This window comes from Apium graveolens, chromosome 8 (genome assembly GCF_009905375.1).
Source record: "Apium graveolens cultivar Ventura chromosome 8, ASM990537v1, whole genome shotgun sequence".
Lineage (NCBI taxonomy): Eukaryota > Viridiplantae > Streptophyta > Magnoliopsida > Apiales > Apiaceae > Apium > Apium graveolens.
This window is the reverse complement of record NC_133654.1, coordinates 261,359,873-261,431,961: the sequence shown is the minus strand read 5'-3', so window position 1 is coordinate 261,431,961 and position 72,089 is coordinate 261,359,873. Positions and strand designations below refer to the sequence as shown.

The window sequence follows — 72,089 nt, the reverse complement described above, 5'->3', positions numbered from 1 at the left end:
AGCAGTGTGAGTAGCAATGGAGGCGTCAGCATCCTCTAATTGCTGATCTGATGCTAAGTTCTGATCAACAGCCAAATCCTGATGCTCACCTAAAGTCTGATCATCAGTGTCTAGATGCAGAGAAGGTGACTTAGATAATTCCGGAGTTTTAATAGCATCAGTAACAGTTGTTGGCAAAAGATTTGTTACTGTTGGAGCTTCTAAGAAAATTACTCCAGGCACAACTAAGTGTTGATCAGCATTATCAGCACTTGTGCATTGATGACCAAGAGACACAGATGGGAAATTAGCCTTGTCAGATACAGTTTCTTGAGATGGAGTGGATGGAGAAGAAGTAACTGGAGCAAATTCTTTTTCTTGTGAGATCAGAGATTCCTGATCCCCTTCCTTAGCTGCTTCCTCCTCATCATCTGAAACTGGCCTTTTTGCCCTCTGTTTCTTGTATGTCCTTGGTAATTTAGAGTCCTTGGAAGTGTCAGGAATTGTCATTTTTCTAAGCCTCTTGAGAAGCTTAGATCCTCCAAGTTCAGAATCCTTCTGAGAAATCTTTTTCTCAGCTGCAGTTACCACAGGTTCTGAAGAAAGAATCGGTTCCTCAGAATCTGAGTCATCTCTCAAGGTGATCCTCCTCTTCTTCTGAGGTGTGTGAGAAACAGTCTTTGTTCTCTTTGGCTTGGAAGATGTAGGTTTCACATAGGACTTGAGATATGTTCTGAGAGATGGTTGAGAGGTTTGAGGTGGCTGAGTAGAGATGGTAGGTGCTGATGAACCAGGTTCTGATGTTTGAACATCAGGATAAAGTGCAGTGTACTTAACAGGATCATAGGTGATTAAGTTCTTGAAGTTTGATTTGATTGTAATAAACACTGTATTCACCCCCTCTACAGTGAAAGTGTGACCTAACAAGTGGTATCAGAGCCTTCTGTTAACACACATACAGTTAAAGATCCAAACACAATCATGTCTGACACAGAAACTCCAACTAAGCCTACCAAAACTGAGGAATCATCAAAGACATCAACTCAGAGTCGATATGAGACTATCAGAGTTCCCATATTGAGACCATCTGAATATCCCATATGGAAGGTAAGGATGACCATGATTCTGGAAGCAACAGATCCAGAATACCTTGATAGAATCAAGGAAGGGCCTCACAAACCTACCAAGCTCGCTGTTGTAGTTGCAGGTGAAGCAGCAAAGACCGTACCAAAGGAAAAGAGTGATTACACTGCTGAAGATATAGCATTTATTGCTAAGGATGCCAAGGTACGACACTTATTGCATAGTGCCATTGATAATGTAATGTCAAACAGGGTAATCAACTGCAAGACTGCTAAGGAGATATGGGATGCACTAGAGACAAGGTGTCAAGGAACTGAAACAGTTAAGAAGAACAGGAAGACAATACTCACTCAAGAGTATGAACACTTTGACTCTAGGACTAATGAGTCATTGACTGATGTATATGATAGATTTGTCAAACTCTTGAATGACTTGTCATTGGTTAATAAGGAGTATGATCTTGAAGATACAAACCTTAAATTCCTGTTAGCTCTTCCTGAATGTTGGGATTTGAAGGCAACAACAATAAGAGACAACTACAATCTTGATGAAACAACTCTTGATGAAATCTATGGAATGATCAAGACTCATGAACTTGAGATGGAACAAAGAAGCAAGAGGAAAGGAGGAAAGTCAAGGACAGTTGCTCTCAAGGCTGAAGAGGAATCCCCCAAACCACCTTCCTCAAAGAAAGACAAGGGTAAAGCTCTTATCATAAAGTCTGATACTGAGTCATCAAGTTCTGAGAGTGATGATGACTCAGATTCTGAAAGCTTGCCTGAAACTGATGCTGATGAGGAGATGATGAAGCTGTGTGCTCTTATGGTGAAAGGAATCACAAAGATTGCATACAGGAAGTTCAGGAAGGGAAAGAAGTTTTCCAGGAAAGGCATAAGTTCTGATAAGAAGAATTTCAGAAGATCTGAAGGAAGAGGAGGAAAGTCTGACAGAGGAGATTACGCTAATGTTAAATGTTATAATTATGGTGAGAAAGGCCACATATCTCCTGATTGCAAGAAGACCAAGAGTGACAAAGGCAAAGCTCTTGTCACAAAGCAGAAAAGCTGGACAGACACCTCAGACTCTGAAAGTGAGGAGAACTATGCATTGATGGCAAATGCTGATAAATCAAGTTCTGAGAGCAGTTCTGAAGCTGCTGAAACAAAGGTACCTCAGACTACTTATGCTTTTCATACTGATGATATTAATGAGTTGAGAAGATATCTTAAAACCATGTTTGTTAGTTATAGAGATCAAACTTTAACATGTGAAAGATTAACTTCTGAAAATCTTGCTTTTAGGAAAAGAAATGATTTCTTAGAAAAAGAGTTAGTCATGTTCCATCAAACTCAGAAGGATAGAGATGATGCTTTTTATGTTAGGGATGAAGTGCTAAAAATGAATGAATCTCTAAAAACTGAGTTAGAAAAGGAGAGAGAGATTATCAGAACTTGGACTAACTCTGGCAAAACAACTCAAAATCTGCTAAGCAGTGGAAACTGGAAAGAGGGCTTAGGTTATGGAGAAAATAAAAATGAAAAAGGAACTGTAGAAATCAAGCCTGTTGATAAGCAAAAGCCGAAGTTAAAACCTGTTAAGTTTGTAACTGAAAAATCTGAAAATGAGAAATCAGAAGTTAAAAAGGAATCAGCTTCTGACAAACTAAAACAGGAAAAGACAGCTGAAGTTAACATAGGCTTAATGACAAAGAAGCAGCTTAAGCATAAGCTGAAAGATGTTAAGAATGCAAACAAGGTAAAATCACCTAGAAAAAACAGGAATGGAAAGGAAGGTGTGAATAAAAGCAATAACTATAAATCTGTTCCTGATGCTCCTAGGAAAGCGTGTCATAACTGTGGAAGTTCTAACCATCTGGCTTCTTTTTGCAGGAAGAATAAGAATATTAACTCCTTATCTACAAAATCAGGAGTTAAGAGTCAGTCTGTTAGATACAAACCACAAAATCCTTGTTTTCATTGTGGTAGTTTATGGCATTCCATTTATACTTGTAAGGAATATCATAGTTTGTACTATGATTATTATCAAATAAAACCTTCTTTAAAGAAAGTTTCTGTTGTTCCTTCTAGTGTAAGTTCTGATTCAAAGTCTGGTAGTATAAGTTCTGATAAGAAAACTGTTAACATAAAATCTGATGCTAAATCCGCTGCAAATGTTAACAAACCTAAAAAGGCCAAAGGATCCAAGCAAGTCTGGGTCCTTAAAACTAATAATTAGTGGTCTTTTTGATTGCAGGGCAACAGGAAAAATATTTTAGTTCTGGACAGTGGATGTTCAGGACATATGACTGGAAATAAGGCCCTGCTATCAGACTTTGTGGAGAAAGCTGGCCCAAGTGTTTCTTATGGAGATGGCAACATTGGAAAAACTTTGGGATATGGAAATATCAATCTTGGGAATGTCATCATTAAAGATGTAGCTCTGGTCTCAGGACTTAAACACAACTTACTGAGTATAAGTCAAATCTGTGACAGAGGTTATCATGTTGATTTCTTTGCAAAACATTGTGAAATAGTTAGTAAATCTAAAGAAAAAATTGTTCTGAAGGGATTCAGGCGTGGTAACATTTATGAAGCTAAGCTTTCAACAAGTTCTGATGGTTCTGCAATCTGTTTAGTGAGTAGAGCCTCAACTGAAGAAAGCTGGAATTGGCACAAGAAACTCTCTCATTTAAACTTCAACAAGATAAATGAACTGATCAAGAAAGATCTTGTGAGAGGACTGCCAAAATCAGTGTTTGTTCCTGATGGTCTTTGTGACTCATGTCAGAAGGCTAAACAAAGAAAATCTTCATTCAAGAGCAAGACTGAATCATCAATTCTTGAGCCTTATTATCTACTTTATGTTGATCTATTTGGTCCAGTGAATGTCATGTCTATTGCAAAGAAGAAATATGCGTTGGTCATAGTAGATGAGTTCACCAGATACACATGGGTGTATTTCTTGCACACAAAAAGTGAAACTGCATCTATCCTGATTGATCATGTCAAACATCTGGATAAATTGATCAAAGATTCTGTGAAAATTTTGAGGAGTGATAATGGCACTGAATTCAAGAATCTGATAATGGAAGAGTTCTGCAAAAATCATGGAATAAAGCAGGAATTTTCTGCTCCTGGAACTCCACAGCAAAATGGAGTTGTTAAAAGGAAGAATAGAACTCTCATTGAAGCTGCACGAACAATGCTTGAAGAAGCAAAGCTTCCAACCTATTTCTGGGCTGAAGCTGTGCAGACTGCTTGTTTTACTCAAAATGCAACACTCATTAACAAGCATGGAAAAACACCATATGAGATGGTGAAGAACAAGAAGCCAAATCTCAAATACTTTCATGTATTTGGATGTAAGTGTTTTGTTCTCAAGACTCATCCTGAACAGCTATCCAAGTTTGATCTAAAAGCTGATGAGGGAATCTTTGTTGGATATCCACTTTCTACAAAAGCCTTCAGAGTCTATAATTTGAGAACAAAAGTGGTCATGGAATCTATCAATGTCTCTTTTGATGACAAGAAGATCACTGGACTTGAAGATTGCATTGATCATGATTAGCTGAGATTTGAAAATGAAGATTCATATTCTGATACCTCAAGTCCTAACAGTTATGATGGTTATACATCAATAGTTTGTAAATGATTGAAATAAATTATCAATTATTGTCTTCCGGAAAAATCATCGATATTAATAAAAATTTTAATAATTGTGTTGATTAATAATACATATGAGTTTTTTCTTACATAATTCAATCTTAGGTTAATATCTTGTATTATTTCTAACAAGTGATGCCATGATTAATAAATACCAAAAAAAGTATGAGTTTTACTTTTTCGCTACATGAAACACATTCAAACCGATCATCAAAGCGGTCTGTTTGCATTTAAAAAAGCGGTCCATTTATAAAAACATGTTCATAAACTTTGATAGATTTGTTCAAGGTCTATCTCGTGCAAAATTGGTGGGATTTTACCAAGACCGTCATTGACCTTATTTGACGGTCGGAGCCATGTGTACTGACTCGTGTCTAGTTCTACCAATCTGATGTGACACTGTCACTTCTACTGACATATGTTTTAGTTCCATTAACATTTGTACAAACCCAAATATTTTACTCAGTCAGTCTAGGGATGGTCGGTTTCAGTTCCAAAATATTAAACATGCCAACTTGACCTGATTGAATTTTTAAACCGACCAAGACAAGATTAACTGTAAAAATCATAATTTCGCTCGGGTTTACTAGAATGCGGTCGGTTTTATACATGTTAAGCCATGTTTCCCGAATTTGCAAATGGTCAAAAATGGTAAGAAAGAACTTTATTTCTTGAAGTGTCTGATGCAACACTAAATTCACAATATCATAGGATAATAGTAAAAGACTTCCTATTAGTATAAAAATATATATATAGTGATCTATGTACACGATAAGAAAAAGTTAAATATATATCACACATTAGACATCAGTTAGTAATGCCACTGATGTTAAAAGATGTAATAACATCACCCCGCGTTAATCTGATATCTTTGTTATTTGAAGACATCGATTATTTAACAACAGATGTTTAAAATTAGCTAAAAAAATTCAACGCACGCCCACTTCAGTTTATTTCCCCTTAATCAAAATTGTTGAAATTTCCCCTCTTGATACAAATTATTTCCCCACTCTTTTACAGAGAAACTAAATTAACTCTCATCTCTCACAAATCTCTCCCTCTCGTCTCTCATTCCCACCCCCATCTGAAACTCTCCATCTCTCTCTCATCTCTCACTACAATAAATCATCTACACAACCACTCACATCTGCTCTACTTACCACAACCTGCACTCACTTATGTTCCACTCCCCTCTGCCATGTTCAACTCTATTCAATTTGTCGAAACTCGACTCTCACTCACTCACTCGATTCATTCGAGTAGATACTCAATTCAATTTGTTCGAATCAGTATGTGGGTAAGATAAAAACTTCATGTGCAAACTTGGATTATTATTTCAATTAGGTTTTAAATTTGGGATTTTTCAAACTGAAAACCCTAATTTCTTTAATATGTTAGTTCTTACTTTTAGTTGGAGATTTGTTTGACTTGATTAACGATTTGGTTGCCATGGTGGGAACGAAGGAGACGAGACTCACAATTGTTAGTATTTAAACGTTGTTATGGGACATAGTACAGGTATTGTGTCTCTTTATTTTATTGTAGTGGAATCTTTGTTTTACCATATATTTGCACTTGATATTTATTGCTTAATTTGGGAAGTACTGTATATTATATATTCTAGGTATGCTACAATATTGATATGTTCTTTAATATCAAAAGAGGACAATAGACTCCTGAAGAAGACAACAAGCCTTATTCCTATATTGCGCTCGCGATTGGCGCCTCATACCTAAGAATGATGATTCTTCTCAGACGCTGCTTCTTTTTCAATTTTATAATCATTTTATTGAAACATGAATATGGATGTCTTGCGCCTGCTAAAGCTTTCTCGGCCTAATTTTGGAATATAAACATACTTTTAGTATTAATTGTTAAATATCGATTTCTTCAAAAAAAACTATAAAATATCAATGTTTACTCAAGTACTCAACATATATTTATATGGATGAGTTTTTTGTAGTAATATTATTACTTTGTTAGTTTTATGTATTGAGTATCCATGTTCATGTATATCTTTGTTTTGCTGCTACAAATATTTTAAATGCCTGCCCTACTATGCATGATGAATATTTTGTTTCTGAGAAAGATGATAAAAAGATTTGTCATTCTTTTATCTTAACAACTGGTTCTTTATTCTTACTGTTGGATTATTATTTCAGTTATCTTATTTCGGCTTATTATTTCAGCCTTACAGATAGGGACAAATTCATTATTCTTGGTTGTGATGGTTTATGGGGATAATTTCCCTAATTGTTATCCCCATTTACATTATTATTCCATCTTACTCAAACTAGGCATCTGTTGTTTTGTCTTTTAGGTTTTTAGACCAAGTGAAGCTGTTGAATTTGTTCACCAGTTGTTAAAGGTTAGATTTTGCATATTTACAATCATCATTTTTATGTAGTAATCTATATATAGTAGTTTTGATGTGTTAGTTCATACTTAAGTTTGCGAAATTGAAATGAGTGCATTCCTGGTGATTACTCATATGTGAGGTGTTTGACAGGAAATTAATTGGATTGTTGTCACATAATATCCCCATCAGAGGAGAGTAGTGCCCTGTTTTTTTAACTTGTAAGTATCATTAGAGCAATAGATATTCTATTCTTTTTATCATCAACTGCACCCTCTTTTTGCTTCTAAAATTTTAGTTCAGTATTTTAGTAAAAAAAAGTGTTGTTAATTTGATGCAATAGATGGTATAATTCAAAATTTGGGAATAGGAAGTGTTAATTACTTTCTTTAGCTTGTTTAATTAAAAGTACTACTCTCATTAACATACATAAAGTTAAAAATCTCAAAGAAGCATGTTAGTGAAGTAGATAGACGGAAGTGTTAAGATAAAATATTGTCGAATTTGGATACCTTTATGACAGTTTAAACTTCTAGTTGGTTTAGGTATAATTTTTATTCTAAAGATTTTTAAAATTTTGTCTTCTTTTTTTTAATGTAAACCTGAATTTAAGTCCATATTTGAACTACATAATTTATTTCACATGTCTCATTTTGGTTTTAAGCATGTATTTAACTGATACTCTTATCGTACATATGCGAACTTCACCATTTTTTAATAATTTTTTTTCTGATTGTAATACTAATATCACTGGTCATCTTGGTAACTAGTCTAAACAAGTCAGAGACTTACGATTAATGACACAACCATTTTGGTCATGGCCTTTGATTGGTGAAGTGGATGGGATAATTCCATTACGACAAACTAATAATGTCAAGTCAACTAGTAGTAACACAGATAGCAGAATCTTGGAAGTGGTGGCCATGATTTAGGATTATAGAAGACTTGGAGAATTTGGTTAGTTTTAGTCATAGTTTTGCCGATCAATGTATATACAATTTGAGTTTTTGATAGAATAGGCTTATGTAATTCATATTGTTGTACTCACTCATGTGAGAATGGGAGTATTGGATTTTTGTTGTTAATAATAAATTCCTTTTTGGTTTTTTGGCGCAAAAAGTAATTTGGTACACGTAGGAAACTGATATATAAAATCAAATATACATCACTTTTATTATGGAAAAACTAATATAAAAGAATCAAATAAGAATCAAATGTGCATGTCTAAGAGGAACATAGACATCACTTTTTTTGCGTTAAACTCGCCAAATAGACATCAGCTTTTCTGAAAAAATTCGATGTCTAATGGGATAAAAGACATCGGTTTATGGCCGATGTCTAGAATAGGCATCACTGACATCAATATCAGTTATAAAATAACATAGACATCAGCCAAAACCGATATCTATTGGCCAGATTCTTGTAGTGGTTATCGATTATTTAATTGGCGTTGCACCAAAAATCAAATTTAACAATCTCGAGAAACATCCTAACTTATTATATATAACATCACGTGACAATAAGCAAATGGAAAGGATAAAATAAATTCATCGTATATATATATATATTATGCAAGACATGCCTTGATATAATAAGTCTAAGTCATATTGACAATTTTAAGATTTAGTTCACTTGTAATTTTTATGTAATCTGTATTGGTATTCTTTGAGTCTGTAAGAATGTCGAAGAAGACCAGACTGAAGTATTTTTCAGTAAACAACCAACGAGTTAGGAATAAATTTGTAGAAGAAGATCAAGCCTAATCATACCTCAGAATGAAGATATATAATTTGGTTAAAAGTAATGATATTGAGTAAAAAATATTTCAAGTCAAATGTCGAGAAGTCACGGATCACGGAATGTCGAAAAGTATATCGAGAACTGCCCAAGCTTATCAAGAAGTTAATTTGACCTGTAGAGAAGTTATTTCACTTGTAGAGAAGTCATCCACTTATAGAGAAGTCATTTTGCCTATAGAGAAGTCAACTTGACATGTAAAGAAGTGGAGATGTCGACAAGTCAAAACGCATGTAGAGATATGGAGATGTCAACAAGTCATTTACACATGTCGAGATATGGAGATGTCGACAACTTATTTACACATGTAAAAAAGTGGAGATATCGAAAAGTTATTTACACATGTAGAAAAGTGGAGATATCGAAAAGTCATTCTACATCGTGATACTGACATCTTTATACACTTTGAAGATCTCGATAACAGCTTCAATTACAGAATGCATATATCATGAAGATTTCATATTACCAGTCAACAAACCGTTTTATTATTAAAACAGAAAGTCTACAAATACAACTTGAAGAGTGCAAGATCAAGAACCAATATGAAGTGGACAAATGAGTGTAGCAGACCTGGAATATTATATGTAGATATGCAACACTTAAGCATGCCATGAATCCTTTGTTGCAGTAGTAAAAAAATAGACTAGATTTTCTTGTATTCTCTCAAGAAGTAGCTAAGTTCTTCAATATTCAAGAAACATGCTATTAGCTTTTCTAAACTGTCACTTGTCATTTCTATTTATAGAAAAGCAAATCTTCCATTTCTGGCTTAGCATATCTTTGGCATCCCGTATTTACTTTAATCTTCCTCTGTCAGTTAATCTTTTCCATTGATCTTACACACTCTTCAAGATGCTTTTTCTAGACTTGCCAATCCAGCTGTTGGATTGTTTGTTGATTGTTTATCTTGGATATTGAACTGATTTGCAATTCTGTACTTTGAGACTGTACCTCGAGATCTCCAGTTTAGATCTATAGAACACTTGACATCTCGATAAGTACATAAGCTTATCGAGATCTCTGGAACTCCATATTTATTTTGGCTTATAAAGGTCTTTAGCTTGTCGAGATCTCTAGTCTTCACATCTTCACTTTGACTTGTAGATAAGTCTTAGTTCTCTAATGGAACTTGACTTATCGATAACTCTGAGTTCTCTAGTGAAGGAATGACTTGTCGATATCTCCAATCTTCAGTTTTTCAACTTGGCTTGTCGATATCTTCCTGAGTTCTCTAGTAGCTTTCCTGACTACTCCACTCCCGGTGGATATTGCTCATCCATCGAGTAGTGATTGTATCCCGACAGATGTGCCTAACAGCAGTCATCCGTCGGATAGCCAAACTACTATCTCGATGGATGTTTCTCATCCGTCGGTATTCTCTGGAGTTCTCGAATGACTTCTCTATAACATTAAATCTGTGACTTGTAGAGATCTTGACTTAGAATATTTTTCTCCAAACAGATTTATTCAACTCCAAGCTTCTTCAAAATTCTTCTGAGGCATGATCTTCTTGATCTTCTTCCAGATAGAATCCTTAGGCTTGATACTATTTTAGGAAAAAGACTCTAGCCTTCTCCTTTGCATTTTTACAGACTTTAAGTGTTACAAGTACAAAATATAAATTTATATAACAATACAACTTACTTAGGGTTGGCCCCAAGCTTAACTGATTACTGAAAATAACAGTTCATTAACCTCCAGTAATCTTTGACATCATCAATTATATATTACAATCTCCCCCAACTTGTTCATTGTGAAATTATGCACAAGTTTTGATTGATGATGTCAAAACTTTAACTAAATGTAGAAGTCAATCTTCCCATCTGGTCTTCTTTTGTTAAGTTGTATTTAGATCAATTCTTCTCTCCCCCTATGAAGAATAGAATTGTATTGTCTGGCAACATCCATCAGCTGTTTTGGCAGGCATTTAGATATATTTTCCCCCTTTTTGACATTATCTCTAGGTAGAAAGATCCAACTAGATGCACATTGTTCAAGCTGCTGTCATTGTCCATTTGGAACACTGTCAGTAGCTTCAAGCTTCAGTGAGATTTGTGGTGATAAGTTTATCAAATAGAATAGGAGTTTCACTTAGATTTGCAGAAAAAGTCTGTCAGTAAAAAAAATCCTAAGCTCTCTGTTCTTTTGAATAAGTAGTCTCACTACTACTCACTGTACTAGTCTCATGACTTTTGAGAGTCAGAGTTCCCTCACAAGGATTACTAAATCCAGACACTCATCTACCTCTCCTTTTTCCAGGAAGGATCCTGCCTCTCTTATTCTCTGTTTTTCTCTTAATCTTTTCTCTTATTCTCACATAAAAGGCTCAGTTGTTGTTTGACTTACAAGAATAAGAGGTGGCTGAGAAGAGTTATCTGTGATCATATGATTAGGGGTAATCCATATAGGTCTAATCATACTCATTTCATCAGAAAAGAGAATACTAGCTTGAAATTGTGAGGTGAATGAATCATTAAAAACACTTGTGACTAGGGTCACAGTTTGACTCACCGATTCCTCTGTGGTTTTGATAGTGTGTTGTTCCTCACTTATAGTGGGAACCTCCAACTGAATTGGAGAGGATTTGACTGGGTTACTACTATGTATACCAGTCTCAAACCCTTGTGTGTCTTGCAACACACTGGCACATAAATGTGTTATACTTGCCCTTCTCATGACATTGTCATAGGCAATTGTACTTCTAGCTTTGACTGCTAAGGCAGCTTGTGCTAGAGTTATGAGGGAAGTTGTTCCTTCATGAGGAACCTCCAATTAAATTGGAGAGGATTTAGATAGCTCCCCTCAGGAGTACTACCCTCAAACCTTTCAGTCTGTGAAGACTGTTTTTCACATGAAGGTGCATTAAGAATACTCATGGAATATTCAATAAAAACTGATAAAGTGGCCATATTTGTGGTGGTTTCTCTTCTCAAACAGCAAAAAAATCAAAAGAATATGGTGAAATTGCTGTCCTTTTGTCAAACAGGTTTCTTTTGAGAGTCACCTAAGTGGGATTGCATTTGAGTTTGTGTTTGTGTTGCTGTATCTGGGAGAACTGCAGTTTTGGTTCAAAATGTTTTAGCTGCAATTTAACGCAAATACATGTTTATTGAACATTTGAATTTCCTGTTGTTGTCTGAGTGGATTGTGTTGAACCTGTAATGAATTGAACATATTTATCTGTTTGGAGTTTTAATTAGTCATAAGCATTGAGATATACAGTTGCAAGCATTATGACAGGAAAACTAATAACCAATTAATTTGTAAACACAAGGCAATCAGACATAAACAACAAGCAACACAAAAACAAATTGATAGAGAAGAAGAAAATTTTCATTGATAATAAACAGAGTACATTAAGATTTAGATTACATCAAGTAAATCCTAATCCTAACTACTCTAGTTTTGACTTCTTCTTCTCGGCCTCTATCCTCCTTGCCCGATGTTGGTAAGCTCTGGACATGGAGTGTGCAAGAGAGATGATCCTCTCCTGCAACTCCAGAGCAGCAAGGCGTTGCTGCTCAGCCACCCTTGCACGTCTCTCCTGCTCCAGAGAGACTTCTCCCTCAAAGAATAGGAAGCTGATCTGATCGTCCCATGAGAGTTCATCGAAGACCTCAAGTGGAACATCAAAGGGGCTACAAACAACCCCTTGATATGGACACGAAGTCCGATAGGATCAAAGTAAATTTGGTCATCAGCCAGATGATGAACTGGTAGATAGACTCCATTTAAAAGGTTGTAGAAGACCGGGGCATCCATTTGAGAGAGATATGAACAAGAGGTGAGTTTTGAAATTAGGATGTTTGTTGAGAATGAGAATAGTGATGAATGAAGAGGAGTAAAAGATTTGAATTTATAGAGGGAGAAAAAAAAGAAACCAAGAGACTCTTGAAATACTCGGTTAATAAGTGTAATAATCACACAAGCATACTTTACGAGAAACTAGATAGTTAGAAATGACTAGTTACTATTCCCCATGCAAATACTCAAGAATCTTAGTTCACTTTCTAGGATAACTATTTCCCATGAAAATAAGCAAGTACTCCCTAAACAAAAAGTAACTCCTCCTATCAACAAAATAATTCACTAGCTAACTCGTCAAAACAAATACTGATAAGGAATTATTTTGAATAAAATCAAAACACATAATAAGCATATAGTCAAATAAATTTAACCATTATCAGCATTCGTAAAACATCCCATATAATGCACTAGTCTACTTACATTAAACTAACATATTCCACATTTTTAAAAGAAATTACACACAAGCACGTAAATGTGTCAATAAGTCTGAGTAATTATAGACAAAGTGTGTCAAAAGTATTTTTCTGAACATAATTTATGAATTAAATTATTTCAGTTTTTCAGACTTTTTGCTTCTTTTGATCTGTTATTTATTAACTTCATATATTTAGAATATGAATTAATAAATATTCAGTTTGCTTAAAATTTTGAGGAATTCCAAGTTAAAACTGTATTCGAGAAGTCTGGGTATTTATAGTTAAAGTAGATGACTTGTCGAGAACTCAAAAAAAATAGACGTTTGGAGTATGTCTATCGAGAAGTCGTTTTGCGAAGTAAAGTACATATCGAGAAGTCATTTTAAATTACTCTTTTAGAGAACTCAAACTTGACTTATCGAGATGTCAAATAAATACCCAGTTTGTCCAAAAAGTGGACTGAATTAATTCCAACTTTTATTTGAATAAATTCAAAATAAAATTAGAATAAATTTTCCAGAAATATTTTACCAAAATAATTTATTGAATTAAATTATTTCAGTTGTGAGTTATTGGCAAGTAAAAGTTGTATTTGTAGATAACTCTGTGAATAAACAATACTAGAGAACTCTACAAGGACTTATCGATAAGTCACTTTTAAGCCTATCGAGAAGTCATTCGAGAAGTCATTCGAGAAGTCAGTAAATTGACTTATCGAGGACTCACTCGAGAAGTCCTAAAATGACTTGTCGAGAAGTCAATTTATACTTATCGAGAACTCAGTTCTCTATATACTTTTGGTTACTGTAATTATGCCTTGTGTTAATTTTACATATTGAAAATGTAAATTAACAGCTGAGCAGTTTACTTGGAATTTGAAAAATTCCAAGTTAATTTTAAATTTGAAAAATAAATATGCAGAGATTTCTGAAATATTTATAATTCATATTTTAGTTAATTTCCAATTTAATCAAATTAATTTTGATTTACTGGAGATTAATCTGCTGCAAAATAATAGCTGAGTTCTTGCCTTAGGATGAAGAGTTAAGCATTCCAATTTCACCTACAAGTCTAGTGAAAGTTTCTTTATCCAAAGGTTTAGTAAAAATTATCAGCTAATTGTTTTTCTGTTGGTACAAAAATGAGCTCAATGGTACCCTTAGTAGTATGTTCTCAAATAGAATGGTACCTTACATCGATGTGCTTTGTCCTAGAATGATTAACTGGATTAGCTACTATAGATATAACATTAGTATTGTCACACATGAGAGGAATTTTGTGTAACACTAGGCCATAGTCCAGTAGCTGATTTCTAATCCAAAGCACTTGAGCACAACAACTTCCTACAACTATGTATTCAGCTTCAGCTGTAGAAGTTGATACAGATTGTTGTTTCTTGCTATACCAGGATACAAGTCTTTGTCCAAGAAATTGACAGCTTCCACTGGTACTTTTTCTATCAACCCTGCATCCAGCAAAATCTGCATTTATGTAACCAACAGCTTCAAAACCAGTTCCCTTAGGATACCATAATCCCAAGTTTGGAGTTCCCTTCAAGTATCTGAAAATCCTCTTTACAGCCATCAAATGTGATTCTTTTGGGTTGGCTTGAAATCTTGCACATAGACATGTTGCAAACATGATGTCTGGTCTACTTGCTATTAAGTAAAGCAATGATCCAATCATCCCTCTATAGCTTGAGATATCTACACTCTTGCCGTTTTTATCTTCAACCAACTTTGTTGCAGTAGACATAGGTGTAGATGCAGGTGAACAGTCAACCATTCCAAACTTTTTCAATAGATCCTTGACATATTTAGTTTGGCTAATGAAGATACCATCACTTCTTTGGCTGACTTGAAGTTCAAGGAAGTAACTCAGTTTCCCCATCATACTCATTTCATATTCACTTTGCATAAGCTTGGAGAATGTTTGGCAAAGCTTCTCATAAGTAGAACCAAAAATGATATCATCCACATAGATCTGAACTAGGATCATATCTTCACCATATTTCTTATATAAGAGAGTCTTATCTATGGTTCCTCTAGTAAAACCATGCTTCAGTAGGAAATCTAATAGGGTGTCATACCAAGCTCTAGGTGTCTGTTTTAGTCCATAAAGATCCTTGAGTAACTTGTACACAAAATTTGGAAATTTTGGATCCTCTAAGCCAGGAGGCTGTTGTACATAAACTTCTTCTTCTAGCTCACCATTCCAAATGGCACTTTTGACATCAATCTGATACACTTTAAAATTTGAATGTGCAGCAAATGCTAGGAAAATTCTTATAGCTTCAAGTCTTGCAACAGGAGCAAAAGTTTCATTATAATCAATCCCTTCTTCTTGTGAGTAGCCTTTTGCAACCAACCTTGCTTTGTTTCTGGTAATTATACCATTTTCATCCATTTTATTCCTGAACACCTATTTTGTTCCAATAATGCTTCTATTCTTTGGTGCAGGAACTAACTTCCAGACTTTGCTTCTTTCAAATTGATTCAGCTCTTCCTACATGGAAGATATTCAGTCAGGATCCAGTAGAGCTTCATCAATTTTCTTAGTATCTACTTGAGACAGAAAATATGCATGTAGGCACTCATTAAAAGTTGCACTTCTAGTCCTCACACCATCAATAGGATAACCAATAATTGCTTCTCTAGAGTGACTTCTATCCCACTTCCTTGTGTGAGTTTGTTGACTTGTGCCTTCATCATTTTCTTTATTATTGTTATGACTGGTAGATCCTTCTTCTCTTTCTCCCCCCCCCCGAGTTTGTGCTATCAAATTCAGGTGTTTGAGATGAGCTTCCATTTCCATGATTTTCCTGTTCAGTAGTCTCTTCATTCATCAACTGTTGTGCATTAACTTCATCTTCTCCATCAGAATCACTATCAATGTTGAGGTTTTCAAATGCAAGGGCTTCAGCTTCATTATCATCAAGGCATTCCAAGCTTGGAAACTTGTCATCATCAAAGGTCACATCTGTGCTTTCCATGATCTTCTTTTGATCAATCACATAAACTTTGTAGGCTGTTCTTTCCAGTGAATATCCCATAAAAATTGCTTCAAAAACCTTTGAGTCAAATTTTCCCACATATTCAGAGTTGTCTTTCAAAATGTAACACTTGCTTCCAAACACATGAAGATGTTTTACAGTAGGCTTTCTCTTAGACATGATTGAGTAGGGTGACTTGTCATGATCTTTGTTAATGAGATATCTGTTCTGAGTATAGCATGCAGTGTTGACAGCCTCTTCCCTGAAACTTTTTGGCAACTTGGCATCTTGCAGCATTATTCTAGCAGCTTCAACCAATGTTTTGTTCTTTCTCTCAACTACTCCATTTTGTTGAGGTGTTCTGGAAGCTGAGAATTCTTGAACAATGCTTTTGCCTTTGCAGAATTCACTTAATGTAATATTTTTGAATTCTGTTCCTTTATCACTTCTCAGTCTTTTCACACAATTGTAATCTTCAGCCTCTTTTTTATCTTCTTGATGTGCTCAATTATGATGTGTGGAGTTTCATCTTTAGAGTACATGAACTCTACTTAGGTGTATATTGAGAAGTCATCCACCATCACAAGTGCATATATGTTCCTTGAAATTTATAAGACATTCACTGGCCCAAACAAGTCCATGTGAATAAGTTGCAAGGGTGCACTTATGGAATTCACAGTTTTTGACTTATGACTAGATCTTTTCATCTTTCCTTTATGACAAGCTTCACAAACTTCAACTTGAGCAAATTCCAGTTTGGGCATGTCTATCATTAACTCCTTTTTTACTAAGTTGTTAATTGCCTTAAAATTCAAGTGAGACAGCTTCTTATGCCATAGCTTGCTTTGTTCTTCTAATGCCTTGGTGTAGAAGCAGAAAATACCATCCTTATTTGTTGAGTCCAAGTCTGCAACAAACAAGCTTCCTTTCCTTGCTCCTTTCAGAGCAACTTCACCAGTTTTCTTGCTAATAAAGGTGCATTCTTCTTTGTTGAATAAAACTTCAAAGTCTTTATCTGCAAATTGGCTAACACTGAGAAGATTCACCTCAAGACCAGCTACTATTTCTACATCATCAATGACAACATTTTTGGAAACAATCTTGCCATATCCCATTGTGAATCCTTTGTTGTTGTCTCCAAAGATCACCAATGGGCCAGCTTTCTCCTCAAACTGTGATAGTAGGGCCTTATCACCTGTCATATGTCTGGAACATCCACTGTCAATGATCCATATGACTTTCTTCACTTTGCCCTGCACACAATGAGATTCAGGTGTGTTTAGTAACCCAAGCAGTGTTGGGTACTTTCTTCTTGTTGACTGATTTAGCAGAAGTAGAGTGATTTGTTTCAGATAAAATAGAGTTCAATGATTGTTGTACATTTTCCCTTTCTGATATAGACTCAATTTTTTATTCTTTAAGGTCTACTCTAAGTTTGTGGAAACTCTTTACCACTTTCAAGTTACAAGGGATGTAGTCAAACTTATCACATAATGAGTATGAATCATTTAAATCTGCTTCATTGTATTTGCAGGCTCCTTCAGTTGGCTTACTAACACCCTTTTTATAGAGGTGAGTTAGATAATTTGTAGAACCACATTTTCCACACTTCTTGCCAGGAACATCTGCAATATAGGCAAGATTATTGCTTTTGTTTATCCCCGTTCTCCCATTTTTATTTTTCTTCTTCTTTCTTGCATCTTCAATCTTGGTTTCTTTGACAGGAGTCTTAGTACTTTGATTTTCCATAAGATTTTCTTCAGCCTTGGAAGATTGAATTGAACTTGCATTTTTCTTTTCATTGTCCTCATCTGCAATTTCTTGCTTGATGATTAATTCTTCTTCACTAAAGTTTACTTCACAAGTCTTAAACACATGTGACCCAACATTTCTCAGCATTGCTGGAACATTTTCACTCTTTGTTGCCTTTCCTCTATCACCAGTGTTTTTCTTTTTGCTGTTTAAGGCATCATAATCAAGACCAATAACAATATTTGCACATGGTTTGTTTTTCTCATGGTACTGACCAACCAATTCAGATGAATTCTTGAAGGACTTCAACTTTACTTCACTTTTCTCCAGTTTTTCCCTTAACACGGCCTCAATCTCATTTGCACACTTGAGCTTGTTTTTCAGATGACCATTCTCTTGTTTCAAGGCTTCAAGCTCCACTGTCAACAATTCAGTTTCTTATTTTTCACTTTCAAGCTTCCCATTCAACTTTGTTAATCTTCTAACTTCTTCATTAGCAGCAACCATGATTGTATGAATGTGAAACATTTATGTGCTCATCTTTTCAACAGTTTCCTTATATTGATTCATATTAAAATCAGTGGAAGTAAGAGTTGGTACCTGTGATTTAGATGAGGATGATTCTCCTTGCTTCAAGGCCATGAGTGCATAGTTACCAAGTTCTTCATCATCATCATTTTCAGAGTCATCCCAACTTTTATCTTCTGTAATATAAGCTTTGCTTTGCTGTTTCTTCAGAAGAGCTTCATACTTTGCTTCAAGTTCAAGATAAGCCTTATCTTTCTTTGCCTTCTTGGGTTTCCTGCATTCTACAACAAAGTGGCCTAGTTCATCATAACTGAAGCACCTTATATTAGATCTGTCAATAGATCCAGTTTTGTAGTTATTCTTGCTATCAGAATTGTATTTCCCTTTTTCCTTCCAGCTGCTATCTTTGTTAAAAGACTGTCCTTTACTTTTGAAGTATCTTGACTTCCTTACTCTAATGTTAGAGAATTTTCTAGCCAAATAGGCAATTGACTGATCTAGCTCATCCAGTTCTTCAAGAGTATAGAACTCATCTTTTTCCAATTCCAAAATGACTTGTTCCTGTGAATCAATTGTTCTTTGCTCACTTGTTGAGGCAACTGGAATATGAGATCTTGGTTCATTATTAGATGTTTGACCTTCATTTACAATTAAAGCACTTGAGCCATCTATAACATGTCCTTGGCCAGATCTCAATGATTTTCTCTGAATCATTTCAAGTTCATATGTTTTAAGAATTCCATATAGAACTTCCAGTGTTATCCTACTCAAGTCTCTCCCTTCCCTGATTGCTGAGATTTTCTGTTCCAAATGATCAGGGAGAGTGAGCAAGAACTTCAGGTTCACTTCTTCAGCTTCATAGTATTTGTCATGGAGCTGTAAGTCATTTATCAGCCAGTTAAATCTTTCAAATACTTTAGTAATACTTTCCTTTGGCATAGCCATGAAACCCTCATACTCTGAAATCAGTATCCTTCTTTGATTAGATCTAACTTCCTCAGTTCCTTCACAGAGTATTTCAATCTTTTTTCATATTTGCTTGGCAGTATCACAGTTGACAATATTGTTGTACATCACATTGTCAAGTGACTCAATCAATATTAATTGCAAGTTGCTATCCAGGGAAACTTTCTCCTTTTCAGGGTCAGAATACTCAGTAGGATCTTTTGGAGCATAATAAGCTAGTATAACCATGTCTCCATCTGTAGATTCCTCAACACTAACCATAGGAATGAAGGGTCCATTCTTGAGGATCTGAATGTAAAATGGATTGGCCATTCTGATAAACAGCATCATTTTCTTTTTCCGAAGAGTGTAGTTAGCTTTGTCAAAGGTAGGAAGTTTGATGCTACTGGTTTTCTGTGTATTCATTCTTCCAAGATCTTGAATCTGTTTACTTTCAGATTTTGCTCTGATACTACTTATTAGGTAATGAATAACACATAGAGGGGGGTGAATGTGTTTTACTGTTTTTAGGCTTTTCTTGAAAGTTAATGGTTGAACAAAGTAAATTAAATCTTGTAGAGAAAAGTGTTCATGCAGAATTTAAACTTGCAGAAAATAGAGAACGCAGATCTTCAAAACTTACTTAATTTTATATTAAAAATTAAGGTTGTTTTGCTACAAAATTTCTAAGCTCTTTGATGTTAAAGAGCTCATCTTCTTCTTGAGACTGATACAAGAGATTTGATATAAATTGTTACTTCTGACTAAGGACTAGTGTTAACTTTATAACTCAATTAACTGCTGGTTTATACAGTGGATAATACACATGCTATTAGCTTTTCTAAACTGTCACTTGTCATTTCTATTTATAGAAAAGCAAATCTTCCATTTCTGGCTTAGCATATCTTTGGCATCCCGTGTTTACTTTAATCTTCCTCTGTCAGTTAATCTTTTCCATTGATCTTATACACTCTTCAAGATGCTTTTTCTAGACTTGCCAACCAGCTGTTGGATTGTTTGTTGATTGTTTATCTTGGATATTGAACTGATCTGCAATTCTGTACTTTGAGACTGTACCTCGAGATCTCCAGTTTAGATCTATAGAACACTTGATATCTCGATAAGTACATAAGCTTATCGAGATCTCTGGAACTCCATATTTATTTTGGCTTATAAAGGTCTTCAGCTTGTCGAGATCTCTAGTCTTCACATCTTCACATCTTCACTTTGACTTGTAGATAAGTCTTAGTTCTCTAATGGAACTTGACTTATCGATAACTCTGAGTTCTCTAGTGAAGGAATGACTTGTCGATATCTCCAATCTTCAGTTTTTCAAGTTGGCTTGTCGATATCTTCCTGAGTTCTCTAGTAGCTTTCCTGACTTCTCCACTCCCGGTGGATATTGCTCATCCGTCGAGTAGTGATTGTATCCCAACGGATGTGCCTAACAGCAATCATCCGTCGGATAGCCAAACTACTATCCCGATGGATGTTCCTCATCCGTCGGTACTCTCTGAAGTTCTCGAATGACACTTGTCTATAACATTAAATCTGTGACTTTTAGAGATCTTGACTTAGAATATTTTTCTCCAAACAGATTTATTCAACTCCAAGCTTCTTTAAAATTCTTCTGAGGCATGATCTTCTTGATCTTCTTCCAGATAGAATCCTTAGGCTTGATATTATTTTAGAAAAAAGACTTTAGTCTGCTCCTTTGCATTTTTACAGACTTTAAGTGTTACAAGTACAAAATATAAATTTAGATAATAATACAACTTACTTAGGGTTGGCCCCAAGCTTAACTGATTACTGAAAATAATAGTTCATTAACCTCCAGTAATCTTTGACATCATCAATTATCACTAGTACAGTCTGGACTTTTAGCGGTTAAAACAGCACTAAGACGTCGGTCAAGTGGTGAAGTAAGTGTGGGAGACGCTATAGGTATGGACCTACAACTTCGGTTAAATGAGCGACACAGAAACATTAATTGTGTCGGTTAACAACACACGTTATAGGTTAATCAACCGACGCTCTACGTTGACTTATAGCGTCGGTGTTATAAATATAACTGATGCTATTTGTCGCCTTGCAATGCGTCGGTTGGACAAAATGCCGACGCTTTTGGTTTGATTAATTGTGTCGGTTATATCCAATGTCGACGCTATTGGTTCTCACCTGTTGCATCGGTTCACTAAAATGCCAATGCACTTGCCTGTCACTTGTTGCGCTGGTTCACCTATTTGTTAACCGACACTATTGCTTCTCACCAAATGCATCAGTTAGCAGAAATGCCGACATACTTGCTTCTCATCAATAGCGTCGGTTAGATAGAATGCCGACGCTTTTTGTCACTGAAAAATTAATTTTTTCCTATTTTCCATTGATATTTTATATATTTTCTATAAACCTGTTTCATTATACAATTAATACTAAAATCCCAAAAATACAGTACCACAAAAAACTAAATTGTACAACTTAAAAATTATATATTACAATAAATTTAGAAAATTTAAATATACCAATCTTGAAAGAAAAGTATATATTGAATTACAAATACCATCCAACTCTTTATATTATGGTTCCCTTACAGATAAAATAACACATAATGTGTCTCCCCTTCAAGTCCCCATTTTCTTTCTCTAAATCGAGATCGCAAAACTATAAATTGTCTTTTGACACGAACATGAGATGCTTTTAAATTCTTGACTATCCGTTCTCATTTTTCTCTGAAATGTTCAATAAAAAATAAATTCACAATCATGCAAATTATAACCAACACGAAGATTCCATATTTCAGTTAAAATAGTAACTTGTATAGCTAGCAAAGTAAATGTGCTTGCTTATTCAAAATGGGTTTTACAACTCGGAACAGGTACAGATTGGGGGCGGTTGATAAGTATATGGACTTACCAGTGTCTCAAAGACCATTCGAGCAGATACTTTTCTTCTTTTCCCTTCCAAGATTTTATTCAAACTAAGATCTTCAGGTTGTCTTCCAGATATAGGTATGACTGATAATCTACTTTTTAAGAATTTAGCCACAGCTCTGCATATATTAATCCATAAATACAGACGTTAAAGATAGAGATCTTATGTGAAGGTACTAAAGAAGTAAGATAAAATCAAAGAAAAATCTTAATTTCACAGTTTGAGGATTTTATGGCTAAACCAAAAGAAGACATTACCGAAAAGTTTGAGAGATTCAATAAGATGATAAATGACTTGCAGTTACATGACAAGTTTTATGATGTTGAGGAGGTCAACTTAAAGTTCTTACTCACTCTTCCTAACCATTTAGAACATAAAATTTTTGCAATAAAGGAAGGAAGAGATATAGGCAAGATAACTTTGGAGGATTTATATGGAGTTCTAAAAACCTGTGAACTTGAGATATCGCAGAAAAAGTCATTGAAGCTAAATCAAGGACATGTGGTTAACGTGTCAAGTGCCTTGATAGAAAATGACCAAAAGATTATTTTAAATGAAATTGAATCTCAAAGTCACGTTGCACAGCTTATTGAGGAGAAATACAAGGAACCTCAAAAACAAGTCATTCTGGAAGTAGATGACGAATAATTCTACACTCTTGATGAGTTGGATGAAATTGATCAATTCAGGGCTAACTTGGCAAAAACGTTCTCAAACATAAGAGTCACAAAGCTGAGGTACTTTAAGAGAAAAGGTCAATCCTCCAACAACAATGACTGGAAAGGAAAATCTCAGATGAAGAACTCAAACATAACTTGTAAGAGTGGCTACAAATCAGGATCTGTGGGCAGATCTAAAATTTGATATTATAACAGTGATGAACTTGGTCACTTTGCCATAGAATGCAGGATGTCAAAAAAGCTGAAGAAAGAGAAGGCATACTTGGAGCATAAAGCTAAATATGAGGCTCTTCTGAAAAAATAACAAAGAAAAGCTTATATTGCTGAGGGGAAAAGTTGGGATGATATAGATGATGAAGATGAAAATGAAGAATATAGAAATTATGCTCTTATGGCCTTAGAGGAAGGAGAATCATCTGCATCAAAATCTGAGGTACCCATCATAACCACTATTCATCTAAATGCCTCTCAATATAAAGAAACTGTTGAAAAGATGAGCATGGAAATATTTCACATTCACACAAGTATGGTGGCTACAACTGAAGAAATGAATAGACTTTCTAACGTGAATGAGAAACTAAAAATAGAGAAATAAGAACTAGAACTGCAGCGTGTGAGCCTAGATTCTAGTCGGCAATAAAATGAATATTTAAAGAATAAGCTGAATTGTGCAGAGGAAATAGAGGTTGTACTAAGAGGAAATATTGAGAAAAATGAACTTAAACTTAAGTTAGTTAAGAATGCATCTAAATTAGTTGGCCAATATCATGAAAAGAACAAACTTTGTGCTAATGTGGCAATTAGGCTAGACTATGAGGGTAATCCACCATAAAGAAAAATCAAACTGATAAAGCGAAGAAAGTTTGAACAAGGAAGTTCCTAAGGTGCTACAAAAAGTGAATGCACATTTTTTCTAACCTTGTGAGGTAGACTTTAGTGAAGAAGAGCTCATCATTAAGCAAACAATTGTAAATGAGGATGAGAGCATGAAAATTGTTAATTCTACTATCAACACTTAAAGTGAAAAGAAGTCTGAGACTAGCTCTGTCCCTAAAACTCCTGAAACTGAATAAAGGAGTGAAAGCACAAGGAAGAAAAAGAAAAACATGAATGGAACGATTAGAGTTAACAAAAGCATCAATTATGATTATGTTGCAGATGCCCCTAGAAAATAATGTCAAAAATATGGCTCAACAAATCACCTAACTCATCTTTATAAAAAGACTGTTAGTGAGACAAAGTATGTGGCATGCAAGTACAATGAAGCACAAACTGATGATCCTTATTCTCCCCTGATTATTACCTTTTCTCACATAAATTCCTCCGATTTCTGAATATTCAAGGTCATCCATAATCCTTCAATACAGGGTACGAACACCTATCTAATTTGACATCCTTTATTACCAGTTCTTTACCAGCAGCATATCGAGTAGTCTGAAACTCACCCTGGTGGTGGAACCTGAGATGTATTAATATCATCCTACAATAATAAAAGAAAACTACGTTATGTAAAAAATTTAGGTTCCAAAATATATTATTTAGCAACACAATTAACAATATAGATCACCTCAATTATTTTTCATTCAGACAATATTTAAGCATTCAGTTTAAGAACTATTTATGAAAATATCTTTTTTCGTCAATATTACCAAACTCGTTATCTAAGTTTTAAAATTCTAATATACGTTACAATTTATATGTATTTCTAACTTGGATACGGAGGTTTACTATCTACATAATTATTACTATATATTATTTACTTCACGGATCACATGTACACTCATGCAATCTTTTTATTTTTCAAATAAACTTGAAACGGAAATAATAGTCTTTATATATATATATATATAACGCCCCCAAATTCGGGGTAAGAGGATTTGGTCGTCATGATGAAACATCAATCCAAAATAACTTGTTTGATAATAAATAATGACCAACAGTCGAAATATAGTATTTGCGAATCCAAACTAAACCAAGATCTTTTTAGTTTATAGTTCTTGAAACAAGAATTTCCAACTTCCATAAATGATTTTTTCCTTCCTTTTAAAACCACTTCTTCAACAATGTCCAGACTCAAAATTTAATCCACTAGTATAACTCTGAAAAGAAGTATACTAAGCTAAACTATACAATAACACAACTAATATAAATGGAAAATAATTTATACAATATGACTACTTTAGTCCCGAATACCCTGAACCAAAAATCTTCGGAAAAACTTATTTCTCTTCTCTTTCTAAACTATGCGACTAACCTTGCAAGTTATTCCTTACTGAAAGGTTAAATATAAAACAGGAAAGTATGAGTGAAATAATGATCAGTAAGTATATTAAAATATAATTTGAGAACTTAAAACATTTCGAGGTTTTTCAAATAAAACCGATTTCTGCTATCGAGCAGAAAAATTTATAATAATAAGTTTCTTTGAATTAAAGAAATAGTTGATGAATTCAATATTTGTTTCTTTAACAATTCAAAACTATTTGGGAGATTTGTAACACTTTTGTTAAAACATTTTAGTAACTAAGCAACAGAGACTCCGGTAATAATTTAAATCTTGACAGGAATCACAATTCTTAAAACACTAATAACAGTCATATCTGAAGAACAAGAGATAAACAACAATATATGAACAATCATGAAAGCTATTATAAGCTTAAACAGTGAACGATAATTTTAGATTGGAATCCTTAACTCGAAGGACGTACTATCACATCTGATCAGTTCGTGTGATATAACTGGATCGTGATTCGTAGAAACATGTCCAATAACACGAGTACTCAAATAAAAAGGCAACATAACGGCATGTGGCAAAATTTGTATTATATATACTTCATATAATACATAGCCCTCGCGGGGCCGCCGTCACGACCACTTATGCAGTCATCCAATAAAAATATTTTTTTAAAGGAATCGAATCAATCAACATCCTGATTCAAATAACTCCCCATTTTACATGGTCCGAAGTAATCGCAACAACTGATGGCGAGATAACTAGAATGAATATTTATTCGCTAATTACATAATAAAGATTCAATGTATAAAGTATATCTAGATAGTATATTTATTCACTATCTAGCAAAAGGAAATTTAATTTCTAGTAGCACAATTACTAGAATAGCATAATTTCAATAATTCAATGATTATTGATAGAATATATATTTGTGTATATTTTATATGATATTTGTTCTCATATTGATTATATTTTGCATTTAATTGGACCTTTATCAATTAGTTTATAATATTTAATTGTAGGAAGCAAATAATTCTAAATTGGAAAGGATTGGAGCTAAATTAGAAGAAAATTCAGATTTAGTGGGTTACACGCGCAAGATTTATTGTTTGGGTTATATCTTGAGTTCTACCTATCAGATTTGGGCGATTCAACAGCCCACAAGAAGATAACGAGATTTTCTTTAATTAGAGAATAGTCCATATTTTAAAATCCACTCGGATCAGCCCAGTAACAGCATAGAAAAGTCAACTATAATTTTTGACCGTATAATCGCATTCAATTTCGGAAACTCTTGTTTATTTTAAGAAACATTGAAAAAACTTTTGATATTAGGATAATTATTAGATATAGAAGATATATATCGATAGCCGCCAGGAGAAGAAGCCAAGAGGAGAAGGAGGAGGACTTTATGTTTGGAGATTTGATATCAACAACATAGGGATAATTCTTGATTTTCTACGCTTTGTACTGTATTCTAATCTTCTCATGAACATTATCACTTTTACTATGATTATGGTTGGAAAGATTTTTATTATTGGATGGCTGTTTTGAATCCCTAAACGTTATGACAATTATACAGTTTTGATCTTCTGAGATGTGTTTTTTATTGTGCTTGTATATACGTCAATGCTTATAGAGATGCATGAATTAACTATGGTATGTGGTCATCCAGTTATGTTTTGTAATTTATATCTCTGTAAAGTCAATTAATCTTTTTATGTGGTCATGGGATTAGTTGTATAAGTGTGTAATTCGTTTTAACCTTTCTATGTGATCATGGGGTTATACGAGTAGCAGGACTTGTTTCTAGGTGGTCATTGCAGGTTCTCTATAGGTATCTTTCGGAACATATCAGACGAATTTCAGAATTGTGTCATGAGTTTAGGGTGGATCTACATGCTTTCCAACATGTTTCTTTAATTGTTTACAAATAACCCTTCTTCTTGCTTACTAGTTAATTTAGCTATTAGATAAACAAAACAAATTCATTCTCGATACCATTAGCCAAATAGAAGAGAAGTAAGCCCTTGATCCTCGGCGTAAATCGATACCCTATTTACTCTACATTACAAATGACACAAAAAGGGTTTCAGTTGAGTCACACCTATTTTTGGCGCCGCGCCGCCGGGGATTGAAATTTACTTTTCTTTTGTTTTTTTTGTACATATATTTTTCTTTTTCTTTTTCATCTTTTCTCCGCCTATTGCTTGTATTGTTTCAGGTGTAGGTGGAATTTGACTAACTTACATGGCATCAATTCAGACACTTCGTGATGATGTTGGTGTGTTGATTGCTAATTTTGGGCATTCTTGTATGGTATATCCTAGCCCAACTGAAGGGAAGAGTTGTACTTTTGAGCTCAAGCAAAATCTGCTAACACGATTGCCAATTTTCCGTGATTTTCCAACTGATGAGCCAAATCAATATCTCTCTAGGTTTGTGACTATTGTTGAATGTATGGGACCTGATATGGCGGATCCTGAAATTTTAAAGATGAAGGCTTTTCCGTTTTCTCTGGATGGAGCAGCTTTGCGGTGGTTCGAAGATTTGCCTATGGGATTCATTACTTCGTGGGAGAAGCTAGCAAAAATTTTTTTGCAAAAGTTATATCCAGTATCTAGAGTGATGAGTATGAGGAGTCAAATAGCTGAATTATAATAATATGCAATTGAAATGTATGCCGAGTACTATGTTAGATTCCAGAAGTTGCAAAAGAGGTGCCCTCAACATTGTTTTAACAAGGGGAGTTTTTTACATTTCTTCTACCAAGGTCTTCTTGAAGGTGAGAAAAGACTGCTTAATTCTGCTGTCAGAGGTGCTTTTGTAGATCTGACGCATGATGTTGCCGAATAGTTAATTGCCAAGACAGCTGCTAATGAGCTATAATATGGGTCTCATTCAAATTCAGAATCAATTCTGCAGGCTAAATCTGATGAAAGGTTGACAAAAATTGAGCAAAATTTAAAGAGGATGAGTGCATTATTCATAAGTGAAAGAACACCACGGTCTCAAGTATTTGGTATTTGTACAACTCCTGGCCATTCCGATAACTCAAGTCCACACTTGATTTCACCTAGTTATAATCATATCAATGCCATTGGGTATGGGTATCAAGGAGAAAATCCGTTTTTAGATTCTTACAATCCACGATGGGAAGGTCATTCCAACTTGAGGCATGATGATCACAATCTAAACGGGTTTCTGCAGCATGACACTTATTCATATTCAGGTTTCCAGCAAAGTAAATATGTCCATCACGATTTAGCCAGTGGAAGTAATATTAAGAAGCTATTGGCACGGTTAGCTGAAGGACAATTGGAGATGCAGAAGCAGTGTACTAAAGATTCTGAGGATATTAAGGAAATACAAAAGCAACTTGGAGACGTGGTTATGAAGATGAATCAAAAGTGTGAGTTTTGTGCAACTCCCGCAACTATGGAACCACAACAAAAGTTTGAATATGTGAATGTCATTACAACCAACAACCCATTAGGTGAAACAAGACTGAATTCACAAGATAATGACATACTTGATGTGCCCATGGAAGAATATGATATTCTGCATGATGATAATAAGGAAGTGGTTACAATTAAATTTAAAGATAGGTTTGTTCAAATTAAAGTAGATGAGGTGAAGAATAAAGACCACATGGATGCAGAAATATATTTCTTGGAGAGTACAAGAGAGAATGTTGCGCGAGATGTTACGTGCTGATTCTCAATAATCAGGAAAAGCTCAGGATCTGACTGTTCTGGATGTCGTCAGGATTTGATGTGCCATCAGGATTTGATGCTCATCAGTATTTGCAGAAACACCAGTATTTGAAGACAGTCTGTTTTGAAGATTAAGTATGTTCCTTATTTTAAGGGATGGATATATGTTCGTTCTAAGTGATAGGATTTTGTATATTCAGTTAGAGACATGTATCATTTTCTGTTAGTATTTGATAATGCATATCCTAGACTGATTTGTAGCAGCTGTGTATTATATAAACACAGTTTAGGTCATCACATAGTGATTAACTCGAGCATTGTACGACTTAGCAGCTCTCAAGAACATCAGTATTTATTGAGAAGGTATGTAATAGTTTTTATCAGAAATATAAAGAACTGTTATATTTTTATACTTGTTCGAAATGTTTATACAATTGTATCAAACCCCCCTTAAACAATTGTGTCTTTACTGGGCAACACAAGATGATCTTAAGGTTGTGAAAGAGGAGATAGAAGATGTAGGATCTCGTTACCCTGCTATATGCTCATGCCCACCATCTTTTCACAATCTGTTCGTTTGGCATGTTCATGCTCTCAGGCTTCTCCCCTCTCCCGTCTACACCACGTCTGTACTTGTTTCTTCTTTCCTGCAGGGCGTGGACATGCAAGTCAAAGCATGTTCATTTGGCGTGCCTGCGGCTTGTCTTGGGTTTGTCTTCTAGTCTTCAGCGCTCAGTCTTGTGGTATTTTCCCATGCCACCTGTTTTAGGTGCTATTAAAAAAATAATGCAGGCAGCTATTGGGTTTTGAACCCACGTCCCTGTTGTACAAGAGTTTCTATAGTACCTACTCAACCAAATGAGCTAGCCTCAATTTCAGGATAAATAATGGACTTCACTCTATCTGTACTAAAGTCGTACCTTGGAATTCAACAAAGGAGAGACAATATTTGTTCAGAATCTTTCGGGAAACACTTCTTACAAATGCAAGGGGAGTATTTTTAACTTTCTTTTGTATAATTATTTTTTTCTTTGTTTTATTTTTTTATTTTTTTAGGATTTTTTTCCTCTTTAATTTTTTTAATTCTTTTTATATGTATATATTACATATTCTAATTCATTGAGGACAATGACTCGTTCAAGTGTGGGGAGGTGTTCTCAATATTATTAAAAATATATAAAAAAATAGCCTTGTAAAGTAGTTAGAGAATCATGCCATGTTAGACTAAATAGTTGCATATTTGATAAATTAATTCATATAAATTGCATCAAATAATGTAGTTGTAGTATTGCATAATATTGCATAATCTCGAACCTGTAGTAGTCCAAGTTAGTGGCCTATGATGATATTATGTGTAGCTTGTTTTAACTAAGTCTTGCCATGATCACTTGATATTATAATGCGTAGTGTCACTAGTACAGAACTTATTTTCACCACATAATTTTATGATGCTCTTGAATTGAGACTCAGATATTCTTGTTTCTTGAGGGGTATCTCCTTGTTGATAATTAGAATTTTGACTATTCATTTTTTAGCTTAGTACGTAAATGCTAAAGTTTGAGGGAAACTGTGTGATATAAATGTCTTGAAAAAAAGAAAAAAAATAAAAAAAAATCTATGAGTATTAAAAAGTACACATAAAAAAGAGTGGTATAATTGACTAGGTTGGGCTCATTAATACTCGAGTAATTAAGTCTGAGGGGACTTTGTGCCTAGTAACCTAAAGCCTTTTATGGTGTGGGATCGTTGACCCAACGCTCGCTACATGGGTATTAATGCATAAATCTTTAGGGATCTCGACCATTGCACGGTTAAATAAACCACTTAATACATATGTGTGTATAATATAATTGGCGAGGCCTGAGAATGGTCGTTACTCACTTACCCTGAGAAGCCACCCGGCCTTAGCTTGTGAAGTCTTATGGTGGTCGTAACTCACTTACCCTGAGGAGCTTCCTGACCATAGACCGAGCATATAAAAAAATCATATATGTATATATACAGTAGTAGTATAGCAATAAAATAAAGACATATAAATTCCTTGCTAAACTCGAATGATGGTTGGTTCTAAGTAACGAAGAGTTTAAGATCTATTCTAGTGATCAATTTAGGAGATATTAACTCGCGTGACTTGTCATGTTGAAACTTGTATGTCTTTGTTCTTGGTTCAGTAGAGAGCATTTTGTTAATCTCAGCACACAGGCGCACTCTACACTTGTGTGTACTATGTGGTGATATTTTAGTGTGAGCTTGATGTGTTTAGCTTGTTGCATATCCTGAGAGTATTACTGACTTCGCATACACTATTATGTTTGAGATCCTTTGTAATCATCTAGTTGCATTCATGTAGGTAATTGTAGTCCTCCATTGCCTGAGGACGACTATATTGCATGGGTTGGGTAGATTTTGTGGGTATATCTTCTATAAACCCTCACGAGACACAACTCGTCCTACTAGGGTTGCCTAGGGGTTTAACGTCTTGTTGCATATGCTCAATGCAATCGTGCCATCTACGAAAGTGGAGTTAGTTAGATAATTTTATTTCTCTTATTTTCCCGAGGACGTACAAAATGCTAAGTGTGGGGATATTTGATAGAATATGTATTTGTGTATATTTTAGATGATATTTGTTCCCATATTAATTATGTTTTAAATTTAATTGGACCTTTATTAATTAGTTTGTAATATTTTATTGTAGGAAGCAAATAATTCTAAATTGGAAAGGATTGGAGATAAATTATAAAAAAATTTGGATTTAGTGGGCTACACGCGCAAGATTTATTGTTTGGGCTATATCTTGAGTTCTACCTATCAGATTTGGGCGATTGAACAGCCCACACGAAGATAACGAGATTCTCCTTAATTAGAGAATGGTCCAGATTTTAAAATCCACTCGGATCAGCCCAGTAACAGCAGAGAAAAGTCAACTATAAATTTTAACCGTAGAATCTCATTCAATTTCGGAAACTCTTGTTTATTTTAAGAAACATTAAAAAAACTTTTGATATTAGGTTTGTTATTAGAGATAGAAGATATGTATCGATAGCCGCCAAGAGAAGAAGCCAAGAGGAGAAGGAAGAGGACTTTATGCTTGGAGATTTTATATCAACAACATAGGGATAATTCTTGATTCTCTACGCTTTGTACTGTATTCTAATCTTCTCATGAACCTTATCACTTTTACTATGATTATGGTTGGCTAGATTTTTATTGCTAGATGGCTGTTTTAAAGCCCTAAACGTTATGACAATTATACAGTTTTGATCTTTTGAGATGTGTTCTTGATTGTGCCTGTATATACGTCAATGCTTATAGAGATGCATGAATTAACTATGGTATGTGGTCATCCAGTTATATTTTGTGATTGCTATCTCTGTAAAGTCAATTAATCTTTCTATATGGTCATGGGATTAGTTGTATAAGTGTGTAATTCGTTTTAACCTTTCTATGTGGTCATGGGGTTATACGAGTAGCAGAACTTGTTTCTATGTGATCATGGCAGGTTCTCTATAGGTATCTTTCGGAACATATCAAATGAATTTCAGAATTGTGTCATGAGTTTAGGGTAGAACTTTAATTGTTCAAATTTGCACCACAAACGTCCCAGAAGTTTAGACGCAACAAAAACAGTTAAAATTAATCCAACGATCGTTAATTTAGGCCAAAATGACCATCAAAGCAGGCGAAAATTTGAGCTTTTACGGCAAACAATAACTCAACTAAATCCTTAACCGAAATCAACGGTTGATAGCTCAAAATAAAGCTACGAACAACTACAATCTATATATATTATCAATATCAACAATAACAACCTCTATAATCCAAAAAATAAAAATTAAATAACTTAAAAACCAAAAATTTGACTAGCCCTATTTAATACTAAAATGAACCAACTAATAGCATAAATCAATTCTAAATAACATGATGAACATATTTATAACATCAAAAAAACTAAAAGATCATTACAAACAAGAAACCCAATTCGGGCCATATCGGCGAAACACGAAATCACAACCTTATTCAAGGATTTTGGTATCAAAAAATGAGGGGCTCGTTGAGAGTTTCAATTTGGTGTATAGAGTGTCAATAAAAGAGGTTTACAAATCCCGTAATCTCAAGATGAAATTCAAGAACAAATTGAACCCACAAAGCTTATCTACCTTTTCTTGATAATTATCTAAAAATTCTGATTTTTATATAAAATTAAAAACAAGTTTTAGCTATTTATACCCACTAAAACATAACACTGCATAAATAATTAAATGATGTTTTGATCACATAATTTAAAATAAGTAGCCCGAAAATAATAATTCAGGGGAATAAATTTAAAAAATATACTATTTTTAAATAAATACAAAATATATACCAAAAATTTTCTGAAAATTACGAATATTCCAAAAATACAAAAATAGAGAATATTCGAATGATTTCTAATTTTATAAAAATATAACTTTTGTGGGCCTTGACGTCCCGGTCAGGTCCTGATCCGATCATTTTTAAGAAACTGAAATATTTTCTGAATTTTAAATAAATCCTGAAATAAATGTAAAATATGCAAATACACGCAAAATGAGATTTAACACGTAACATGTAATAGATGAAATCTAGCACACGTCCAAATAGCGTATGATTCATATAAATGTATTTAAACACGTAACAAGTATCCGAAAAATACTATGGTCCTTATGGGACCACATACAAATCTACCACATGTTAAATCATGGCCAGCAATATTTTAAATTAAGAATAAATACATATTAATTTATTTAATACGTAACAAAATAGTCGGTATATATTACTTTCTAATATTTTTTACAACTCACCCGCTATCATGGTGACCCGGATAAATACCAAATAACATTTATGACACAAAAAAAGTATCCACTCGATCCCTAAACTTATAAAAAACCTCAGTTCACCGATATCGATAAAATGATCGGCTTTTAAATATAAATTTTGAAAGTAGCATAAGTGATTAATTACTTTCACAATACTAGCAAGGGTCGATACAAAGCTAAAAATTAGAAAATTGAGCCATTTAACGACATGAACTCCTCACACGGGAATAAAATATTCACAATTTTATTCCTTGCATTTTAGAAAATCACACAAAACTCTCAAATAAAAAAAATAATTAGTTCTGAAAATCTAGGATATTACAATATATATATATATATATATATATGTGTGTGTTTGTGTTTGTGTTTGTGTGTGTGTTAGGTATGAAATGCACATAGGGGGGAATGTGTGTTTCTTCAAGAAATCAAGTTAAGTGTTTAGGCTTTCTTGAACTTAACAGCATAAGGTATTTGCAGTGATAATTAACTAATTGTAAAAAATACAGAAAAGCAATTAATAAAACTCACTTGATCTTTTATTAAAAATTAAATAGGTTGTGCTACAAATCTGAGTTCTTGAATATTGAAGAACTCGGCTACTTCTTGAGAGAATACAAGAAAATCTAATCTGTTTATTACAACTGGAACAAAGGACCTGTGATATGCTTTACAGAATCATGCACAGTTTACATAGATTGCACTAAAATAGACTAACATAATTTCTAAAGCTCTGTTGTATATTTCTATTTCAAGTGTTGCGTATCTGCATACAATATTTCAAGTCTGCTACACTCTTTTGTCCAGTTCATTTTGACCCTTGATCTTGCACTCTTCAAGCTACATTTGTAGAGTTTCCTTTTAATGATAAAATGGTTTGTTGACTGGTAATCTGAAATCTTCATGATAGATGTATTCTGTAATTGAAGTTGTTATCGAGATCTTTAATGTGTATAAAAATGTTTGTATCGTGATGTAAAATGACTTGTCGATATCTCCACTTCTCTTCATGTGTAAATGATTTGTCAATATCTCCGATTCTCTACATGTGTAAATGACTTTTCGATATTTCCATATCTCTACATGTGTAAATGACTTGTCGACATCTCCATATCTCTACATGCATTTTGACTTATCGACGTCGCTTCTCTACATGTCAAGTTGACTTCTCTATAGGAAAAGTGACTTATTTATAAGTGACATGACTTCTCTACAAGAGAAATGGTTTCTCTACAGATCAAGTTGACTTCTCGATAAACTTGAGCAGTTCTTGATATACTTCTCGACATTCCTTGTTCTGTGACTTCTCGATATTTGATTTATAATATTTTTCAATCTACAAAAAAAAATCACCAAATTATATATCTTCATTCTGAGGCATGATCAGGCTTGATCTTCTTCCAGTAATTTATTCCTAGCTTGTTGGCTGTTTACTGAAAAATACTTCAGTCTAGTCTTTTTCAGCATTCTTACAGACTCGAAAAATACCATTACAGATTATATAAAATTTACAAGCCAACTAAATCATAGGATTGTCAATATGATATAGTCTTGTTATATCAAGCTATGTCTTGCAAAATAATCTCCCCCAATTTGTGAGAAGATCACTTGTCATAAACTCCCCCAATTTGTGAGAAGATCACTTGTCACAAATTCATACATGATAGCAAGACTAATCCTAACCTAAAAATGAAAAATAACACAAATATACAAAGTACATTATTTTATATATAAATGTCATCTAGCTGTTATAAAGAAGCTATTGCGTGAGCCCGTGGGGTTTACCCGGTGCGCACCCGAAGGGTAGCGGCTACGGGTTCCCTACGATAAAAAAAATGAGTTACAGAACTAACTGAAGTTTTCATATCCTGACTGAGATCTAATCAAGTCCTTTAACATAACAAGATATTCAATTTCTTCAATTATCTCAGATCCTCTTAGTGCTTCTACAAGCTTCAGCAATTCTTCTAGTGAGTAACTGCCAAGATGCTCAACTTTATACCTTGATAGTCTGTGAGTTCTTATGTTCAGAAGCACACCATTTTCAGAAACCCTGCTTAATCCTCTAGCCTTGAGTTCATTTGATCTTCTTTCCAATCTGTCTAACTCTCTCTTCCATTTCCACCTTCTTCCTTACCCTTCTTTCATTTCTGTTTACCAATATTTCAGCTAGTTGAAGCTTCCTCATTCTTGTGGATTTATCATTCTCAATCATCAAACTTATCACCCTTTGTTGAGAAGTTCTCCATTATTTCTTTCTTGAATAATTTGAAAGAGCCATTCATGAAGTAGATTCTCACCTCTCCCAGAGTATCCACAGTGACTCTACATATGAGTTCAGCTTGTTGATTATTATAGTCATCTTTCGAGATTTCTTTCAGGATTGGTAGAAAATCATCTTGATTAAAGCAGGCCCACAATGCTCCCATTTTAACTTTATTTTTTTTTTGTTTTCTTTCAGTAGACTTGAAGTGTGTTTTGACTAGTGGCTTGAATAATGGAGGTTTGACTAGTTTCTTCAATATGGTTTGATTGGCCATGATAGGTGTTTTAAGTAGAAAGTTGGATGTGAGTTTGTAAAATATTTAGTTTTGAGGCTTTGAGCAGTTGAATTTTTTCATTGGCTAGGGATTTGTATTAGGGATTTTTTAGTTTGAGATTTTTGGTTTGCAGGTGTCTGTTTTGTGTCCTTCCCATCCTTATCACTCCCTTCCTTCTCTTTATCCTTATTCCTCCCTTTTTTCATCACCCTCATCACTCCCTTTCTTGAAAATCTTGCTACTCTTTGCATCCTTATGACTCCCACTGCTTTTGGATTTGAGCCAAAAGATTTATGTCCACCTTTCTTTAGCTATTTTCATCCTTGTAATCATCATTATCATTTATAACAGTCTTAGGTAGCATGCTCTCATCAATGTTAATATATCTCCCTAGGATGGTGATCATTTCAAGATCTTCAACTTGCTTGATTTTCTTTAACTTCAACCCAGTCTCTATCATCATCAACTTCTTGTTTTCCATGACATAATGCTTAGAAATTTGAAAGTGTTTGTATTTTCTGGTAGTTTAGCAGATGTATGCCACTCATTTGCTAGGCTCTAGATAGGCTTTAGGAAAAGCTCATGCTTGTCCTGTTTTGAGTTTCCTTATCAAAAAAGTGTCTTTTGAAACACCTTGATTTTATTGATGAAAATGTCCAGTTCTGAGGCTCTATTAGATTTGAGAAATGATAGAGAGACATGCATACACCTGTCAACCCCAGAGTCTTTGATGTTGAACACAATTCTCTTTTCCTTTGGCATGTCCTTGGTGACTAAAATCACCCTCAAGAAATTGATATTTCTGTCAACAGCTCTCTTGTATGTATGGTGATCATGGTTCACTGAGACTCTTAGGCACTCTGGAAGTTTACTAAACTCCTTGTCTAAGCAAGAGCCTTCAGCTGCCTTATGGAGTCTCTCTTCCATACCAACCTCTTCTTGAGTTACAGATTTGAGCTTGAGTTTCATCTCCCCCTTAGGCTTGTTAGTAGGCTGAATCGGGGTTTGAGAGATTTGAGCCCTGATAATTTTTGGAGTTTCTAGAAGAGGAACTTTTAAAGCATCCATGATAGCTCCCAGTGACATATATGTCTATATTTAAAAATAATTTTCGGAGTATATCAATGACTTGATGTCATTTTGTTGACTTTAAACCTATGTAGTGAGAAGATGACTTGAGAGATCAAGGTTAAATTGGATGATTGAAGTTCAGCCACTTGTGTTTGAAGAGATTGAATTTGTGGAGTTGAAGGAGAAGTTGCACTTGGAGATACCCCACCACCAAATCTTTCCTGAACCAATCACCTAATTTCTTCAAATATCAATGCAGAAGGTTCATATCTGGCCTTATGAAGTTGATCCAATTTAACCTCTGTGTTATTATTCTGAGAAATTTAATTTTGCAGAACAGTGTGCAAAGTCAGAAAAGACTCCCTTAGTTGTTTGATGCTGACTTCAACACTTGAGAGATTGAGAGTGGCCATTTTTTCACAGAATTTATAGAGTTTTTGCTTGTTTTCCAGCTGTTGTGGTTGGAGCTCATCTATTTTCTTTCTCACCATTTCTTTTATCTTTTCTTGATGACCAACCCATTTTTTCTCCAATGCTCTCCCAATATGATGGTGTTGATAGTTATGCTTTATAAACATTTGTGATGGCATCATACACCTCCTGAGGAGTAAACACCCTGGCATTGCTACCCAAAATGGTGACATACTCCTCCCAAAACTTAGACAGAGCTTCCTCCATATCTATTATGAAAGTTTATGATAACCATGCATCAGCATTCCCATCTTGCTCAACTTCATCCATAATTTATATTTCTTCTCTTCAAAATCTTCTTTATGAGCCAGGAGAATAGCTTGATAATATTAATTGGACATGCCAGAGGTCAATAGGTGTTAAGCAATATTTGTAAGACCATCCAGTTATTCCACAAGCATGTCATTAAATGTAGTTGGTTGAGCTTGGTTGTCTTGAAGCCATTTGGCCAGCAGGCTAGGAGGTGTTTTTGTGGAGGTAGATGGTAGGTTAGTGTTTGAAGTTGTAGTATCTGGGATGATAGGGTGTGTAACACTTGTTACTGTACTCACAGTTGGATCACAGTATGAATTGTGCTTATGACAGTTTATTGTTCACCTTGAGAGTGAACCTATATTTGAATTGAAGGGGAGTTAGCCAGGTTACTATCATGTACCATGGCCTCAAACCCTTGTTCTTCTTGCAAAGAACTGGCACCTGAATGTGCTTGATCTCTTGCCTATCCAGTTTGTGGATCATTGGTAATTGGACTCCTACTTTCAATTGTCAAGGAAATATCAGCTAGTATTTTGAGGGGAGTTTTCTCTTCTAAAGGAACCCCTAATTGAATTGGAAAGGATTTGAGTAGCTCTCCCTCAAGAATACTACCCTCAAACCTTAAGGCCTGTGAAGGCTCATGTACACATGAAGGTACAGTGGTTGTCACAGGGTCTTCAGTAAAAATTGATGAAACCCATGTGTTTGTGATGGTGTCATCAAGGTCTATCTCAACATGCTGCCTCTCACCATCCAAATGTGGGTTCTGAGTGGTGATCACAATTTCGAGAATTATGTTACTTGATTTTGGCAGGGCTTGAGAAGTAGATTCAAGCCCTTCATTGAATGGAGAAGAAATTTTAGATATAAGGTTAGTGATTTCAGAAATGAGTGATGGCAACTTCCCCGAGCGAGTTTCAATTGATATTTTCTCATAGTGTATGTCACCCATATTAATTCTTTCACCTTCTTGAGAGTATCGAAGAAGGGGTGCAAACTCTATACAAGGTGCATTTGAGAGAATGCTTTGTTCAATAGTGACACCTTGTTGAGAAGATGCCACTGGAGACTGTTTTGATCCCTTATTTAAATCTGCATCTTTTTGAGAAGATTCAGAAGTGGTCAATTGAGTGGTCAACTTTATCTCTTTTTTTCCTTGGTTTCTTGACCAGGTGACTCCCACTCTCATTAATTACACTCAGCTTTGTGTGCATTCATTTCTTTTTACTAACTTCACCCTTTTGAAAGGATGGAGCGGTTGGCTTACTAGCATCTTAGGGTTGTGAAGAAATGGTTTCAGCTGTGGAAGGCCCTTGTAGGTTGTCCTGTGTTTGTACTTCTACAGGATCAGGAGCCATAGTTCTACTAGTATTTGCAAGACTTCTCCTGTCAATAATAGGGTAGTGGTAAGTCTTAAATTTCCCTAACATTTTGTTAGTGTTACTTAGACTTACTTCTACTTGGTTTTTCTTGTTCAATTGTCCAAATAAAAATTTGAACACTGATTTAGAAATGCCAAGTTGACTTTGATCTATACCCTCAGTTAAGTGAATGTCATTGACCTTATGATTTAAGGCAGACATTATAAATTATGAAAAAATATTTCCATAACTCTACTTTCCAAAGGCATTGTTAGCTTGGTGCTCAGCTCATTCAGATAGAGGCTTCCAACATCAAGACGTCTGTCATAAGCCATTGAGAAAACCAGTTATTGAATTATATTAGAAATGTTATCAAAACCAGTCTTCCTGCAGGTGAAGGCCCTTATGACAGTGTCAAAAATAAAGGACCATTCTCTTCCTAGATGCTTCTTGTTGAGCCTTGCTAGATCAACTTTGTCTGCATTTTGAATGAAATCCATGAAGTCCCCAATCTCTTGATAAGCAGGAGCTACAACAAATTCCTTTTTTGGTAGCCCAAGAGCAGCATTGAGATCATTTAAATTATACTCCATAGCCAGCCCTTTTATGGTACAATTCACCACCATGGACACAACTTGATTATCATTAATGTTTGTTGCAAGAACAGCACTTCCCCAAAATTTATTCAAAACGTCTAGGTACAGAGTAGGGTTTGCTGTAAGAGCACTTGCAAGATACGAATCAGCAACAAATTCTACAAAACACTTGAAATTATTAGGTGCCTGTGTTGGATCAACAAAAGCCAGGAATTTGGTTCCCTCCTTGGGGATGACAGCTCCTTCAGTGTTGGTGTTGGATTCCATTTGAAAGTTTGAAGAAATTTATTGGGTAAGTTTTTTAGAAGAAGAAAGCTTGTACATATGTAAAATCGAGAGAGATCGTTGTAATTAGGTCAAATTAGATCTCGAGAGAGTAAATAAGGGTTATGTCCAGATGTCTGGGTATTTATATTGTAGAGATGTTACTTCATAATAAGAGAATTAGAAATGGTAACAATTGTGTCAAGAAGTCACATGAGGCCTGTAGAGAACTCATATCGAGATGTCATTTTGTGAACTTTTATCGAGAACTAGATATTGACATATCGATGTATTGTACAGATACCCAGTTTGCCACTAGAACCTTTCAATTTTGATTTTTATTAGAAAAGTATAATGTAAAATCAAAATTATTTTTATATCAAAAGTATGTTAATAAAATAATTTATTAGTTTAAATTATTTTATTATGAGATATTGATAAGCCATGATATGTTATGTCGAGAACTCTATATCATGAAGTATATGTAGAGATCTAGTTTTAACATATCGAGAATTCATTTAAGACTTATCGAGAAGTCATCTTAGACTTATCGAGAAGTCAATTTAGACTTATCGAGAACTCAGTTCTCTGCATACTTTTGCTTCAATTTGGTTTTGCTTTATTTCAATTTCACATATAATCTACATGTATTAACATTAGGCAAATTTTCTTAGAATTAGAAAAATTCCAAGCTAAATTTATTTTTTTTAAATAAATATACATAGATTTCTGAAAAATTTATAAATCATATTTCAGTTAATTCTTAGTTAAATCAAATTAATTTTGATTCATTAAGAATTAATCTGCTGCAACATGTTAGCTGAGTTCTTACCCTAAGATGAAGAATTTAATATTCCAATTTCACTTACTAACCTTGTAAATGGCTCCATCTAAAGTTTTAGTGAAAATATCGGCTAACTAATTTTCTGGTGGAACATAAATGAGCTCAATGGTATCATCAGCATGTTCTCTAATAAATGTTACCTTACATCAATGTGCTTTATTCTAGAATGATTAACAGGATTAGCAATAATAGATATTGCACTAGTATTATTACACGTGAGAGGAATTTTCTGTAACACTAGTCCATAATCCATTAGTTAGTTTCTTGATCAAAGATCTTGAGCACAACAACTTTCGGCTTCTATGTATTCAGCTTCAGCTAGTGGAAGTTGACACGGACTGCCGTTTCTTACTATAGTGGGATACAAGTATTTGACCAAGAAATTGATAGCTTCCACTAGTGCTCTTTCTGTCAATCCTGTATCCAGCAAAATCTGTATCTGTGTAACAAACAGCTTCAAAACCAGTTCCCTTTTTAAAAAAATATACATAGATTTCTGAAAAATTTATAAATCATATTTCAGTTAATTCTTAGTTAAATCAAATTAATTTTGATTCATTAAGAATTAATCTGCTGCAACATGTTAGCTGAGTTCTTACCCTAAGATGAAGAATTTAATATTCCAATTTCACTTACTAACCTTGTAAATGGCTCCATCTAAAGTTTTAGTGAAAATATCGGCTAACTAATTTTCCGGTGGAACATAAATGAGCTCAATGGTATCATCAGCATGTTCTCTAATAAATGTTACCTTACATCAATGTGCTTTATTCTAGAATGATTAACAGGATTAGCAATAATAGATATTGCACTAGTATTATTACACGTGAGAGGAATTTTCTGTAACACTAGTCCATAATCCATTAGTTAGTTTCTTGATCAAAGATCTTGAGCACAACAACTTCCGTCTTCTATGTATTCAGCTTCAGCTAGTGGAAGTTGACACGGACTGCCGTTTCTTACTATACTGGGATACAAGTATTTGACCAAGAAATTGATAGCTTCCACTAGTGCTCTTTCTGTCAACCCTGTATCCAGCAAAATCTGCATCTGTGTAACCAACAGCTTCAAAACCAGTTCCCTTAGGATATCACAATCCCATGTTTGGAGTACCCTTCAAATATATAAAAATCCTCTTAACAACCATTAAGTATGATTCTTTTGAATTAGCTTGAAATCTTACACACAAACATGTAGAAAACATGATTTCTGGTCTAATTGCAGTCAAATAAAGTAGAGATCTAATCATTCCCCTATAGTTTGTAATGTCTACACTTTTTCCTTTCTTATCTTCATCCAACTTGGTAGCTATAGACATAGGAACTGATGCAGGTGAGCAATCCACCATTCCAAATTTCTTCAGAAGATATTTGACATACTTAGTTTGACTGATGAAAATTCCATCACTTCTTTGGCTAACTTGTAGGCCAAGAAAATAATTTAAATCTCCCATAATGCTCATCTCATATTCACTTTGCATGAATTTTGAGAATCTTTAACAAAACTTCTCATTAGTAAAACCAAAAATGATATCATCCATATAAATTTGAACTAGGATAATATCATTACCATGTTGCTTGAAGAAGATAGTTTTATCAATTATTTCTCTAGTGAAACCATTTTTGATCAGCAATTCTAACAAAGTGTCATAACACTTGGTGCTTGTTTCAATCCATAGAGAGTCTTTAAAAGTCTATAAATAAAATCTAGAAACTCTGGATCTTCAAATCCAGGAAGTTGTTACACATAGACTTCCTCTTCCAATTCACCATTAAGCAATGCACTATTCACATTCATTTGATACACTTTAAAGTTTGAGTGTGCATCAAATTCAAGAAAGATTCTTATTACTTTAAGTCTCGTAACTGAGCAAAAGTTTCATCATAATGAATTCATTCTTTTTGTGAGTAGCCTTTAAGAACCAACCTTGCCTTGTTCTTAGTAACAACTCCATTTTCATCCATCTTGTTCCTGTACACCCACTTTATTCCAATAATACTTCTTTTTCTTGGTACAGGAGCTAGCTCTCATACTTTGTTCCTCTCAAAGTGATTTAGCTCTTCTTGCATAACAGTTATACAATCAGGGTCAATTAGGGCTTCCTCGGTTTTCTTAGGCTCAATTTGAGATAGAAAACATGTATATAGACATTCATTTATAGTAGCCCTTCTAGTTCTCACACAAGCATTGAGATCACCAATAATAGTATCCATATTGTGACTCATATCCTATTTCCTGGTGTGATGATTTTGATAATTTGAAGTATCCTCATTTTCTTCATTCATGACATAAATTACAGAACTATCACCTCTTTCTCCCCCTGAGTTTGTGCTATCAAATCCAGGTGAGTTTCTGTTTTAGGATGAGTCTTCATTCACATATATTATTGGTTCACTGGCTACTTCTTCATTATCTGCATTCTTTTCATCATCATCTTGTGAATCACTGTCAAGGTTGAGATTTCCAAAATTCAAAGCTTCAGCTTCACTTTCATCAATACAGTCTAATCCAGGGTCCTTGTCATCATCAAAAGTCACATATGTGCTCTCCATTATTTTTCTTTGCTGAAGCACATAGACCCTGTAAGTAGTTCTTTCCAATAAGTAACCAAGAAAAATAGCTTCAAATACTTTTGAGTCAAATTTGCCAACATATTCTGAGTTATCCTTTAATACAAAGCATTTGATTTCAAACACATGAAGATTTTTAACTGTAGGCTTTTTTCTAGACATGATGGAGTAAGGAGATTTGCCAATACTTTTGTTTACCAAGTATATGTTCTGAATATAGCATGCGGTGTTAAAAGCTTCTTTCCAAATGTTTGTTGGTAACTTGGCATTCTCCAACATTATTCTTGCAGTTTCAACTAGAGTTCTGCTCTTTCTTTCAACCACACTATTCGGTTGAAGTGTTCTTGGAGCTGAGAACTCAGTGTTCTTAGAGTTGAGAACTCTTGAGTGATGCCCTTGTCTTTACAGAAGTCATTCAGTATGAAATTTATGAATTCAGTTCCATTATCACTTCTCAATTTTTTCACTGAGTTATGGTCTTCAGCCTGATTCTCAATATTCTTTATGTGTTCAATGATAATGAATGGAGTCTCATCTTTAGAATGCATAAATTTCACCCAAGTGTACCTTGAGTAGTCATCCACCATCATCATAGCATATCTTTTCTTGGAAATAGACATGACATTTACTGGACCAAACAAATCCATGAGGATAAGTTATAGAGGAGCAATGATAGAGTTTACAATCTTGCTTTTATAACTTGATCTTTTCAACTTTCCTTTCTGACAAGTATCACAGACTCCATCTTGAACAAAATCCAATGTAGGCATGTCCCTCACTAACTCTCTTCTCACTAGAGTGTTCATTGCCTTGGAGTTTACGTGAGAGGGCTTTTTGTGCCACAGCCAGCATTGTTCACTTGATGCCTTGGTGTAGAAGTAATACACCCTATCCTTGTTTACTGATTTCATGTCTGCAATAAACATGTTTCCTTTCCTTACTCATTTGAGAGCAATCTCACTGGTCTTTCTATTTGTGATTGAGCAATCTTCTCTGTCAAAATTTGCCTTGAAACCTCTATCCGTGAATTGACTGACACTTAAAAGATTAAGATCAAGTCCTCCTACCAGTTCTATATCTTGAATGACAACATTACCAAAAATCAAATTATCATATCCCATTGTGAATCCCTTATTATTGTCTCCAAAGGTCACCAAAGGGTCAGCCATCTCCGCAAACTGTGATAGAGGTGCTCTATTACATGTCATGTGTCTGGAACAACCATTAGCAATGATCCACATAACTTTATTCTACTTACCCTGCACACAATGAGGTTTAAGTGTTTTTAGCTATCCAGGGTGTGTTGGGCATATTCTTCTTCTTTGCAGAATTAGCTGGAGAAGAGCTTGATTTATAAAAGAAATATTTTTCTTAGGTTGATTAGCATTCTCATTCTTGACCTCAGATCCAAGGTTAATTTCTTTTAGACCTTTTCTTAATTTATGACAGCTAGTCATGACCTTTATGCTGCAGGGAATATAATCAAACTTTCAGTTGGTGGCCAATGACGCAGACTAGTGTTCACTAACAGCGGGAGATACAGATTTTGAACGCTTTGAATTTTATCTTGACAATGTCGTTGATAACAGTATCGAACCAATCAAAGAGATGCAACCCTATATAATATTACAGCCAAGAAAGGATATATTTGAAGGTAATGTAGGATTTTTATTTCAGAAATGTTAGGAATATGTTGTGTACTTGATGATAAGCTCAACAAAACACCTTAGTGGATTTAACTTAGTGAATTTTGCAGCACCCGACGGATGATCAATTATAGTCCCGACGGATGACTAATTGATATCCACCGGGTGAGTAGCTTATGTAACAATAAGTAATATAGCACATTTCTGCAAACAACTTTGTGTAGATTCTACAGTAGCATATGAGTCATGTTGACTACTAGTAGATATGCAGAATAGGTTAATTAATTGAAAATATTAGATTCCTTGTAATTCTGCATAAATGAAATGGAGTCAAGTGTCAAATAGCTACCCGACGGATGATTAACAAAGCTACCCGACGGATGATCAACAAGACTACCCGACAGATAACAAGCATGTACCCGACGGATGATCAATTCAAATATATGTTGACAGTGACAACACAGTCACATGCGTTGGGTGTTTGCAAAAGGAATGTGGTATCCTGTTTAGCAGGGTTTTGAGAACAAAGAAGCATTACCATTTCCATGCTATTATGAAGTTATTCAAAGATGCTGGAATAGAGTAGTGAAGCAGCATGGAGTTAGACTTGATAGGTTTTGTTTTATTATCCTTTCTTATTACCATGTACACTTGGTGATATATAAACCAAGTGTAGCAAGTAGAACAAATAACTAAGAAAACACATTTTAGAAGAGAAATAGAAAAGGCTGTAACTGTTAAGAATTTCTCTGTAGTTTGTTTGTTCACTTGTAAAAATCAGCTGTGAGCTATTCAAGCTTCACAGGGTTCTCTCGATATATATATATATATATATATATATATATATATATATATATATATATATATATATATATATATATATATATATATATATATATGGTGGATACATTCAAATCCACCATAAAGTTTTAAAGACTTGTGTTTTTATTACTTGTGTTTTGATTTATACAATTCTATTATTCTGTACTTTTCAAATCAAACACTTATATATATTATTGAGTTAGAACAGTTTTAAAAATCTCAAAAAGAAGCCAGAATTACATTCAACCCCCTTCTGTAATTCTTGTTGTATTGTTAGGGAATAACAATTGGTATCAGAGTAAGCTCTTGAAGTACAAAGAGTTTAAAGATCACAACAAACAGCAAGATGAACAAGAAGGATGTTGGAGTTAAGATTCCATATCTGGACAAAGATAATTATCACCACTGGAAGGTGAAGATGCACCTACATCTTCTTTCTCAAGATGAGGCCTATGTGGATTGCATAGAGAGAGGTCCTCATGTACCAATGAGAGCTGCAACAGGGAATGAACCATCTATTCCCAAGCCTAGGCATGAATGGTGAGAACCTGATACTGAGCAAGTCAGAAAAGACAAGAAGGCCATGAATATATTGTTCAATGGAGTTGATGGTGATATGTTTGATAACATCATTAACTGCGAAACAGCCAAGGAGGTTTGGGACACAATTCAGATTATCTGTGATGGTACTGAGCAAGTAAGGGAGAATAAGATGCAGCTGCTTATTCAGCAATATGAGCACTTTCATTGTGAAGATAGTGAGTCTCTCACTGACATTTTTAGTAGATTTCAATAACTACTAAATGCTCTAAAGTTTCATGGAAGAGTCTATCAGACAAAAGACTCCAATCTCAAGTTCCTTAGATCTCTTCCAAAGGAATGGAAACCAATGACAGTCTCATTGAGAAACTCTCAAGATTACTAGGAGTTTACTTTGGAGAGACTGTATGGCATCCTGAAAACTTATGAGCTTGAAATAGAGCAAGATGAGAGGATGGAGAAAGGAAGGAAGAAAGGAGGGTCCATAACACTGGTTGCTGGGTTAAAGAAAGAGAAAGAGATGAAGGTAGAAACTGTTGAGTCTACTTCAAAGGTCTGTGAGAACAAGGGTAAAGGGCTGGTAGCTGAAAATGAAGATCATTTGAGCCAAGATGACATGGATGATATTGATGAGCATTTAGCATTCCTTTCCAGAAGATTTGCCAAGCTCAAGTTCAAAAAGAACTTTGGAGCAGCCAAGCCAAATAGAAACATGGTGGATAAATCTAAATTCAAATGTTTTAAATGTGGCTTGGAAGGGCATTTTTCCAGTGAGTGTAGAAAGTCAGATTCCAGCAAAAAGAAGTTTGAGCCTGTTGACTACAAACAGAAATATTTTGAGTTGCTCAAGCAAAAGGAAAGGGCTTTCATTACACAGGAAAATGACTGGGCAGCTGATGGATTGGATGAAGATGAAGATGTGAGTTATGACAATCTAGCCCTGATGGCCAAGTCTGATGAAACAGAAATAAGTTCTTCAAGTAATCTGGTAATCAGCACTAACCTAACATATTTATCTAAAGCTGAGTGTAATGATGCAATCAATGAGATGTCTATAAAATTATATCACTTGCATGTTACACTTAAGTCTCTCACTAAGGAAAATGCTAAAATTAAAGAAAACAATTTATTTTTAAGTGAGAGGAATAATGTGTTAGAGTCTCGGTTTATTGAATTTGAAAAATTGAGAATTGAATGTAAGATTGCTAAGGATGAATTAAATGAATCCTTGAAGAAAGATGAGAATTTAAAGAAGCAGCTTGAACGAGAACAGGAAGTGATTAAAGCATGGAAATCATCCAGAGATGTCCATGCTCAAATCATTAAAGTTCAAGGTATTGAGTTCTTTTGTGATGCATCCTGGAAAAAGAGTAAGGAGAAGCTGGAATCCAATTTGGTTGAAGGATTGCTAATAGATGTAGACTCGACGGATGATGAGAGTCTTCCGTCGGATAATCAAAAGGATTATTCGTCGAGTGACATAAATCCTCATCCGTCGGCTGTGAGCAAACCTGTGAGCAAAGACAAACTTGCCAAGTTAAATGAGAAATATGGATCAGTTTCCAAAAACTTTGTTTCAGGAGAATCAAGTCAAGTGAAGAATGAGAAGAAAGTGAATGTTGGTCATATGTCCATCAAGCAATTGAATGACAGATTAGAAAAGATTGAAGATAAAACAAAAACTAAAAAGAAAAACAATAGAAATGAGAAAGTAGGAATTAACAAACATAACAACTACACACCTGATAAGTATGCTCCTAGAAAAATCTGTGTTAAGTGTGGTAGTGTTAATCATTTGTCTGTTAATTGCAAACTTGCCATGCCTACTCCTATATTTGTACCCTCTCCTTTTACCACCATGAATGCCGTGCCTTTTATGCCTATGAATGCTATGTCTGCTCAGAATATGAATGCACAATTTGCTAATATGTCATTTGCACCTAATCCTTATTATGCTGTATTTAGTATGCCTCAAATGCCATTTAACATGCCTTACTGGAATAACATATTTGCAAACAACATGCCTTTCCCTGTTAATCAAAATGTGCATGATAATTCTGGTTTATTGACTGGTTTCAAAGGTCCGACTCAAATGATTAAGGATGAATCAGAAATTCCCAAGTCAAATGAGATAAAACCTAAGAAACCAAAGAAGAAAGCTAACAAGGCAGGACCCAAGGAAACTTGGGTACCAAAATCAACTTGATTTGGTTTTGATGTGTGCAGGGAAACAGAAAGAATCTTTGGTACCTAGATAGTGGTTGCTCAAGGCACATGACTGGAGATTCTACCCTGCTCACAGAGTTCAAGGAGAGAGCTGGCCCAAGTATTACTTTTGGAGATGACAACAAGGGTTATACTGTGGGATATGGCTTGATTTTAAAAGACAATGTCATCATTGAAGAGGTTGCCCTAGTGGATGGTCTCAAGCACAATTTGTTGAGTATCAGCCAGCTTTGTGATACGGGCAATTCAGTAACCTTGACAAACAAAAGAAACAACAAAGTGGTTCTCATTGGTGTGAGAAAAGGAAATGTGTATCTAGCTGATTTCAACTCTTCTAATGCAGAATCTATCACTTGTCTTCTCAGTAAAGCAAGTCAAGATGAAAGTTGGCTATGGCACAAGAAGCTTTCCCATCTAAACTTCAAGACCATGAATGAGCTTGTCAAGAAAGAACTGTTAGAGGTATTCCTCAAGTGGAGTTTTCTAAGGATGGATTGTGTAATGCCTTCCAAAAGGGAAAGCAGATCAAAGCATCATTCAGAAAGAAACTTGATTCAACAATTGAAGAACCTTTGCAATTGCTACACATAGATCTATTTGGACCAGTCAATGTGTTGTCCATCTCAAGAAAAAGATTTTGCCTAGTAATTGTGGATGATTTCTCAAAGTTCTCTTGGACATATTTTCTAAAGTCTAAAGATGAAGCTAGTGAATCATCAATCACATAAGGCAAGTCAAAAATCATCTTGATTTTAAAGTAAGAAGAATCAGGAGTGACAATGGAACTGAGTTCAATAATTCTGTAATGAGATCATTCTGTGTAGAGAATGGGATTATGCATGAGTTTCCTGTAGCAAGAACTCCATAACAAAATAGAGTGGTAGAAAGAAAGAATAGATCTCTTATTGAAGATGCAAGGACAATGCATGAAGAATCAAAGTTACCAACATATTTTTGGGCTGAAGCTGTGAATACTGCTTGCTACACTCAGAATATTTCTTTGGTTAATCAAGCAAAGTGTATGACACCCTACCAATTGTTCAAAAATAAGAAACCAACTCTAAATTTTCTTCATGTCTTTGGCTGTAAATGTTATATCTTGAGAAATCAAACTGATCAACATGGAAAGTTTGATTCTAAAGCAGATGAAGGAATTTTTGTTGGATATGTTGTGGGAAAGGCATATAGAGTCTACAATCTAAGAACCAACATCGTTATGGAATAAATACATGTTGTGTTTGATGATAAAAAGATTGAAGGACTGCAAGATGAAGATTCTCATGAAAGTCTCAAATTTGATAATGTGGAGATGGTTAGTGATGAAAGTGATCAGGAAACAATGGTAAAGGATAATACAGAAAAATCTACTACTAATGAAGCACAAAATTCAACATCTGTCGGGTTGCAAAATGCTTCATCCGTCGGAAGACAATCTGCCTTATCCGTCGGGAGACGATCAGCCTCATCCGTCGGAACACAAAGTACACCATTTTTCGGGTCATTAGGAGAAGCTGAAAGTCAGAATAGATCACTAACAGAAAATTCCCCTTTCTCAAATCAAAGATCCACAAACTCAGGGGGAGTTTCTAATAATCAAAACTCAGTCACACATCAAGACAACAATGAGGCCTCTTCATCTAGAGCTAATCTACCTCAACAAAGAAAATGGACTAAAGATCACCCTTTTGAGCTCATCATTGGTGATGCATCTTCTAGAGTTCAAACAAGAAGAGCAACTCAAGAGGAATGTCTATATAGTAGCTTCCTATCTAAGGAAGAACCAAAGAAGGTAGAAGAAGCTTTGTTGGATCCTGATTGGATTTTAGCTATACAGGATGAGCTAAACCAATTTGAAAGGAACAAGGTATGGAAGCTGGTACCCAAACCTAAAAGAAAGAATCCAATTGACACCAAGTGGGTATTCAGAAACAAGATGGATGAAAATGGCATAGTGGTCAGGAACAAAGCTAGATTGGTTGTTAAGGGCTATTGTCAACAAGAAGGAATAGATTTTTATGAAACTTTTGCTCCTGTTGCAAGACTTAAAGCTATCAGAATTTTCTTAGCCTATGCAGCCCATGCCAATTTCAAGGTCTATCAAATGGATGTCAAAAGTGCTTTTCTAAATGGAGATTTGGAGGAGGAAGTCTATGTCAGTCAACCTCCTGGTTTTGAAGATCCAAATTTTCCAGAATATGTCTACTATCTTTTGAAAGCACTTTATGGACTGAAGCAAGCACCTAGAGCTGGTATGACACTTTATCAAAGTTTATTTTGGAAAATCACTTCACAAGAGGTACTGTTGATAAAACCTTATTCTTTAGAAATATTAATGGCTCAAGTATACTTGTTCAAATTTATGTAGATGATATTATATTTGGCTCTACAGATGAAAAACTTTACAAAAGTTTGTCAAATTGATGCAAAGTAAGTATGAAATGAGCATGATGAGAGAACTAACTTACATTCTTGGTTTACAAGTTAAGCAAGTTAGTGATGGAATATTCATTAGTCAAACTAAATACATTTATGATCTTTTTAAAGAAGTTTGATCTAATGGATTGCACATCTGCAAAAACTCCCATGGCCACTGCAACTAAGCTTGAATTAAACACTACTGAAAAGTCTGTGGATATTTCAAGTTATAGGGGCATGGTTGGTTCACTTATGTACTTAACAGCTAGTAGGCCAGATATAATGTTTGCTACTTGTCTTTGTGTCAGATTTCAGGCTGATCCTAGAGAATCTCATTTAGTAGCTATTAAGAGAATTTTCAGATATCTCAAGGGAACACCAAAACTTGGCATTTGGTACCCTAGAGATTTTGGTTTTGATCTAACTGGTTATTTAGATGCAGATTATGCAGGTTGTAAAACAGAAAGAAAAAGTACAACAGGAACCTGTCAATTTTTAGGGAACAAGCTTGTGTCCTGGTTCTTTAAAAAGCAAAATTCAGTTTCTACTTCTACAGCTGAAGCTGAATATATTGTTGCTGGTAGTTGTTGTGCACAGATTTTGTGGATGAAAAATCAATTGTTGGACTATTGTCTACAAATGGATAGGATTCCTATTTTTTGTGATAACACAAGTGTAATTGCCATCACTGAAAATCCAGTACAGCATTCAAGAACAAAGCACATAGATATCAAGTACCACTTCATAAGGGAACATGTAATGAATGGTACTGTGGAACTGCATTTTCTTCCAAGTGAAAAGCAGCTTACAGACATATTTACCAAGCCACTTGATGAATCCACCTTTTCAAGGTTGGTAAGTGAGTTAGGTATGCTTAATTTTTCTTAAATCATTTCAGATACTTTTGCAAGTTGCAATGCAGCCAGAAATTTAGTTGATTTTTCCATTTTGATGAAATTTTGGCTAAGTCAAAATTTACATCCCGACGGATGCTCATTATCCATCGAGTTTGATCATCCGTTGGAATACAATTTGTCTATAAAAATCAATTATTTTCTGGAATATTTAATAACTTGACGGATAACTGATTTATCCTCATCCGTTGAATTGTCTCAATCTTAGCCGTTAAAACTCTGAACATTATCCATCGAGTATACTTACAGCTTGTAAGCATGACACGACGGATAAGTGACAGATTTTTTTACAGTTTATTTATTTTTTAAACGGCTATTTTGGAAATATTTTATTGGTCCTTTATTTCACTTTATTATTTTTTTTTTGTCAGTTTATCTCTGAGATGGTATAAAAGCTAAATTCTTTTTCATTATTTTCTTTTATCAGTCTCAAGATTCAATTGCTCTAACTTCTTTCTTCTCAAAAGAAAATTCTCTCTCTGCAAACTTTCAAATCTTTAGCAATGGCACCTGTAGTGAAAATCATGTCTCAAACCGGTTACATCTATGAGAAAAACAACTTCTCAGCTTTAGTAAACAAGGAGATTCAACAGTCTGGTGACTATGACAAAATGATAGATTTTGTGAAGAACTGCAAACTCAACTATGCCATGCTGGAATCACCCACTATTTACTGTGAGGTTGTAGAGGAGATATGGACAACCGCAGTGTACAACTCAACAGACAAAGACCATCACTTTCACTCTAAAAGGTAAGCAATATTGTATAAATAGTGATATTGTCAAAGCATGCTTTAAAATCCCTGATAACAATGTTACTACTCCACACACAGACACTGACATTGTTAACATACTTAACTTTATGGGCTATGTACTCACTACCTCTAAGTTAAGTGAAATTAGAAGGTTGGGTCTTAAGAAAGAATGGAGCTATCTGTGTGATGTGGTAACTAAAGTGTTTTCTGGTAAGATTAGAAATTTTGATTCTATCAATATATCCCTGCTCAACATGCTTTACATGCTAGTTACTGATAAGTACTTTAATTTCAGTGACTTGGTTTTGTTCGAGTTAGGCTTTAAGTTAGGAGAACTTAATAAGAGAGGTAAAAGTGTCTATTATGCAGATTCTTTATGATGCTTGCTAACCATCTTATTGAGAAAATTGTGATTGAGAACCCAACCAACAAGCTGAATTGTTGGGTTCAAGAAAGAAGAATAATTGCAGATCTTAATAGAGCTGATCATCACAAAGAGGTGCCCCTCTTCTATTTTCCAGTAATGGAGGGACCTTAGGTAAGTGAGGTAATTTCTACTGTCTCCACTCTTCCAACCTCATACATTTCTTTGCCGTCTAGTGTAGCTATGGTATATGTGCCAATGACCAAACAGATGCCTACCCAAGCTGCCAAAATAAAAATTCCAAAATCCAAAGCTAAGAAAGCCCCATCTGATTTCTTTCAAAAGAAATCAGTAGTAAAATCTACCAAACCTAAAGAGGGTAGTGAGAAGGAGGGTAAGAAGGGTGAGGGACAGGGTGAAAATCAAAGAAGCCCTAAGAATAAGGTTGGAGAGGTGAGTGTTTCCCAGCCTAGCCACACTGCAGTTTCTCAACAAACTGCAGTGCTTAAAAAGGATTTAAGCTCATTGCTAGTTGCATCCTCCCAAAAGGATGTGACTATTAAACAAATTTCACAGCCAAGAGCACAGGCCAAAAAGGTGAGGGACACAAGCTCACCCCAAACCTATATCACAAAGAAGAAACCAAAAACCCTTGGGGATGTATAGGGATCACATACAGTGTAAACTGGTGCTAAAGACCCAGTCACTGCACATTCTCAAAGTCAGGTTGATGTGGCTCCAATAAATGTGGAGTCACAGCCAAACTCTCTAATAATTGAAGCACTTGAAACACCAAATTCTCCCACACACTCACTGGATGTTGACATATCAATACATCACTTCCAAATTCTCCATCTTTAACTCTCTTGGAGAAGCTAAAAATCCAAGTAAGTGAGCATCATCTTTTAGATGATTTGTTGGCTCATTTACCATTCCTTTATGAGACTGTTGAGACATCTATGCCAAAATTTTCATCAATCTGCGCAGAGTCTACAATAGTCTCCACTCCAAACTCTTTCATTTTTATTATCCCGATGGATATTCATCATCCGTCGAGTAGTGATTGTATCCTGACGGATAAGCCTAACAGCAGTCATCCGTCGGATAGCCATACTACTATCCCGATGGATATTCCTCATCCGTCGGGTGTCTCTGCACAACTTCAAATTTCTTCAATTCTCACAAGTGCAGAAGACTTAGTGGTAGTGCAATCACTCTTAGGACTGAGGGAAGGGAGTAAAATGAGTGAGAGGTTGGGTTGCTCCCAGGCAAAAGGAGAGAATAAGAGTGAACAAATGCATTCCATTTCTTCAGGACTGGTAAAACTGAGTAAGAGGAGTCCCATCTTAGATGGTGAAGGTGAGGGTGTGAGGGTGGGGAGCCAAGGGGAGCCCTTGATGCAAAAAGAGAGAGAAATTGAGAGAAATGCATGTACAGGAGGAATAAGGGTGGATATCATTACTAGTGAGTTAATGAATGCCAATGATGCAGACATTGAGAGACTATCTCAGCATAAATCAAGCTGTTATAAGTTCCATCTCTTTGGATGCTGAGGCATTTACTCATCTTGTTCCAGCATATCAAATTTTGGCTGGACAGGGCAATGAAAATGCAGAAAGAATACTGAACTTTGTGCACACCACCCAGTCAATGCAAAGAGCCGAGGATGCCATCACAGCTATGCCACCTAGAGCTGATGATGATGTTGACTATGGGACTGGGGAATCTGCTGATTTCTTTGATGATGCAAGTGAAGAGGGGTCACTGGACATAGGGGAGAAGTAGGCCCTAGTTCCAAATCTGGTATTCCATCTTGGGCATTTTCAAAGCAATGTGATGAACACTATTCCAAGACCACCCTCATTCAACTTATAAGTCAGACACACTCTGCTCTTCAATCCACAACAAATGTCAGCACTAAGAAGCTCCTACAAGCACACCTTGCTTCTCTTCAATTACAACAAATCCAACGTTTTCAACATACTCAGGATGTCACTTCTATCAAAGGTGAAATTGATCGAATGAAAAAGGACATTTTTGAAAGATTGGATTCTAAACTTCCAGAAACTACAATGCTTGATATTAAGAGACAACTCAGGAAGAATTCTGATCTTGCCACAAAGATAGATTCCTTGAATACCAGAATGACTGCAATGGAAGCTTCTTTAACAGCTATACATCTACATCAAACTCAGCAAACTTAACTGCTACAACAACTAGTGGTTGCACAATCTTCATCCTCCACTTTACTTGATGATAACAAAAAGGGGGAGAAAAGCTCAAGTAAGGGTGAGGGGGAGAAAGGCTCAAGTAAGGGGGAACTTCAGCTAAACATACAAGTCAGCAAAGTGATTGTGCCAACAATTTATTTCACAAATCCACCAATGTTGGATATCATTAATCTAATCCAAATAGCAGCTGAAAAGCTTGAGTCAAAGTCAAATCCTAAGATGCTTGATATTATAGCTTTAGAGAAGGAACTGAAAGAAAAATGGAGAAAGATAGATGCAAATATTCAACAAAAGTTTGGGCCAATTCAGAAACCAGATAAAGTCTTCAGTAATCACTCTCAAGTCATGAAAATCTCGGTGAATGACATAAGTATGAACTATCTGGAAAAGGGTCAAACTTCTTACATCAAATCTCCAAAAGCAAATCTCATCATGAGGCCTAAAAGAAATTACTCAAGATTCACAGACAAAAATCCTATGGATATGGTGTATGAGACACCTAGGCCAGATGAGAAGAAGCTGTTGGCTAGGTCAATTGCCTTTTACAAAGATCCAGCTAATTCAGCACTCAAAAGAAGATTAGCTAAGATTTACAGAAATGGTAAGGAAATTTGTGTGATGGCTGGACACCCCATATTTGTGGAAGCTAAGAAGGAAGAGAAAGAAAGAATCAGGTAAGAGAAGAAGGAAGTTGCTCTAGATGCTAAAAAGCTCAAACAGAAGAAGAAGCAAGCTGCTATCTTGGCCAAGCTTCAAGCAGTAAAAACCACAACAGAAATTCCTGCACAACCATCTGTAATTGTTGAACCTCAAGATCAAAAAGTGAAAGATGAACCACAACAGAAAAGAAGATTCAGATACAAGCTACCTTCTAAAATAAAATTGGACTTCAATGATGAGAAAATGGAAGACTAAACTCCCAAAAACACTATAACTTCAACTCAGACATCAAAACCCTCAGTGGAATTATGTACATTCAAGGTGGTGGATCCAACTAGGAACATTCATGGTGAACCCATAATTCCTAAGGATGAGCCAGTAGACTGGGATAGTTTACCAATTCCTGAGCTAAACTTTCCGATCTTCAATAAGCCAAAGAAAACAAAGACAAGAGTAATCAAGAAAGTGAAGCCTGTGTCTCTAAGATCCAAGACCCTAACAAAATCTCAACCCACAGTCAATAAGAGAGATCTTATGTATACCTGTGACATCAAGGAGTTTTCATACTTGAATCTCTACTTGAATGAACTGGAAGAAGTAAGAGGAATTGATGCTTACAGGCATCTTCCTGAAATACTGGTATTTAAATACAAGGGAGGGAGAGAGATGACATGGCCACTTCATAGGATTCTTTTAGAAAACCAATTTGTGCTAATAAAGATCTACTCTTCATTCAAAAAGAATTTTGGTTACAATGTGACTGCAAAAAGACTAGTTCTAAAGAAGATTGAGGAGTTGAGGAGTACTAGAGCCAAATATGCACTTCCAAAAACTCTATCTATTCCCTTTACAGGAAAGAGAGTGCATCTGAGGCCCTATTGGCTGATGGAATTCAGGGATGAAAAAGGAGTTAGAAGATTCTTCAGGTTGGAGGACCAATTGAGTATCTCTAGCAATGAGACTCTTTTAGAAATGCAGGAAATGCTAAATCTCTCAGAAGCTGATGAACTTGAATTCAACAGACAACTCCAGAATCAAATTGAAGAAAACAACAGAAGACTTGGAAAGAAATCCAGACAATCAAGGAAATAGATCTATCTGCTCAGATTAGAGGAGCACCTTGATAATTATTATGAGTAATTTCTTTGTGTACTTTGCATTGTTCAATTTTCAGTAAATTGTAGCACTTATCAGTTTTATCCACTATTTTTCAATATGTATTTTTAGGATGTTTTGTTATCATCAAGTTTCTCTTAATTTATGGCTACAATTCCAGTAGACATAAATTGGGGGAGATTGTTAGAAATATGTTGTGTACTTGATGATAAGCTAAATAAAACACCTTAGTGGATTTAACTTAGTGAATTTTGTAGCACCCGACGGATGATCAATTATAGTCCCGACGGTTGATTCAATATAGTCCCGATGGATGACTAATTGATATCCACCAGGTGAGTAGCTTATGTAACAATAAGTAATGTAGCACATTTCTGCAAACAACTTTATGTAGATTCTGCAGTAGCATATGAGTCATGTTGACTACTAGTAGATATGCAGAATAGGTTGATTAATTGTAAATATTAGATGTCTTGTAATTCTGCATAAATGAAATGGAGTCAAGTGTCAAATAGCTACCCGACGGATGATCAACAAAGCTACCCGACGGATGATCAACAAGACTACCCGACGGATAACAAGCATATAACCAACGGATGATCAATTCAAATATATGTTGACAGTGACAACACAGTCATATGCATTGGGTATTTGCAAAAGGAATGTGGCAGCCTGTTTAGCAAGGTTTTGAGAACAAAGAATCATTACCATTTCCATGCTATCAAAGATGCTGGAATAGAGTAGTGAAGCAGCATGGAGTTAGACTTGATAGGTTTTATTTTATTATCCTGTTTTATTACCATATAAACTTGGTGATATATAAACCAAGTGTAGCAAGTAGAACAAATAACTAAGCAAACACATTTTAGAAGAGAAATAGAAAAGGCTGTAACTGTTAAAAATTTCTCTATAGTTTGTTTGTTAACTTGTAAAAAGCAGCTGTGAGCTATTCAAGCTTCACAGGGTTCTCTCGATATATATATATATATATATATATATATATATATATATATATATATATATATATATATATATATATCTAGTGGATACATTCAAATCCACCAGAAAGTTTTAAAGACTTATGTTTTTATTACTTGTGTTTTGATTTATACAATTCTATTATTCCGCACTTTGCAAATCAAACACTTATATATATTATTGAGTTAGAACAGTTTTAAAAATCTAAAAAAGAAGTCATAATTACATTCAACCCCCCTTCTGTAATTCTTGTGGTATTGTTACGGAATAACAAGAAATATATCTTAATTGTATATATAACGGGGGCATTATGATTAAGCTGGTGTTATGCATAATTAAGGATAGATCTACTATAATTTATGGTTAATATGATAATAAGCTCTCTCATATATATGTATAATATTGGTTTTATTACATTCAGAATTTATTTAAACGGGTATCATTTGATAATTTTTTTAACTATTGTTTTCATGTATTTGTAGCTAAAAAGTAAGTCAAGTGGAAGTTTATACCCACTTATCAACTACTACAAATTAATTTTGGTAATTAGTTGATCTAAAAAATTATTTAGTGATTAATATGACATTATGTGGAATCGCAGGAGCTCAATTTACCCCTCCACTGCCTCTAACGGATTATGAAAATAGAGAGCTGTTAGAATTAAGGAATAAAGAGAAACAATTAAGATTTTTTTTCCCTCAATGATGCCTATATTCCTTAATCTTCTTACACTCTTTGCTGAAGTGAGAAATTCATTCTCGAAAGATAAATCCAAAGAAGAAGTATGTCTATCCTCTTGTATATAGTTTTTTTGATAAATTTGTCAATAAATTGAGTCATATATATATATACCTTGGTACCTAATATCATGTATGATTAAGAGAGGGAAAGATGAGAAGGCCAATGTGCTTCACGAGCCAATATTGTTACATCGAAGAAATATGTAACCGGGGATACAACTAAGAAAGAACATCAGTCACTATCACATTTAGAATATACGGAACCTCTCGTTCAACTACTGACGTCTACTGAAGCAAATGGTTTAATTGAGACTTTTTGGGTTGTGCAAAAGCCCCAAGGGAAGAAGCGGCTACGAAAATTTCTAACACTACAATCGCAACTACAAAGGCTGCTACAAAAATGTAATTGAGTAAGATATTTATCCTGAAGAGGAGGAGGAAGCATTATTTTCCTGATATGTTTGGTTTGAAATATGTTTTATGTGTTCCTTTATAATATTGGTTATATTGGAGTCCTTGCAGCTTTCTAATATGTTTGATTTGATACTGTAATAGGATTCTTATATTACAGTCCTTTTTTTGCAAATTTTTACATTTAGAATCATTTTTGTTCATTAGCAATTTTTTGTCATATTTATACATCAATTTTCATTATAAATTAATTAGGAAAAAAAGAGTTTCAGTTTATCACTTAGAATTCATTATAATTTTCCATGCGCATATATTTCAGTGAAATGGACGAGTGAATTTACTTTTCGTGCGTATTTATTGTTTTAACTCTCTCTCTCTACCCCTCCTATTTCGTACAATCTCGCCTGCAATGCTTTGTTGTTTTCTCTAATTTGAAATTTTAACTTTTTCTAAAGTTGGATGAACCACATATTTGATCTAAAGTCTCATTTTATATGTTATCATAATCCTTATTCTTGTTAGAGTAAGTTCAATCCTATACGCAAAATGATTATATATATTACTATAATATGGCACCAAAAGTGGTTTTGGGTATTAAAATAACATTTGTACTCTGATGATAATTCTATTTTATAACCAAATAATCTTATATATACCTAACATTTCATCCAACTCATTTATTTTACTTTAAAATGAATAGAAGTCCCAAATCTCCTCGATGTGGGATAGGGGTGTTACAAACTCCCCAACTTAAACTCCTGATGTCCTCGTCCGGCTGGACATATAGCCCATAAGTTCAGATCTTTGTCTTTCTAGTCATTATGGGATAATACCGGATGGCTTCGTGTCTCCGCCTTCATATCTCTGTCCATTATGGGATAATACCACCAGCCTTCGTGTTCCCGCCTCTAGAAAATTGACGAAACAAGCTTTCAAAAATCGGCTTTAATACCATTTATAACATTTAAGCCTACAATCAAATGCGTACTAGACCCAACAACCCACCACAGGTCAGTCTGAAAAAAGCTAGGGATTTGGTACACATTAGTTATTGACTTGTATCTATAAAGCTCCCAAATACTCTTATACTTGTCAATGCGGGATGTTACAAACACCCCTCTTATAGGATCGACGTCCTCGTCGATCTCATAAAACCACATACGGAACCCGTGCAGTGCAACTGCACTTCAGGCCGAGCAGAGATCTAATACCAAACGTGACAACCCGGGTCAAATTCCGAGCCTTTTTTTGAAACCAGGTCAAGTCCCGATTCCGAGTCTAAAATAAGCCAAAGTCTATTGTCCCAAATACAGTCAACTTGTGTAACGACTAGCCCACCACAGGCCCCCAAAAGATCATGATTTGTTGGTGCATATAGTAGTAGTATTTTGCCTTATAAACTGAACAGAAGTCCCAAATCTTCTCGATGTGGGACATGGGTATTACAAACCCCCCACTTAACTCCTGACGTCCTTGTCAGGACGAACAGACAGCTTATAGGTCCGGATCTTTGCGTCTCTAGCCATTGTGGGATAATACCGGCTGACTTCGTGTCCCTTCCCCCAGATCTCCGTTTGCAAAATAATACTACCATCCTTCGTGTCCCCGCCTCCGGGAACTTGACAAATCAAGCTTTCGAGAGTCGGCTTTGATACCATTTATGACAACTCGGGTCAAATCTCAAGCCATTTTCGAAAACCGGGTCAAGTCCCAATTCTGAGTCTGAAATAAGTCGAAGTCTACTTTCCCAAATATAGCCAACTTGGGGAACGACTAGCCCACCACAGGCCCCCAAAAGATCATGATTTATTGGTGCATATAGTACTAGTATTTTGCCTTATAAACTGAACAGAAGTCATAAATATCCTTGATGTGAGACATGGGTGTTACAAACTCTCCCACTTAAACTCTTGAAATCCTCGTTAGGCCGAACAGACAGCCCATAGGCCCGGATCTTTGCATCTCTAGCCATTGTGGGATAATATCGGCTGGCTTCGTGTTCCCGCCTCCAGATCTCTGTCTATTGCGGGGTAATACCATTAGTCTACGTGTCCTTACCTCTAGAAACTTGACGAATTAAGCTTTCGAAAGTCGGCTCTAATACCGTTTATAACATTTAAGCCTACAACCGAATGTGTACCGGACCCAACAACCCACCACAGGTCAGTCTGAAAAAGTTAACGATTTGGTCCACATTAGTTGTTGATTTGTATCTATAAATGTCCCAAATACTCTTATACCATATGTGACAACTCAGGTCAAATTCTGAGCCTTTTTCAAAAATCGGGTCAAGTCTCGATTCCGAATCCGAAATAAGCTGAAGACTATTGTCCCAAATGCAGCCAGCTTGGGTAACTACTAGCCATCATAGTCCCCCAAAAGATCATGATTTGTTGGTGCATATAGTCGTAGTATTTTGCCTTATAAATTGAACATAAGTCTCAGATCTCCTTAATGCTTAATGCGAGGCATGGGTGTTATAATTTTATACACGATATTACAACTCTGACATCCAAATTCCGGTAAAAGTCCTGCCCAATCTATTTCCATTCATCAGCCCAACTCACAATTTTTTTAGGATTATTATTTCCATTGAGAGCCACAACAACTACCACTTTTTTCTTAACAGATTTTACTTGTACAATCAAAAGCCCATGATAAAACCCACAAAAAGAAGGTCCAAGACCAATCCACAATATTATTAGTGGCCAAGATTAAACTAGTTTATCAAACCACTCACCACCACAAAAATACCAGAAATAACCGTCAACAAACCAAACAAAAAACCTCAGTTTAACTAGTTCTACTGGTCATCAAACTCCCAGCAAACTCAATCTAAGACACAAATAATATATGTATATCCACAAACTTAAAAACACATTCACCATCTTAAATATTCATAGAAATGGCAGCTCTTGCTGCAACTGGAGTTGGATTAGGCACAGTTAAGCTCCACTTTCTCAACTCAAAACCCCCATCACAATTCTTGGGAAAAAAGATCAAGATCACAACTTTATTACATGAAAAATATGTAAGTATAACAAGATCAAAAGCCCATCAAATAAGTGCTTCTGGGCTTGTTGTGGATGTTTTTCATGATGTTTTTTTGGGTGTTGGAGTTGGGCTTCCTTGTACAGTCATGGCTTGTGGTGATATGATTTATAGAAGCACATTGCCAAGATCAAATGAGCTTACTATTACTGTTCCTGGTGTTATTTTGGCTTTGAGTACTTTATCTTATCTTTGGGCTACTCCTGGTGTGGCTCCTGGCTTTTGGGATATGTTTGTTCTTGCTTTTGTTGAGAGGTTCTTTAGACCTACTTATAGAAAGGTAATATAAGTATTTGTTTGTAAAGATATTGTGTTTTGGTAATGTATACATGCATGTTATGTTATAATCTTGGAATGTATGATTGGTGGTATATGATATGTGGATTTTTTTGTGATCATGGCAGGATGATTTTGTTTTGGGTAAGAAATTGGGTGAGGGAGCTTTTGGTACTGTTTATAGAGTATCGTTGAAGAATGACTCTTCGAAGGTATTTGATTTATGTCCTGTTTAAATTACGCTTCTTTGGCATGTATTTTTTTTGTTATTGCATTAGTTAGTTTATCATTGATTAGTGTTGAAGACTTGAAGATGGTATGAATATTAATACAAGGTTTAGAAAGATGTGATCTTACATATTTGGTCATTAAGTGAATGAATATTGATAACAATGTTGAGCATTAGTATCGTTTTTGTCTAATTCGCGGATTGTCACTTGATCACAACTCTATTCTTGAAATTGCTTTTACAGTGAAGTAATATTGTGTACATTGTTTTTGGTGGTGGTTAAAAGGCAGGGGATTTAGTGTTGAAGAAGGCTACAGAATATGGTGCAGTGGAGATTTGGATGAATGAACGGGCACGTAGGGCTTGTTCGAATAGTTGTGCTGATTTTGTTTACGGATTTCTTGAGGTGTTTCTCAATTATGTTTTATACTGATACCATATATAGCAAATTCAATATCGAAGGGGAATAACTAATTAATTGAAATAATCTCATAGGTTATTTATTAATTTTGTTTTACTCACCCATATTAAATATTTGCATGTCAGAATTCTTCAAAGAAAACAAGTGAATATTGGCTTATATGGCGTTTCGAAGGGGAAGCAACACTTTACGATTTGATGCAGAGTAAAGATTTTCCCTACAATGTTAGTACCTTCAGTCCTTTTTTCTCCGTTGGCAATTTCAGAAGATTATCTTTCATTATTGTTTTTACACTGAAGTAATTGATAAGGAAATACGACTAAAAATGTAAATAACTGGTCTAAACGTATTCATGAGAACAGGAATGGATTTATATTGTTGGTAAAATGTCTAATTCAATAACTCGTGACATTGAATTTTGACAGGTAGAAGCACTGATTCTTGGAAAAGTTCAAGACTTGCCAAAAGGGATAGAAAGAGAGAACAGGATTATTCAAACAATTCTGAGGCAAATTTTATTTGCATTGGATAGTCTACACTCGACTGGGATTGTTCATAGAGATATTAAGCCACAAAATATCATTTTTTCTGAAGGTAGTTGCTCTATGAGCTTTTAATTGAGCTTTTTTTCTGACTGGCAAATTTTTTCTGAAGACTGCCCAATCAAATCAGGTTCTCGAACATTCAAAATCATCGATTTAGGAGCTGCTGCAGATTTGCGAGTAGGTATAAATTACGTTCCTAAGGAGTTTCTACTAGATCCAAGGTATCCATTTTTTCTACGTTCAAGACTTGAGTGTTTGGCGAAAAAGCATAAGGTTAACTATTTTCAGAAGCCATGTCTGTACTTTACATCCTCAAGAGCATTGTTGTTATCTTGTTGTTATCTTTAAATGCACGATTTGTTTGCATCGTCTGTAGATCCATAGATAACTATATTTTCCTGACAGACCGAGTGTCTCTGCCACAGACAGCTTAGGCACTCTCTGATTCTTGCATATAATTACACAGTTGAAATAGGAACATAACTAAGATGATTTTCTCTTTGAAGTTCCAGTTCTTGACCTGATGAATACTATCTGGGGGCAGCTTAAGCTGCAAATTAGTTTGCTACTAGTTACTTTGGATTTTGGCCCTCTTCTTTTTTGTAGCTTTACACAGTATATTCCTAAGAAAAGGAATAATGCAAGGGGGGAGTGGCTGGGTGGAGAGGGTGCAGTGGCAGAACAACCTCCTGCAGCTTGCTAAGTGAACAAGTACCGTACAATAGATTTAATCTGGCACAAGTTATTGTACCCCAGATGTTAGGATTTATTGCTGTATAATCATAGGTTATGGGTTCAAGTCTTTTGAAAAAACACGTAAACAATTGCTTATAATTTGATAAATTGAAGAACACATTAATTATCTACATTCAAGTGCTTGTAGTCATTTTTTCCCAGTGTTGAGAATAATACTATGTTATTAAGTTAATTCTATTGAAATGTATATTGATTTAGGCTACAATCAAGTGCGTGTAGTAATTGTAGCCCATTGTTGAGAATAATGCAATGTTATTAAGTTCAACTCGTTATAAATGAATAAAGCACACATATGCATTGACAAGCAGCATTATAGTCTTATTGTAAAGATGATTGTCCTTGAATATCCAGCTAGGAGAACTGAACCCAACTTTTTTACTAGTTGAGTATATATTTTCCTTCTCCCTCTCCAGAAATACCGGTTCATTTTGGTGCTCGTAGTCAGTGTTCGGCTCCGTGTAATATACATTGATAATTTAATTATTTATTATTATTATTGTTATTATTATTATTATTATTATATTATTATTATTATTATTATTATTATTTTGGACACAGGTCCTTGGCAAGAGATTGTTGCCATAATACCATTGGCGCTTGCTTAGAGCGGATATGTGAAAGCCCTAAAAGGTTTATTTAAAGCATGGATAGGGTTATCGGCCCCCTGCATTCACATAAAAAAACTTATGTGTAGCGCAGAAAGTATGTTGCAACAATCGCTTGCTAGGGACCACGACCCTATTAATTTTTGGTTTTATAAAGCACATTTATGGATTAGCAAGAAACTATGAAGTCTGATAGTTAAGGCAATTGTCTCTCAAGTTCCAAATACTAAACCTGGGTAGTGTTTTTTACTAGTTTAGTGGATATTCCCTGTCCTCTCAGCAATGTTATCCAAATCTGACTTTCCTGATTTAATCTATAGGTATTGTGCTATCAGTAAATAGAATTTTAACAACTTCATTACTGAAGTCCATTTTAGCAATGTTATCCAAAGTTCAGATATGCAGCACCTGAGCAATACATTATGAGCACTCAAACTCCATCTGCATTTTTCATAAAATGGACTTCCCAACTTTTTTGGTTTATCATGTTCAGATATGCAGCACCTGAGCAATACATTATGAGCACTCAAACTCCATCTGCACCATCAGCTCCTGTTGCTACTGCACTTTCCCCTGTTCTGTGGCAGGTGCCCCTCTTGTTTTTTGACAGCTTATGTAGAAACTCTTTGAATTTACCGGTGACTAACCTTTTATTCCATCACTATGAATGAATTTTTTACAGTTGAATCTCCCTGATCGATTTGACATCTACAGTACTGGTCTTATTTTCTTACAAATGGTGAGTAAAATTAGCTCTATTGATCATAAATATCATTATAAATGAGACTTCGGTACAATTAAAGCAGGGTTGCCACAGGTCAACTTGGTCTTAGATACACATTGATGAACTTTTCACTGACCCGGACACAATAATGTAGTGTATTTATGCATAACAAAATGATGATCTTGCCTAAGCTCCACTGAATGGTGCATGTTTAAGGCTATTGAGAAATGTTTATTCCAGAAGCAAAAAGTGAAAAAAACTGTGCACCAATACAAAAGTGAGATCTCTTGGAGTAAATTTACATTATGGAGTTAGATATACAACACAGATTTACTACTGTGCACAAAGTCCAACAATGCAATGCACTATGTTAGCTAGAAGAAGAAACACTTGTGCTTGTAGTATCATTTTCACAGTTTGGTCAAACAGTGCTGAAAGTATTATTCACCTGGCATTTTAGATTTATTGCGCATGACAAAATTATGGTCATGTTACGTACTCATGTATATTCATGTTACATATTCATGTATGTGGATCGGGAGTACTTTTGTGTTTATTATTTCTATCGGTTATTGAGATAGTGCAACTCATCATTCGCAGCTAGGTATTCTAGATTTTATCACGAAAAACTATCATGACATTGTTTGTTGATTAACATAGTGGTTTTGGTCTCTTTTAGGCATTCCCTGCTCTACGTTCAGATAGCAGTCTTATTCAATTTAACCGTCAGCTAAAGAGAGCTGAATATGATTTGCTTTCATGGAGAAAGACTGTAGAGCCCCGTGCAAGCCCTGATCTAAGAAGAGGATTTGAATTGTTGGCACTGGATAATGAAATAGGATGGGAGCTTCTAACGTCAATGGTTCGGTATAAAGCTCGACAAAGAACTAGTGCAAAGACAGCTTTAGCCCATCCTTATTTTGTCCGCGAAGGCCTTTTGGCTCTGTCCGTCATGCAAAACCTCAGGCTGCAATTCTTTCGAGCTACACAGCAAGACTATGGGGAAGCTGCAAACTGGATTATACAGTTAATGGCAAAGTCCGGAACAGAAAAGGAAGGTGGCTTCACAGAAGCACAGCTTCAGAACCTCAGAGTTTGTTTCTAACTCAACTAAAAGTTTATTACGTTCTTTTTGCTAAAGAATAATCTATTATGGATTAATATATTATATAGTGCACAGGGATTTTTTAAAACCATAATTGCTACCTTCTTTTGTGTGAAAGGATGTTAAGTATGCAAGGCTCACCCTAAAAATAATTTAATAGTAACGATGCCGTAACAAAATATGCTTACTGAACGCTTATTTTCCAGCAAGGTGTTGAGCCATTTTATTAACCTCCCTCCGCATCTTATCTTTTGGTAGGAAATAAAGCCAAAGAAAAAGGAAAAATCACAGAGAAATGCTTTGGCTTCCGCACTTCGTTTCCAAAGAAAAATTTTGAAGACACTGAATGAGAGTATGGGTGAGCTGAACCAGCGCAGAAAGAGTCTCTGGTGGAGCCGGTGGATTCCTAGAGAGGACTGAGTAATGTATATATACCTTCTTCTTTTTTCTTTCTTTTTTTTCATGCAGACATTTTAATTAATTATACTATTCTAAATACATGACAAACTATACTCAGATATTGTACAGTGCTCAAATCCTTATTAACTTCAGTATGTAAAAGAACTCGAAGATCTATGTAATATAAAAAAGTTGTAATTTTATGGGAAAACATGAAACAACAGAACTACTACTAGTAGACAAGGCATAAATGTTCCATGCAGATGTATATTTTACTTAGATTTATCGATCTTTTAACTGCTTTTAGTTTCAGTATTACATTAAGCAAATATTGCAAATGATGATTATTAGGATCAACTAATATTGCAAATGTCATCTTCATACAAGCTTGGTCAATATTTTCTATGTGATATCAGATTCAGTGATGATTAGGGAAGTACATACATAAGTTGTGCAAGTAGCAAATTCTATTATTCCCAGAATTGTTTGTAACTTGTAAAATGATTAGTACTAGTATCAGAAATTCAGAATGCAGGGGACTTGTTACCACTTGCCCCAATTGTAAAAAGTACAAACATGTAAACGCTTAATCATTCAGCAAAGTACAAGTTATAGTTATATTCATAGTCATCCAAAGAAGAGACATACAATTGAAAATATTGTTCTTATAACATTAAAACTGGTTGCAGTTTGTATGAGAGTGGATGAAATGCCATGCACTCTTCAAGTGAGACAATTGTCCAGAACTATTGTAAGTAATAGTACTACAATTATCAATTTGCAAACTGCTGTGCTCTTCTATTCTTTGGGAGATACTTAGTTGTATTAGTGAGAGAAAAAATTACAGTATTTAGTAGTTTGTTCATTTTTATCATAGAAACCTGGCAAAAAAATACTTATAAATATATATATATTGCAATTTACTTATTTAAAGATAGAACATATATATATCTTCATAAGAAAAACGGCATTTTCTATAACCGAGTTGCATTTTAGTGAGATTTTGGTTCATGGTTAGTGAATTCCGTTATAAGTAAGATAGTGTCCCGATAAAACATGTCATTATCCTTGAAATTAGATTTCATCCCATAACCTTAACCCTATTCTCGTTGTTGATTCTCATTCTCGTGGTATATCCAGACGGCGTCCGTATAATAATCCCAACTGATAATCATTTAGAAACAAATATTAATTATTATTAATAATCGATAATATAATACAAACAAATTATATGATTTACCTTAACTATCCCGGAAAATATCTTATAAAGATTATTCATTTGTGCACGAGTGAACTGGAAAATATTCACACAGCTTTTTATTCTCATTACTCCTCAACTCCTTTACATGATCACCAATTTAAACCATGTACAGACTTCAACTTTAATCAGTGGGGGGTGATGAGAGTCCACATATATATTATATGCAATGTATCATATGACATCTTGTCCGATCATCGATTCAACTGTGTGCCCCCGCCCCGTATGTGAACCCACAAGACCAAGCACACGTACGTGTACACAGGTCAAAAAGCAATTAAGATAAGATGCCCTCATTAGTCACTAATCTGCTCTTAGTTGATTAAGATGTGCATGTAATGTAGGATTCAACTCAAACCGCCCCGTCATTGTCTGGTGAGGCGGATCCAGCGCGCATACGTAGTACACCTAGTCACCTAGACATATGTGTGTTTTTTTTATTACCAGGTGTCTAGTACAATTTACGCTCACCTCGACTAATTCAATAGAGGGCTAACAAATTCAGAGCAACACACCACTATGACCCTTAACCCCTAGAGCGTCCAATTGAAATTGAACATGGGACACCTAGGTGGTAAGCGGCTAAAATCTCAGTTTTAAGCCTTAAGTCTCAACCAACTGAACTACCCGTGGTGGGTTACACATATGGGGGTTGATGTGTAGAAACTACACAAATATATATCTATTACATAACCTCATCGACAACACATTGGAAAGAAGATCATGATCTATATAGCAGACATTTGCTACCTTATTGTTGTAATGGCACACCCACTATGTTTGTTTGTCACTCCCAACATACATTTATGGTCAAATAGATGACATGATCGATCGTAAACCAGCTAGCATCTTCCTCTGTTTCTTTCCCGCTACAGTTTTTAAATGACTTCACTTTTATCTTCATGTTTCTTTGAAGTCGGTGTTAAGATATGATACAAGGTATAATCAATTTTTTCTCCAAGCACATTACATTCCAAGAGAACTGATACTGGCACAAACATGACTTTTCATGTCGATGAAAAATAGATAGTATACGTCCGAAAAAAGACGATGTATGAAGGGAGAACGTACATGATTAAGGTCTTTTACGTCAGGTGATAGAGCGACGTAAAAGATATAATATACGTTCACCTATATTTATTTAGGTGACGTAAAAACTCCAAAAAAATGAGATAACATAAAACTTTTCATAATCATTTCATACACATAATTTTGAGAATATTTTACGGGAAATTATTTATGCCTAGTATTTCTTTTCGTGATATATGTTGCAACTTCTTTGGTGACATTTGAATAGGGTTGTATAACATTTGACTCTACCGGTGGGATGATACCCTGGATGCAATTATTATAAAGTTAAAGTAAATGACAAGATTACAACAGTAGATACATGTAGACATATGCATAATGCATGAACTAAAATATGTATGTATGATCAATTATGGAATCAGAAGTGTTAAAGTAGGACCCCATAAGGTACTGTTTGGTGAGCCAAGCATAACCTTGGATGCCCCATACTTGATTCCTACAGAAGTATACTTCTTTCTTTCACCTTCCTATAAGAACCCCTCTTCCACTTGTACAATCCCTTCAATTTAATTTCAACATCCTTACACATATTGATCAAAACTCCTTTTTGTGTTATTATTCAAAGAGATCAAGAAAATGAAGATGATGAGCAATGGCAATAGTATGGGAGCATCCAAGAGAAGGATTGCAAGCAAAGGACTTGGAGGAGTATTGAGACAACAAAGAGCTAGATTATATATTATTAGAAGATGTGTAGTCATGCTCCTTTGCTGGCATGAGTAAACTACACAGCCTCTTTTTTGTCCCTCTTTCTCTTGTTTTTGAGTAGAATCTTATTTTTTTACATTTTTTTGTCAAGTGTAAATTGTAGTGGTTAGTTAGTGATGAAGATATAGGGGATTGGTGAGAGGACTATATCATGCATGTATATGTTGAGACTAATTCACAATTTTGTACCAGTTACCCTAATTCATGGGCTAATGTGGACTGTGGACAGTTTCCTTTACATCAATGGAATGATAAGATTATTGCAGTACAGCTCCACGATTGAATGAGTTCATATAACTTCTTGGTTTTATCAGATTGTATCTCAGAAAGTTGTATATTATAACATCAGTTTGCCAACAAAGAAAATGAGGTCTGTGGCTCCATCCAGAATTGAGATCTTTAACATATGTGCATTGAGTATTAGGATACCTGAGTCTTATCTTATGGCAACTTGGCTTTTAATTTCTGATGCTAATTTTCTTATTACTATGTAGACTATTTTTAGAAGAAGCTAATGATTAGATGGATAAAAAGTATAAATCTTTGTTTATCATATATTTAACATTTGAAATTTGTATTCAAATTATGCTATACTTAATTTTTGAATATATATAGAATGTAATTAGGATTTATATCATTAGGATTTATATCCCAATTGTCACTGATCAGACTAAATCAGGTAGGCAGTATCTATTAGTAATCAAGTTAGGTTAATATGACAGGTTGACAGTGTTCATGATTAGTTAAAATTTAAGGATTAGTAATATATTCTTAATCCTTAAATTTGAGCCATATCAGTATCATAGACATCAAGACCTATATCACACGTTTGGAATAATTCTGACAACAATAGGTTATGGTCTATATACAATTATCAACCACCCTTCTAATAATTCTGTTAGGTTTGAACAAAGGTATGTAGTATACATCATGATTATTAGTAAATGTATGAAGGTAAATTAACAGGCCTACTAATCAGTTAGGTTAACATGAAAAGTTGATAGTGTCCATAATTAAATAAAATTTAAGGATAACATTATGAGTAAACCTACTATAGTCACTGTTCTAAAACCCCCGATTTTTAAAAAAATCCCCGATTAATCCCCGATTAATCCTTAAAAAATATTTGGCCGATCTATTTTTTGAAATCCGATTAATATTTATAAATTATTTTTGAATTATATATTTCATAATAAATAAGGTAAATATATTAAATATTATTAAAATATTTAAATATATCCGATTTTTGTTCCGATTAATCCCCGATTTGTCGATTAATCCCTAATTGGTACCTAAACCGATTAGTGCCGATTACCGATTTTTACAACCCTAACTATTGTCTATTAAGGTTCGATTAATGCTTGATTAAGCTATACATGTACTCTATCAAGACCTATCACACGTTTGGAATAATTTTAACAA

At 34.9% G+C, this 72,089-nt stretch overlaps 2 protein-coding genes across 2 annotated transcripts; both read left to right on the top strand.

The window, feature by feature from the left end:
* The first annotated feature begins 62,283 nt into the window (after positions 1 to 62,283).
* Positions 62,284 to 67,659, top strand: LOC141677283 (serine/threonine-protein kinase STN7, chloroplastic). The gene is made up of 10 exons (XM_074483140.1): positions 62,284 to 62,832; positions 62,957 to 63,040; positions 63,344 to 63,463; positions 63,604 to 63,702; positions 63,904 to 64,072; positions 64,151 to 64,244; positions 65,878 to 65,971; positions 66,067 to 66,123; positions 66,788 to 67,201; positions 67,472 to 67,659. Exons 1-10 carry the CDS (start codon positions 62,407 to 62,409, stop codon positions 67,631 to 67,633), a joined length of 1,719 nt encoding a protein of 572 aa, XP_074339241.1. The 5' UTR covers positions 62,284 to 62,406; the 3' UTR covers positions 67,634 to 67,659.
* Positions 67,660 to 70,401: 2,742 nt separating this feature from the next.
* LOC141678140 (small polypeptide DEVIL 4-like) lies at positions 70,402 to 71,222 on the top strand. Its single transcript, XM_074484384.1, has one exon. It carries the CDS (start codon positions 70,536 to 70,538, stop codon positions 70,680 to 70,682), a length of 147 nt encoding a protein of 48 aa, XP_074340485.1. The 5' UTR covers positions 70,402 to 70,535; the 3' UTR covers positions 70,683 to 71,222.
* The last annotated feature ends 867 nt before the right edge of the window (positions 71,223 to 72,089 follow it).

Excerpts from the sequence above, each read along its gene's own strand:
- LOC141678140 (XM_074484384.1), top strand. The coding sequence starts at position 70,536 with ATGAAGATGATGAGCAATGGCAATAGTATGGGAGCATCCAAGAGAAGG.
- LOC141677283 (XM_074483140.1), top strand. The coding sequence starts at position 62,407 with ATGGCAGCTCTTGCTGCAACTGGAGTTGGATTAGGCACAGTTAAGCTC. Across the intron at positions 63,041-63,343 it reads TGAAGAATGACTCTTCGAAG|GCAGGGGATTTAGTGTTGAA; the intron begins GTATTTGATTTA and ends GGTGGTTAAAAG. Across the intron at positions 65,972-66,066 it reads TTTCCCCTGTTCTGTGGCAG|TTGAATCTCCCTGATCGATT; the intron begins GTGCCCCTCTTG and ends AATTTTTTACAG.